At 49.9% G+C, this 58,998-nt stretch overlaps 3 protein-coding genes across 5 annotated transcripts; all 3 read left to right on the top strand.

The window, feature by feature from the left end:
* Window positions 1–12,494: 12,494 nt before the first annotated feature.
* HOXD4 (homeobox D4) lies at window positions 12,495–18,019 on the top strand. Its single transcript, XM_068544877.1, has 2 exons — window positions 12,495–14,054; window positions 14,584–18,019. The coding sequence occupies exons 1-2, from the start codon at window positions 13,634–13,636 to the stop codon at window positions 14,925–14,927; spliced, it is 765 nt and encodes a 254-aa protein (XP_068400978.1). The 5' UTR covers window positions 12,495–13,633; the 3' UTR covers window positions 14,928–18,019.
* HOXD3 (homeobox D3) lies at window positions 14,931–34,686 on the top strand. Of its 3 annotated transcripts, none has more exons than XM_068544871.1 (4): window positions 14,931–15,022; window positions 29,658–29,763; window positions 30,313–30,936; window positions 33,085–34,686. In XM_068544871.1, the coding sequence occupies exons 3-4, from the start codon at window positions 30,396–30,398 to the stop codon at window positions 33,840–33,842; spliced, it is 1,299 nt and encodes a 432-aa protein (XP_068400972.1). In that variant the 5' UTR covers window positions 14,931–15,022; window positions 29,658–29,763; window positions 30,313–30,395; the 3' UTR covers window positions 33,843–34,686. The 3 variants fall into 3 exon arrangements, with proteins under 3 accessions (XP_068400972.1, XP_068400971.1, XP_068400973.1); XM_068544870.1 differs by lacking the exon at window positions 14,931–15,022 and adding an exon at window positions 19,102–19,426; XM_068544872.1 differs by lacking the exons at window positions 14,931–15,022; window positions 29,658–29,763 and adding an exon at window positions 19,102–19,426.
* A 14,166-nt stretch (window positions 34,687–48,852) lies between these two features.
* Window positions 48,853–50,924, top strand: HOXD1 (homeobox D1). Its single transcript, XM_068543897.1, has 2 exons — window positions 48,853–49,498; window positions 49,857–50,924. Exons 1-2 carry the CDS (start codon window positions 48,853–48,855, stop codon window positions 50,189–50,191), a joined length of 981 nt encoding a protein of 326 aa, XP_068399998.1. The 3' UTR covers window positions 50,192–50,924.
* Window positions 50,925–58,998: the final 8,074 nt, after the last annotated feature.

The following is a 58,998-nucleotide window of genomic DNA, read 5'->3' as shown; positions in this document are numbered from 1 at the left end:
ATGAATATTATATAGCAACATTTCCAACTCTACTTCAAAATTACTGGACCAACATATCTATGAGTCGAAAGAAAATTATTTGCAGAAAAAAATGCTATTTTCTCCCACGGATTTTGAACGGCACTTGAGGATGCAGTTCTCAAATCCTGTTGCCTATTCTCTCGTGGACACGTTGTGAAATATTAAAACCTTTGGGACAATCTGCCGCATTGCGCATGAGGTTGACCTGCGTGCGGCGGAGTATCGTTTTTTCAAGCACCCAGAGGAAAACCCTAACATTTTAATGTTCTCCCAAATATTCCAGTGTAACCGTGTTGGCCGTAAAAGCATTTCTGAACAATAAATGACATCTTTGTAGAAAGGTATTTTTAGTAATTAACGACGGAATCATGAGAGTTTCAAAATGGAGGGCCACGATTAGTGGCCAGTTGACGTCTAGCAGAATTGTCGTGGATCACTATGATCACTAACAAATTAGAAACTCTGAGTGATTTTTAAATCTGGAACGTCTGTATTTTGTAAATATTTCTCTATTACGGTACTGCTGAGATTCTTTCATATTGGTTTAAAGCATTACCTACTGAAAAGCAGGGCCCTGGTCAGGGGCTCACAAGGCCCTCCCCTGGCAACTCCAGAGCCTAAGGAGCCCCTAGGTTGCCTGAAAGCTCGGCGGGGGTGGGGATGAGTTGTGGCCATGATGGCCAAGCCCTTGTGTTCAGAGCTTCAGTCGCCTTTCCCTGGGTTCGATGGCTGAGCGCGCCCAAGTGACTGAGAACCTGGGCGGGCTGCAGGGCCGATTACGCAGCAGAGGGTGACGTCATGGGCATGTATGGAGGACTAGGGGGCTCTTTGTAAGTCCCGTAGTAGCATTAAGAGCTTAAATGGTCAATTGCATCTAAGGGAATAAATAATCTGCAAATCACATTTGAACGCAGGCCATTTAGTCCAAGAGGAGACTAGTTAACGCTTTTGCCACTGCCAGAAATGCCCCCACTGTCCCGGTTAACCCAATTTTTAAAAAATTAAACGAAATTAAAAAAAAAACACTTGGACCCTAGGACCTCACAAGTGGGGGAGTAACTGTTAGCGTTCTTGGGCCGAACCTCTATCCCTTTGTAGATCAGGGAGCCGGTGGCACGTCCGGGCCTTAGTGTCTAAGGTCAGGCAGTGAGCTGGGCTTGCGCTCTCCGGGAGGACCAGAAAAATGCTCGTTGTTATAAATGTGGTCAAGCACCAGGGCTGAAAACCAAACGTATTTTCCTGTCAGATGCTCCTCCAAATAAATATATTTCGCCAGAATTCTGTTTTCCGAGCTCGAGAAGCAGGGGAAGGAACAAAGACAGTATTTCACTCTGGACTGGCAGGCAGCTGTTAAAGGTATTTACGGCCTTGCCGCAGTGCGGCCGCCGCGCAGGGCACGCGGGGGCACCGGAAGCTGGGGAGAAGCCACCAAGAACTCGGAATTCCGATTTAAGTCCAATTTAGGGCCACTTTTCCGGAATTGGTGTGAATAGATACCCTCTTTCCAGGAACTGGTCCCTTAGACTTAATAGTTGTGCAGACTGAGGGAGAAGTTGTGCTCGCTGAACGTAAGGTGGTTTCCCCCCACCCCGCCTTGATTAACGACTTGGGAGAAGGCGTGCACTAGATGTGAAACTGCTGATCCAAACGAAAACCTTGAGAGGGTTCACCGGCAACATGGCGATTTTGTTGGTTTGGCGCAACAGGGCTTGCAGATCAGAAAGGACGGTTGAGGTTTTTAACACAGGTTTTCCTGAAAAAGTATGCTTCCTGCCTCTCTAAGATGGGGCGTCCAAGCGCTTCTGCAGGTAGGCGCAGAAGCAGTGCGCGGTGCCTCACACCGCCCAGCACTGCGCACAGCTACCGCACAGCTCAGTGCCCCGAAGCGCCTGCCTTGCCCGCTTGCCTAGCGTCCGGCGCATGTGCAATGAAATAGCCCAGCCTGGGGATCCAACCAGCAAAGCACGGAAGGGGGGAGGGGGCGAGTGGACTCAGAGCAGGAAGATATAACCCGATCTCTCCAACTCCTCCCTCAGGATTCGCCACTCATCTTTCCTTTATTCCAGCCTTCATTCTAAATATAGTCAAACATCTTGCCCTTGACTACGTTATTTTCAATCATCTTGACTCACCACCCCACCCCAATTTAAATCTGTACTTTAGAAACAGTCTGCAAATGCGAGCTAGTGGCCAAAAGGAAACCAAATCTTCTTTCAAGGTGTTAAAATAAGCACACACACATACATTTTTTAACACCTTAAAAGAAGATATAATATATGTGTGTGTGTGTGTATATATATCTGATCCTTGGGTAAGTGTATAGATTTTCTTCAGCCTGGTGCTTCTGCTTTGGGAAAAGGCCTTTCCTCTTGGCGCCTGTTCAAACCGCCAAACTTCAGGCCAGTCCTTCAGCCGGACCATTCCCAGATCTTGTTACGCCAGCGCAGCACGTTCGAGGGCTCTGTGGGGACCACTGGCTCAGCAGAGAGCGGTCAAACAATAAATAAATAAACGGACAAACTGGAGGGCTTTTCCGCCTGGGCTCGCCTAATTAATGGAGGATGCACGCTCCTGGGCCGCGAGCTTGTTGTCAGTGCTGCGGAGGGAGGCGGCCTCAGAGCCCTCTCAACTCCTTCTGACCGCCCCACGGGACCGGAGGACCAGCTCGCAGCCTCTGGCGCGGGAAGACCTCCGCCCGCGCGAAGAAGCCCGGGCCTCGGGTTTCCGGGGCTGGCGCAGTCCCCCTGCTCTGCTGTCTGGGGCCTTGTCCAGGAGGAGGCGCTGTAGGACAAGCGTCCTGTGGGCTACGGAGGCGCGGGAGAGGTCCCGGGCGCCAGCGGGCTTGGGGAGGGGAGGACACGTGACCCCGCCCCTCCGCCCCCGCCCCCGCCTCCGCCAAGTGTTTTCCGCCTGCGAGGAGAGTTGGCTGTGCTGCGCCTACACCCAGGGGCGGCTTCCCGAGCAGAGGCAGCCCAGAGTCCCGGGAGCCAGAAGGCAGGTTCGGGGGTGGCGGGCCACCTCAGTTCCTCTGCCTTCCCGGAGGGGGCGCGATTTCGCGCGCTGGGCTCCTAAGAGCAGGAAGAGTTAGGGTCCGGTGGTGGGGCAAGCTGCGCCCAATCCCAACCAGCACCCTAATTTGGGCTGCTGTTCTTGCCACTTTCCTTTCCCGTAATTCCTGGTACCTAGAACCGGCAGCCTTGAAAAGCCGAGCGTTCAGCCCCTCCTCCCTCAAGCTGACAGGCCTCGCCCTGGCTCACCTAGAACAAGGCCTGCGTCCTGGGACTCCCTCGGGCCTCCCTCGAGGCTCTGAGATCCAGGGTGAATCCCACTGACTGTGCGGCTTGAGAACAATGCAGATGCTCTTGTCTCCCCTTTTCCACACCACCCATACACTCTTCTTTCCCTATTGCGCCCATTTCAGGCCTTTGGTGGGCTCCATGGCGTATTGCATGAGCTGTGACACCCAACTTCAACGACTGGCTAGGATCCAACCCCACTGTCCCTCGTTGCCTACTGGCAGCACAGTCTTTTGCCTCCCTCTTTTCCCTACTTTAGGGCAGTGATTCTTAATGAAGGCCTGCATTCAAACCTCTTGTTTATAATGCAGGTTCCTGTGTTTCATGCCATACTTAACTGAATCAGAATGTCCAGAACCTGCAGTTTGTAAGCACTCTCCACCATGGCAGTTAGGATGTACGCTTATGTTTGAGTACTGGTCAAGGGTCTCTCCTGCTTCTTCTATGGTTCTTTGGTCTCCAGAGGCCAAGTTCTCTCTACCATTCAGCAATAGCCATTCCCCTAGGTTTGGGGGCTCCCTCCTTAATTAGGTTTTCTAATGTCACTACCCCATAAGCTGACTAGTTGCTCCCATATAGGGAAGGAGACATTGGTCCCTTGCTAACTTGGAGATTTTTTCAAAGAGGCGAGTAGGTTCTGGGTACAGACCTGCCTTCTTTCACATACTTATCACTTAGCTGCTGTGTGACTTTAGGCAAGTAGGGCAAACTCTCTGGGCTTGTTTCCTCATTTAGAAAGTAGGGATAATAAGAGTACCTTCAAATGTTGTTATGAGGATTTTTACTTATGTATCACTACTATATGCCCAGCACTACTCTAACTACTTTACATACATTAACTCACTGATTAAGCACTTAAAACAGTTTTTTTTGGCACAAGCCAAACATTCAATACCTGTTTCGACCACATATTGAATAACAAGCATTCAATAGGAGTTCCTTATCATCAGTATCCTTTTTCTGTTCAGTAATCAGGCCTAGACTTTTAGAGCTGAAAGAGACTGGTTCACTCACCTAATCCTTGAATTGTACAGAGAAGACAGGACGAGGTTTGGTCACAGGAGAACATGGATCTGGGACTTTTCCTTTTGCTGTAGTGGGCCTCATAGGCCCCGCTCCCTTGGGTCTCAGTGTCTGGCCCCTGCCTACAGGTAGACTTCAGGGCCAAACCTAGGAGGAAAGTGCCCCTAGCTCCTCAGTGGGCAGGTGTCAGGTAGGGGAGGCTTCACACCCACACGGGCACATCTGTGACTCCTACAGAAGGCTCAGGCCTTACCACAGAGCAGGCCCTACTTTCCACCTTCTGGAGTCACCTTCTCCACCACCACCCATCAGTCGCACCCACTAGGCCAAGCATCCTCTTTTACAGCCCCAGGGCAAGTACCCTCTTTTCAGTCTCTTGAAAGCTGGGACATGGTGGGAAAGTAAAAGGCCAGTGAGCAACAGCAAAGGAGGCAAGGAGTGCCCGACTCCCCCTTAATCTGCTTGTGTTCCAAGATCTGGGCTCCAGGACCGTGGCTGAGCCACAGCTCCAAACTTGGGCCACAGTGATGTCAAGGTGTGTCTTAAAGAGGCCTATGCCCCCCAAATCTCCATCAGCCCTTCCCATTTTTTAGATTTATATCTTTTAAAAAGAATTATATGTATACTATTTCAGGCTATAACCCACACATATGCGCGCGCGCACACACACACACACACACCCCCCGCAACCAGGTTCTATGCCTTAGCTCTGGCCTCCATGACTTCTGAATATAGACTTTTCCTAAGAGGGCCTCCGCAGCCCTTGGTCAAGCTGCTTCTCTTGGCTTATACCAGGAGTCCACCTGGGTCAGATTTTCTGTCCAAACCCACCTAGTCTCTTCTGCTATCAACCATGTCGGGCAGAGTTTGGCCCATGAAACCGGGCAGTGCTGTAGCCACCCACCCACCCCCATCTCCTGTGCCATCTAACCTCTATTCTTGGTTCTCAAAGGACTTAGGTGACCCCCCAGATCCTGCTTTTCTTGGGACTGCTGGAGCCTTTTCCAACCTCTGGCCCTGCCATCAGAGAGCCTGCCCCAGAGGCTGTTCTTTTGGATGCCACATCTCAATGTTAGAGTCGTTCCCTCTGGGGTCACCTCTCCTTCCCAGAGGACACCAAGGCAGAGCTCCAATGAGCAGACTCCATTTAGGGGGGAGGGGTGGGAGTAGCAGGAGAAGTGGTCCTCTTTCAGTGATGGGATATAATGCCAGGAATATGGAATTATATTTCTCTCCTGCTTGGGACTCCCTGTTCAGCCCTTTTCTGGCTCTACCGCCAGCCTGTGTCCCTAAGTGCCAGGCCTGGCAGTCTTTCTTTATCTGCCCCCAGCCTAGGGGGTTCATCCAAAGTCCCATCCCCACCTATCCTGGTTGTGCAGACAGTTTAAGGGAAGAGTTCAGTACCACTTCTGGGCAAGAGGCCTCGTGAAAATCAAGGTCAGGATATTCTTTCCTGGGCCACATAGCAAGGGCCCTTAGGGTGGGCAGAGAGTGGACCTCAATACATTTGGAGTGCAGCTGATGCCTCTTGGGGCCCCTTCAGTCTCTCTTCCTTCCTGGGAGCAGCTCTGGCATCTGAGTTCCTTCAGGGAACCCTAGCTCATGGAAGGTGTCTGAGCAGGAATTCCCAGGACTGGCTTTTTCCAGCCCAGTGGGGAAGGACAGTGTCCAGAGTCTCAATTTACCCAGAAACCAAATTCCTTATAGGTTTTTAAGAAGGCCCCCACCCCACCTCTTCTCCCCGACCTCTTCTTCAGGACTGTTACCACCACCATTGAAAGTCCTTGGAAAAACCCCAACAAATTGGCCCAAAGTAGTCTGCTGTTCTCCCTGGTGCTTAGCCTTCTTACTAGACAGAGTTTGCTCTTCCCCATCTGCACTCTGTCATTCATCTACAGAAGCCCAGCATTGAGGGTAGGGGCCAAGGAAGATTGGAGGAAGGTAGACACTCTCTCCTTTAATCATGTCGCCTGGCTGTCCTAAGACTAGAAAGTAATTGAAGTTGTCTGCCTCAGTGTCTTCCTTTCTTTTCTCCTTTTCCCCTACGCATAGCTAGTTACTTTGATGTTATTATCTAAATGTACAGAGTAGGCTATATAATTTTATTCTTCTTACGAAAGCCATAGTGAATACTGCAGGCAAGTCCCAGTTACCATTCTTTTTCACCATTCATTCAAAAAATATCTACTGAGCCCTGAGTAGGTGTCAAACATTGTTTCAAACACCATCTCCTCAGCCTGGTCTTCTCTTTACATGGCCCCTCCCCCATAAAAAGCTCATAACAATTGCCTAGAATGTCATAGGTCCTTTGATTCATTCTCTTTTATTAACTTAAGGAAAAATAAAGAAGGCTTTTCCCAACCCCTCAAACTTTTGTTATTTTTTACAGTGGATTAACGGAGGCTTGTTTTGAAGCTGCTCACTTAGTGCTAATAGAGTCAGAAAACACTTTTTTAAAGGATTGATCTTTACTCATATTTTAAAAACAGATTCTACCAACTGTAAAAGAGAAAGGTACTCCTAAGTGGCTAATGGGGGGGGGGAGGGAAGAAATAGATGCCATACATCTAATAGCCCCCTGCCTTCTAGCCAGTGAAAGTGAAATCAAGAAATGGCTTTAGAAATGCACGGAGAATGGGTGGAAATTAGGATGCAAAGAGATTTTTGTGCAAAGGAGTCTCTTTCGTGGGCTTGATGGGTTTGCTGATGAGAACTTTTACCACTGAATTTGATTTAGAAATCATATACGTATACGTGCTCTACAAAGCTACACAGAACACCCATTCTTTTAATCGGAATAGTCAAAATCATACGTTTTCACACTGTTTGGTAGCAACTCTGGCAGGCTATGGAAGGATGTTGGGTGTCAATTCTCTTTTCACTCACTCCCCTTGGTGGGAGCTGGGGGTGTCTTCCCCACCCCCACCTACCCCAGGCATAGAGTGGCACATTCTACTCCATGGATCAGCGCTGGGCCCAAGCTCCTTCTCTTGACTTTCGCAGCAGGAGAGCCCGCTGCCTCCCCCTCTCTTAGGCTCTCCCTCTGGTGGTGGTGGAAGGGTAAGGGGGCGGGGAGAGAGGATCCCACCCAGATTTGGACCCCCAAGCCCTGTGGTTGGGACACTATGGGACTGGGGACATCTGACTTCCTGGATTTGGGTTCCTTGAGAGCCTCACGTACTTCCTCACACCCTGTCCCCTTCACACCAGGGCTGTTTTATTGTTTTATAACCTTCTTTAGAGCTTCAGTCGCCAAAGATGCCGATGGGGCTATTCTCCACTTTCTCACTTTACCAAACCCCAAGTCTTGCTGTTTTAAGCAGTTTGGTCACTTGCAAAGGCTTCCCTTCCAGATCTAAGCAAATTATAGAAACCTCTAGGCATGTGGCTACCTTCAACTTTTGCTGAGCTCATTCGCAACAATACAGAGCCAAGTGTTAACTCCAGCTACCCCCCCACCCCCAAGCCCACCCAGCGTCTCCCCAACCACCCTTTACTTATTGAAGCTAAAACAAAATCTCAAATAACTTCTGGTGTAAGCAAGTAAGAAGCGGCCTTTGGCTTTCCTCTTTATTTACCACATCCAAAGCTAAAAAAATGATTGAAATAAAGGAGTTGATGGTACTCACAGCGGATGCAGCCAAAGAATCATAAGACATGCCCATCAACCAGCCTTTTCCAAATAGCACTATCTCCCAGTCTCAATAGACATCCCTGAAAAGATGCTATTTGAAAAGCCTGGGGTATTGATATGAATATGACTCCCCCCTTGCATCCTAGATATTTGGAACTATTTAAATGTGAGGGAACAGTTGCAGTGAACCTTTATTTAGTGAATAAAAGTTTAAAGCAGAAGGTTATTTATGGTTCTGCCAGAGGTGGAACCTGAGTGGCTATTTACGAACACGTGATCCCAATAAACTTTGTTTTATGGCTTGAGAGTTGACAAGCCAAAATATAATTCCCACCATAAATTAGGTTAAGAGCATACAAGTGCAGATGCTTGGTTCCTGAAGCAGCAATAGAAAAGTGAGAGGCTCCAGCTAGCGCCGGGCTCAGGAGACAGGTCTGCTCCCAGCTCCCCTGCCCACTAGGAGAGAAAACCAGTAAGTCACATTACTTTTTCCAGGACAACTCCAGGGGTGGGGGATTTCTCTGCCCCATCTTTTCCACCTGGTGTGGGGAGAAGTCCCCTGGAAGTTAATTTTAATTTTAGCTTAAACCTAAATCAAGAAATAGAATGGGAATCCTGGTTTTCTCCTCTCCCTTCTAGACATAGAAAGTTAGGAATTGAGGGCTCCCACCTCACAAGAGGGACTTTCTGTCTCTCTCCTCCGCATAATGGGGCATCTGCTTCTGAAGTGGAATAAAACGGGTAGTCTAGGTGGACAGAGAGAAAGGATAAGGATGGAGATGGCTCTGCCTTTGTGATTTCTCAGAGAAGACTGCCATCCCAGAATAAAACTAGAGGAGACTGAAAACTTAAAGCTGGACACCAGCCCCTGTGAGGATCACTGCTTTGTAAGATTGCTTTGTGGGTCCTCCAGCAAAAATGCTGAGGAAATGATGTCATATCCATAGAGCTGGATAACAGTCTAAAGCATTGCCATTTACCTTTAAACCCATCGGTTTTCCTCTTCCTTGGTTATCATTTGGGTCCTCATTTCCCTTGGAAATTGCTCTTTGTTTTGAATTAGAGCAGAAGTAGGAAGGCAAGACCCAGCCTTGCCTGGTCCTTCTTTGGGAAGGAAAAGACAGTTTTAGGGGAGCGCTGGTTGGGGCTGGGGAATTTGAAACCAATCTGAAATTGGAAAAGGGGTCTGAATTGCTCCTAGCGCGAGACAGACGGGGAGCTGGGGCAGGGGACAGATGCAGCGGCTAACCCCCTCCCCAGTGGACCTGCGCCCACCCCGCCGATTGTGCAGAAGAAAACACACAAAGGCCCGTTTTCTCCTCGCTTCCCGTTTTCCCACCGGGGAAACCCTGTTACAAACAGCCTGAGTCGGGCCAAGCAAAAAGTAAGGTTTTGCTCAAGGGGTGCATAGAGTGAGGGAGGTGATGGGGGCCATACTCTCCTACCTCGTGGGTCTGCCCTTGAGTACTGCAGTCTCCCGCTCCGCGCGCGGAGAACTTGGCGCAGTTCCTGGGGGCGGGCACCCGAAGCAGGAGGGAGGTCTGGGTATTGGCGGGGTGTCTGGGCCTTGTCATTTTTCTGTGTATCATCTATCTTTATTACCCTGTGGAATTTAAGTGACCCCCGTTTTCATTGCAACAGGTTCGGGACCGTGAGAAACCGCCGCTGTAAGTACCTTCCCGTTTCTTCCGAATCGCGAAGGGGCGGTATTGATAACTGGGGTGGTAGGGGCGAAGGGCCGCGCCAGGGGAGCGGGCGGGTGGAAGAGCAGCCCTGCCTCCCCAGGCCTGGCTGTGAGAGGGGAGCTCGAGTTGGAGGTGGAGGATCTAAGTTGGACTCCTGGAAAGATTTTCTGGGGCCTGGTTTACAGTCACCTAAGTAAGGGAACGGGCTGCGGCCTCTTGGGCTGAGGCCCTTGTCTCCTTGGGCCTCCCTGGACCTTCCCGGCCTTCCCAGGCCTCACCAGCTCGCACAGGTGCAGCTCCGCCGCAGCGAACGCGTCTGTGAAGAGCTTGCAGCTAATTAGCAGCCCGCCCTATTAACAAGTCGCGGCGAGAATCGCTTTCTGCTCGAATCAACCTGCTGAACACCCAAGCAACGCGATCCCCCTTTGCCGCCCAGCCCAGCTCAACCCGGTCCAGCCTGGCCCAACCTTCTCTAGTTTTTTTATAAAAAGAAGAAAGAAAACAAACAAACAAACAAAAAACCGCAACCCTCTGTGGCTGCGGGTGTGTGGGGTCGGCCGGGCTCCGGGAAGGGCTGCGAATTCTGAGCTTTACGTGGAAGTCCCTCCTCCCCCCTCCCTAGGCCCCAGCCCCAGCCGCGGCGGTTTGGGCCCTGGGTTGGGGAACTCCGGCCGAGCGAGGAGGGAGGGATACGGCCCTTCTAGTTCACCTCTGCTTCTCTGTAACTGCAATTTGAGGATTTCTGCGCCAGAGCCGCTAGCGTTGCAGGCAGACGTGGCCGGGGGAGGGGTGCGGGGGGGGCAGAGATTCTTGGGGTCTTGGGCTTGGAAGTTTGGATCTTTCTGAGTTGCATATGCCGCCGAAGACAGGTACATTTCTGAGGAAGCCTGTGAAATCTCCAGGAAGGCTCTCTCATTAAGATGATGGTAGTGGGGAGAGAATCAAGGAAAGACCAGTGGCCCCTCCCTCATGCAAAACGGAGATGATTTTATTTTCATAGGAGATGGAATGTGCGAAGATGTTAGGAACCAGGGACCCTCCCTCCCTGGTGAGACATCCTCTCTCTAGGGTCCGGGAAGCTAAGGCTTGGCTCTGGGCCAGGTTTCTGCCCTCCAGGCTGGGCAGCCTAATCGACTCCCTGGGGGGCTGTGTCCACCCCCCAGGAGTGGAGATTCCGCCCAGTACATAGTTCACCTCTAGGAATCAGGCTGTCTCAAGTGAAACAGGGCTCAGGGCTCCAGGCTGGAAAATCCGGTGTCCCCAGGAACTCCTGGTCTTGCCCTCTTCCTGAGGCTGCCCTGGCTCTGGGTGCTTATCTCTGTGGATGCTCCTTGCCTGCAAACCCACGATCAGCACCCTGTAGCTGAACACAGCACAAAAAGCCGGAGACATCAAAAGCATTTGTATGGGCAGTTGAGCGGGAGGTGAATATTTAACGCTTTTGTTCATCAATAACTCATTGGCTTTGACCTGTCTGAACAAGTTGAGCAATAAGGTGAAATGCAGGTCACAGCGTCTAACAAATATGAAAATGTGTACCCTCACCCGGCTCCCCACCCGTCCCAGCAGGCTCCCCCAATTTGTCTGGATAAAGCCTAGGCCCAAGGTCCCCAGGAAGGCAGGTGTGTGGGAGCTGTTGGCATTAGAGGAAGTTGGGGGGAGCCCCCCTGGGACAAGGGAGCTGGGTGTGGGGCAGCCTCAGAGCTCTTGTTAGAATTGGCACCCAGGATATCCCTACAAAATAGCCAAAGCACTGGAACCAGAGGATGGCGGTGGGGGAGTGTGCGGGGAGCGTGCACAGTGCAGAGTAGGAGAAGCCAGCCAACTTTGCCAGGCAGAGGGGGGCTCCACCGCACCAGGCCCAGGTTGAGGCTTGAAAATAATTTTTGAATCATGAGGATAAAATCAAAACAATCAAAAAAAAATTTAAACACCTCTAGCCTACAGTCAGGGATCCAAAAGCCCCACCCGAGCCCGGGCATCCCTCTGCCCCTGAAATCCATCCGGGCCCTGAGTGCTCTTGGTGCCCTGAACCGAGGGGTGAGCCCTGGACTGCGCTGGGGCGGGCACTACTCGTGAACTTTTGTACTCTTGTGTGCTGCTGTCGGCAAAGCAAAAATAATGAAACTTTGTGATATGTTTGTAAATGATTTCGAATGACCCCTTGCCCTGCCCTTCACCATTAGTGCGCTGGCCCCAGCCCAGGGCAGCTCGGTGCCTGCAAGCAGCGCCTGCCTCGGGGTCTGCAGCAGCAGCCGGACGGAGAGGCCAGCCGGGCTCAGGGCCCTGGAAGGTAAATGCGCGACTTCTTGGAGAGCTAGCTTTGTCAGCCAACCTGGCTTGCCCTGACAGTGGGCAGAAGAATGAGCAGAGGATATTCCCTCTTGCCTCTTTTTCTTCTGCCATTGAGGGCATTTGCTCCTTTCTGGAAAATACCACTTGCTAAGGGAGTGGGGGTTATGTGGATCCAGAGAGGGGGTAATAAAGCCGCCATTTCTGGGATGGATTATTTTTCTTCTTTTCTTTCTTTCTCAAGAAGACTGTCCTGACTCCTTGGCTGCTTGGTAACCCCGGCCCTGGTACAAGGATGGGGAACTCGTTGCTGCAAATTGCCACCAAGCGCTTCAGGCTACCTGAACCACCTCTGAAAGGCAGGGTGGCTGCGCTGGGCTGGTGGCGGCTCCGAGGAAGAGGCGGGGGCTGGCAACGGTCTGGGTACTCGCTCTGGGTGGAACCTGGAGGTAGTAACGTTGTCTATATATACCCTGTAGAACCGAATTTGTGTGGTATCCACATAGTCACAGATTCGATTCTAGGGGAATATATGGTCGATGCAAAAACTTCACATTTCTCCGCAATAGTCAGAATTAGAAGTGGAGGCCAGAGGCAGCCGGCGGGTCAGTCGCCTCTTTCTGTTTTACTACCTTGGACTCCAGGAAGATCGTCTGAGCCTGGTGACATAGAGCAGCCTTTTCCTGGAGAAGCTCCTCACCTTTAAACAGGGCCCCCTGTGTAAACCCCTAATTGGTTGCATGAATGCAGGGCCAAAGGGTTAGGTTTGGGAGCACTGGGGAGCAAGGTGGAAGTCCAGGTCGCCCCAGCCCCAGGCCTGCCCTCCAGGGGCATAAAGTTGGAGGGTGCCCAGCGAAGGGGCTCATTGGCCGTTACTGCCATGTGAGAAGAAGGTGAGCTGGGAAGGAGGAGTTTAGGGTCCTTTGGGGTGCATTTGGGTGAGCTGGGGGTGCCCTCACCACCTTCCTTGGCTACCCTTCAGCTGCCCTGGCTAGAGCATCACGGGGGCTTCTTGCCATACCAGCAAGGCCAAGATTTGGCTGGAAACACCCCGGCCTCGAAGAAAGCTTGGCAGTTACTCATTGCCTAATTTGATTCAGGCCAGCCAGATTGTAGTAACTTTTGGGTGACCCTGATGAAGACAAAGCCGGGATTCGGCCTTTGTATGGCAGAGTCCCCGCTCCCGCAGGCTGGGCGGGCGGGAGTCCTGCCTGCCTGGGGTTCTCTGCCCAACTCAGAAGCCACCTCTTCCACCCACTTATTGATGCCATGCACCCTGACAGATATGAGGATTCATTCCCCCTTGAACCGTGCCCATTTTGGGGGGCTGATTTCAGGCGGGGTGAGTGGCGAGGGCACTGGAGGTTAGCAAAGTCAGTGGCAGACAAAAGCTGGGGTTACCTGTGGGGAATGAGGGTGCTGGGATTAGAACTACTTTAACATCTGGCGGGGGCCCTCAAATGTGCCACGGCAAGTCACTTGATTACACGTATGTTATTTAGTTAAATTTGTGAAAATTATGAGATGCTCACCAACCCGGTGATAAACTCACTCCCTCGCTATTGGCTGGCCTGGTCACATGGCCGCCAACTTTATTCAGTTGACAGCAAGTAGGAGGGCCCTATGGAAGGAGAAAAAAAGACAACACGAGAAAAATTAGTATTTTCTACCTTCTGAAATTAATGGCCATGAGTTCGTATATGGTGAACTCCAAGTATGTGGACCCCAAGTTTCCTCCGTGCGAGGAATATTTGCAGGGTGGCTACCTAGGCGAGCAGGGCGCAGACTACTACGGCGGCGGCGCGCAGGGGGCCGACTTCCAGCCCCCGGGGCTCTACCCACGGCCCGACTTCGGTGAGCAGACCTTTGGAGGCGGCGGCCCCGGGCCCGGCTCGGCACTGCCCACGCGGGGTCACGGGCAAGAACCCGGCGGCCCCAGCGGCCACTACGGTGCCCCGGGAGAGCCGTGCCCCGCGCCCCCGCCCCTGCCCGGCGCCCGGGCCTGCAGCCAGCCGGGCGGCCCCAAGCAGCCGCCCCCTGGGACGGCCCTCAAGCAGCCGGCCGTGGTCTACCCGTGGATGAAGAAGGTGCACGTGAATTCCGGTAAGGCACGGACGGGCCCAGGACCTCTCAGTCTCCACCCTAGCCCGGCGGCCTGGGCCCCGTGAGGGGGTGCGAGTGGGTGGGGGCGTGTGTGGCTTCAATGGGCGCCGCAATTACTCTCTCCATAAATTTTTATAGCCGAGGGAGCAGGCCGGGACCATGTGGCTGGCTGCTTGGCTCTGGGCGCAAAAGGGGGTGGAGATGGGGGTGGGGTGGGGGAGGACTCCATTTTCAGAGCGGAGGGAACGCGGTGGAAGAGGGGATTTCCAAAATGCCTGGGAATTCTGGAGCTGGCGGTGGGCTGGGGAGATGGGGGCACGTTTGGGGATCCCCCCGAGAGCCCGGGAGAGCAAGTGGGTTCGAGGACGTGGGTGGGAGTGAGCGTGTGTGCCTGGGAGGGCGGGCGGCAGGGAGTGGGCCAGGAGCGCGCGGGGAGGGCCCGGGCCGCGGGGCGCGCCAGGAAGTGAGCGGCAGTGGCCTAACCCGAGGCCGGGCGCTGACCTGACTGTGCGGTCTGTTTGTCTCGCAGTGAACCCCAACTACACCGGCGGGGAGCCCAAGAGGTCCCGGACGGCCTACACCCGGCAGCAAGTCCTAGAACTGGAAAAGGAATTTCATTTTAACAGGTATCTGACGCGGCGCCGTCGGATTGAAATCGCTCACACCCTGTGTCTTTCCGAGCGCCAGATCAAGATCTGGTTCCAGAACCGGAGGATGAAGTGGAAAAAAGATCACAAGCTGCCCAACACGAAAGGCAGGTCCTCGTCGTCGTCGTCTTCATCCTCCTCCTCCTCTTGCTCCTCCTCAGCTGCCCCTGGCCAGCATTTGCAGCCGCTGGCCAAGGACCACCACACGGACCTGACGACCTTATAGAAGTGGGGACCCTGGGCCCATCCCTCCCTGAGCTCCCCGCTGAGCCGAAGCTGCGGGGGCAGGCCGGGCCTGCTGTCACCTCCCTGGGCTCTAAGGTACTGTAGGGTGGACCTGGGACAGGCAGGCCGCCCTCGGACTAGGTTAGCACCCTGCCCGAGGGTAGCCCCCTCCCTGGAGCGGGGATGGGGGTCGGGGGGGCGGGATTCTCTCTCTAAGTATATTATCAAATGGCAGGAGCTACTGAGAACATAAAACCTTGGCGAGTCATTAAACTCCTGAAAATCTCCGCTGTTGGAGTTTGAATTTGCAAATGAAGGTTGGATGCTTTATCCCAGTGTGAATTTGGACATCCTCCCCGCCACTCCGCCCCTCCAGGGATCTTTGTGGTTTCATAATGTGGGCGTGTTGAGGCAGAAGGTTGGCCACCCTTGCGCTAGGTGCTTTCAGTGGAAGCAGGAGGGTTGGGCCAGGATTTCTGAACTTTCTGGGTTGTCTGTATAATTTCCAGTGTGAAAAAAATTTTTTTTTGCTCCCAGTGGCCCAATACCCAAAGAAATGAGTCTAAGAAGGAAGTGCAAATGGGTTGTTTTATGTTTAGATTATATTTGCTTAAATATTTATTTGTTGGGGAATTAGGCTGCAGAAATAACTGACATTTTATTGCCAAATAACTTACCACGGTGAAAGGGGCTGGGTTTCAGGGAGCAGAATCAAGAGATGCGTGGACTGACTTCTGGCTGTAACCGGCATTTTGAACTCCACCCCCTCCTCACTCCCCGGAAATGTGTGTAGGGGGCCCTTAACCCTTCTAGAGGGAAGCAAAGGATCCACTCAAAGTTGAGTTCCTGAAAATATATTTCCACATGTGCTTTTTTCAGCACTGTGCTTACAACCAGTTCTGGGTGATTAAAGGAAAGGGAAAAAAGAAAGAAACAAATGGTCCAACATTTTCCTTCTGGGGAAAGAAAACAAAACCTCCGTGTTCTGGGTCATTAGATAATGACTGAATTTTCTGTTCCAACTGGATTCCAAATGTCCCCAAATAGCCCATATAGCAGTATTTTATAGGCATTGGTGTATGGCCTATATGGGAGAGGGAATGTGCATTGGAGAGAAAGTGGGAAGGTGAAGAAGTCTTGCTGTAAAAAAATGAAAGAAAAATGAATTGAATCTAGAAGTCCACAAAAGTTGGTCTTAGGGTTTTTTCCCTAAGTTTTAATTTTTTTAAAAAACAAATCTATGGAAGTTTTCCTCAACCCATTAATTACGAGCAGAATTTGTGAAAGTATGAAAGTTTTCAGGCCCTCTTCTCTCCCTTGCCTTGAGAATAGTGGTTTAAAAACAATCACTCTCAAACAACAGGAGAGATGATGCTCTTTAGTCATTTTTCTTATGCCTTGCCTGGGAAGGGTTCAAAGCTCACTTTTCTAAAATGTTGACCCTTAAGGATAAGGGAAAGAGTCAAAGGTAATGGCCAGAGTTCATAGACTCAAATGAAACAAGGCTTCAGAAATTTAAACCGCAAAGCCTCGGGCTCCAAAAAGAAACCCCTGGTCGTAGCTACCGAAAAGTCACAAAAGTGAGGAGGGAGAGGGGGTGAGCTTGAAAGGGAGATTCAGAATTGGGGCTATTTTTTCAGTGCTTGAGAACACTTTAGAAGCTTTCAGAGGTACTTTAAAAAATATATTTAAGTGTAGGGGGGGAAAAAAGACTTCCTCTACAGGCATGTTCTTTGGTTCTGTGTCTCCTGAGAGCTGAGGGCAGGTATTCACTGGAGTCCCTAGGCTGAAATTCCACTTCTCTAAAGTGTCTTCCAAGCCTTGCTCTTTTGTATTAGACCCCAGGGACAGCTCTTTGTTCCTCCTTGGGGTGAGCCTGGCTCTCAGACTTGCACATGGCAATACTTGAATATCGCCACGTCGGGATATTAAAGATGGATATTCCTGCATTATTCGCATCATTGTTTCTATGACAAAAAGCACAGAGTTCATACATAGTCAAGACGTCTTTTTTCTGATGCCCTCACGTTGAGAAGCTGAAAAGGTATTTTACTGAAGTTCGGCTAAATTACAGAATCAGGTTCATCCAGAGGACAAATTTTCTATTCGATTAGCTGTATTTCAGCCAGGAGGACTGACCTCTAAACCCTTAACCTTTTGGACTCTAACTACCCTTCTCTTCTTTTTTTCCCCCTCGAACATGGAGAGCAGTCTTTGGATGTAGGATTTGAAAAGGGCCGCTATCCTTAGGCAAGTTGGAAAGTTGCTCAGATTCTTTCCTAAAACCCGAATCTGTGAATACATTGAACCTTCTCCTTGGGAGGGGGTAATATATATTTTCACAACATCCAACTACATATGTATTGCAGAGATTATTATATAGATTTCCCCCTTCCCAGAAGTTCAGGTTACTCACCCCAGCTTCAGACCAAATGCCAAACTACTTAACTGCCTTCACCCCTGCCCCAGAGGAAAGCCAAGAGGCATGTTTTGATGAAGAAAACCCAAGGTCCTTCTTAAAAATAGCCCCACTACTTTGGAAAGTAACTTAATCAGAGAAACAACTTGTTTGTTTATAAGTCTCACTTCTCTTTCTCCTCTTCTAGGGATTGTCTTTTGAAATGTTAATGGAGCCTGGATGGCCCAGAGGGCGGCCCTCAACCCTGAGGTCCCAGTCGGACCACAGCGTCCATTTGGGCCCACAGGAGTGGGGCAGGGAAGAAGCAGGGCCCCCCAGTCACCTAGGGCAGGGAAGGAAATGAGTTTCCATCTGGGAACGTACCCTGGAGAAACCTAGATGTAGAAAGCCTCAGTGCCCATTTGCTTGTATTTGTTTCCAGTTTGTTCCCCCAAATATGAGCCAGAAGTGTTTGTTTTGAGTTTTTTCAGTGGTATGTTGGGGGTTGTGACTGGGAGGGAGTGAAGTGTTTGGTGAGGACATTGCTCCTCAGACTCCCATTTCACTTTGTCCATTGCAGCCTTTTGTTGGGAGGTGACATTGTCAGCCCCATGGTGTCTGTTCACACAAGATGCTTTTTTAATAGAATTGACCAATGTTCTGCTGCCACTGATTAAAGTATTATTTATACTGATTGTCGCCTGTAGTTTTGATGTAATTCATTGATCTATATTTGAAATAATAAAAGGTGTAGCGAAATCTCCCTCCTGTTTGGTGCCTCCACAGAAGCATTCTTCATTAGGTCTTCTAAAAGCTAACATCCAATATAAACAATTTATTATTTTCTGTAGTGTGCCTGATGTGTGAAGGTTAAACTGTGTAAGGCTTAGCAGTTCTACCATTTCCCCCCTCCCCCATACCTACACACTCCCAATTTGGCCATCATATTTTGTGAGAATTGGGAAGCCTAAGGCTGGATTCAGGCTGCAGGGGGGTGGACATTATTTTTTAAAAGGAAAATAAGTAACTTCCCGGGCTAAAAGGAGGCTCCAGTTTGGCTCTCTGCATGGCCGGGATCAGCCCCAGGCCCTCTCGGTCTCTCTTTGTGACATGGTGGGTGAGAGAGATCTCCTGGACCCCCAATTCTGAGGGCGTGTCTGGTGCTGGGTTCTGGGCCAACCTGGGGCTGGCGGGTGGCTGCTCGGATCTCACCCCTCTGGCCTCCAATCTTGGGCTCCTTCTACTTCTCCTGTGCTGTTCAGCCCCACTGGGGCCTCCAGCACCTGCCCCTCCTCCCCCGAGCGCCCCCTCCGCCCTCCAGACCACAATAAACACTCCCCACTATAAAAAGCGGCGTGTGCTGTTTTTTTCACGAGGGCTTTTCACGTCTTGGCCTCGCCTTGAAGAGGGGGCCAAGACAGGAGTCCCAAAATAGATGGGAGGGGGCCTTACTCGCGACAGGAAATGAGCAGAATGCATAAAATCAGACATGTGTCCTTAATATATGGAAGGGCTCGCCTCAGACGCGTGGACATGTGTATTTATAAGTGCGCAGACAGAAGTTTAAATATTCAGACACATTTTATGATTGTCCTCTGCCCGTCTTCTGGTTAATGGCTCCTCCTGTGCCCACCAATACATCAGGACGGTTGTGTGTATTGAATCGCGGGCAGGGATGAGGAGGAAGCGAGTGCACAGCCGAGCCCGCCGGAGTACAGTACAGTAAATCGGGACCCTTGGCAGACTGCGCTTCCCGCGCGCCCGCCATGTTGGGGAGCCCTCCCTGCCCCCCGCGCCGGGCTGGGCGGCCGGGGCTCGCCGCCAGCCGGGGGAGGGCCTTTCATAACCCGGAGAATTTTCAAAGTGCGAGGAAGATGATAAGAATAGATTTCTACAAGTCCCGACCACGTGATTGGTGAAATAATTAATTCAGCACGTCCCTTAAGAAACACGGAGTCGTCATTAATCTGCCACGCAAAGGGCTCTCTCCGACTTGGAAAGTGCAGGGATCCCAAGAATATCACCCGCCGAGGGGGGCCGTGTGGCGCCCCCAGCCCTCCACCCTCGGCCCCAGGCGGCGGGCGCGGGAGCGCGGCCGGCAGGTAAATATTTTCGCGACTTTTATTTATTCTGATTTAAATCCTTAATGAACTTAGCTGTCAGGCCACTGACAAATAGTTCCCTTTGCTTCCTGATTTGGAACCGTGCGCCGGCGAGAAGTTGTTAGTGGCTTGGATGGTGACCTTTGGTTCAGCAAAGCTTTGCACTTATGAAAAATTACTGAGAGCCGCCGAGTGTGTGTGTGTGTGTGTGTGAGAGAGAGAGAGAGGGTGTGTGAGGGTGTGCGGGGGGCGAGGGGCGAGGGTGCGCGCGGGCTGCTCAGAGGCGACAGGAGTAGTAAAAACCTGCCGGGCTGGGGGACGCGCCTGGCGCACGCGGGCCGAGGTTGCCCGGTCGCCTGTGTCTACCGGGAACAATGGTCGCTGTCACGGCATCTGCTGCCTATTCTTAAACCGGTGAGAAAAGGCCTCGGCCCTCTTTTCAAGCGAGGGTCGTAAATTTTTCTTTGCGTCATAATGGAAGGCTATAAAATCGAGTTGAAATTTTACCCCAGGCAGGTTTCAACCAACAGATAATGATTTCCGAGTTGCTTCTCCCACTACCCACCCACGCACCCACGCTCTGCTGCTTCTTTCACCCCAGCAAGGAGTTTGCCTCTCTTCCCCTCGATTTTTGTATCTTTAATTTGGGGAGATCTAAAATAAAGGCAGGGAGAAGTCCCCGCCGCCCGAGGAATGGGAGACCCTGGGGTGAGGGGAAGAAGCCTCGGGGGAAGGGAAACGGGGTTGGGGGGGAAGAGGCCAGGGTGAGAGGCAGGAGCTGTCTCTCCCGCTGGCTCCAGTTTCAGCCTTTTTTCTCCTGCACTCCAAGGAGCTGCGAGGTCCCACGGACCACTCCGCTCCCACCCCACCTTACCCCACCCCCAGCTTGCCAGAGATCTGTGCTGGGGGCAGCAGCGGGCATTCTCCTCCAGCTCGCAACTCCGGCCCTGATCCCGGGGAGGAGGGCCTCCTTTTTTTGCCTCCTTCCCTCTAGTTGGCTTTGAGGATGACATCGGCGAGCTGGGGGCTGTCTGCGTGTGGTGGTTGTTTTGGGATTGTGTGTTTTGATTTCTTTTTTGGTGTGTGTATATTTCCCCGTCAGGACAGAGACAAAGTTTCCTCCGTTGTGAATTATACATTCAAACAATAACACATTAATTCAATTATTCAAAGATGACAAATGTTTATGTGCTTTGCAAGTGACTCTGGCGCAGATTCTGGGCACTTTCTCTGAGCTGCTTGCGTTTTTTTCTCAATGAGAATTGGCTGCCCTCCCACCCCCGAACCCCACCCACCCAACCAACCCACCCACCCACCCCAACATCCCTTGGTAGGCCCAGAGAGGAACCCACAAAAAACCTCCTCAGCCCCGCCGCCAGCCCGGCAGCCAACAGCCTCCCAAGGCCCGGGCTTGGCGGGCACCGGCCTGGGCTATTTTATCAGTGTGACAATTGCCCGGGTTGGTGTGATAAATCATCGTAAGTAATTCCTGAAAGGGTGCGAGGCTGTTGGGGGCCGGGCGAGGACTGTAAATCTTTCCGGTTTATTGCTCTATGAACATATGCTCCGATTGAAGAAGGCTCAGATCCTTTCCTGGAGACAAATTCCCGCAAAGCGGCCCCCCTCTTTGGCTGGAGATTAACACTTACTGCGGGCCGGCTGCTCGGCCCCTGGCGGGAGGCTAGGGGGCGGGGTCCGCCGGGTGAGGGTGGACTGGGGGCACCCACGGTCCGACTCCAAGAGGCGCCCCGAGTGGGCCTCCAGCCAGGCCCGGCCGGGTGAACAAAGGAGGGGCTCGCTGACAGGTCTGGGGGCTCGAGCCTGTGACCAGTTCTCCGGGAGTTTCCCGTGCTTCTGGAGTGGGAATGCGGAGGATCTTACCCCCTTCTCCCTGGCTCTTCCGCGGCTGCCGGGCACATTCGCCTTCGCCTGTCCGAGACCTTGCAAGTGGCGACAGGGCATCTGCTCCGTGCCTGATGCCGCTAAGAAGCAGAGCTGGCTATGAAAGCGAGACTTCGGGGATGGAATGGACACCCCCAGATGGTGCGGGATTCCGGGGTGCGGGCTGAGCTGGGGTAGTGCCGTGGGGCTCACCGCAAGCCGGGAGCTGGAGGCTGGCTGCTCGCCCTGGTTGGGAGCTTTTAACTCTTCTTCCCGCATGCAGAATTGTTACCGTAAATTCCACCCGACCACTCGGAGAGTGCTGGAAACCTATCCTGATTTAATATTTCTAAAATAGAAGCTCCCTCTTCTCCCAGATAAGCCCAGCCAGGACTGATTCGCAGCCCCCCTCGCGTTCTTGGAGGCGCCGCAGGAAGCGGGAAGCCGCGGCCTGGCGGTCGCTGGGCCTGCAGGATCCGTGGGCCCTGCCTGGATCTGGAGGCGCACAGGTCGCGGCAAACAGCGACTCCGCGCCTCGGCGGCTCCAGGCCGCGCAGAACCTGGGTGGAGTTCGCCAGACGCAGAGAGGGGAGAACGCTCCGGGTCTCGGCCCGTGCTTCTGCGCCTTTTCTGGCTCTGGAAGTGTAGGCTCATCGGCCGCGTCCGCGGAATGAGCCAAGGCCCCAGACTGTGGTGGTGGTGAAGAGGGGTGTTCCTCGGGGTGACCAGCCTGGTCTGTGAGCTGGAGCCTCTCACCTTAGGGCCGGAGCCTGCGCTGTGCCACAACGTAATTGCCTCCCCGGGGAGGGGAAGAGCGGCGCTTCCGACTAGGCTGCGCCTTGCCCGGGTGCTTGAGGATGCGGAGTACCGGGCGCGGCCGGGGAGCTAGGCGAGCCCTGGGCCTCTGATACTCCACAGCTGCCTCCGGAGACGCCCGTAAGAGAGGCAGCCTCTAAAATTTCCAATCCCCGGACCAGCCTGATGGAAGGCTGGGCCAGGGTCAGAGGTCGTGGGGGAATAGACTCTCAGCGCTCGCATCCCACTGCCGGCGGCCAGGCTGGAGCTAGGTCACTCCCGAGCCGCGGGATGGGGGCTTTCCTTCCGCCCCATACCCACCCTTGTCTGCCCAAGGGAAGGGACCGAGAGATCCCACGTCTCCTGCCCCTCCTCCCAGCCCCCAGGCCTGGCTGCGCTCCGGGGCTGGATGGCGTGAAAGTTTCAGCCTCAATCAGTACAAGCTTCCCTCGGGGTCACGTGAACAAATATGCTCGCATTTGAAGGCAGCGTCTGTATTTGCCGACTATGAGGGGGTTTCCGGGGCTCTCTTCAAATCCAGAAAGGGCCACATTCCGAAAGGAAAACAAACCCCGAGCTCTGGGGGGCCTGGGAGGACTGGGCAGGAACCCAGGAGTGGGTGGGGGCGCGGGTGGCAGCCGCTCTGGGCCTGGGAGCGGGCAGGCGGGCGGGTGGACCGACGGTCGTGCAGCGCAGGCAAAGCCGGCGCGGGGACTACGAACTCGTTCTTCCTGCGTTTATTGGTGGCTGAACCTCAGCCTGGTTCCGTTCTACCGGGAATTCCGTGTGCTCGGGTATATGGCCGCGTCTTCGAGCGCGCAAGACCAGGGTTGGGACAGTGTTGTCTGCAGACAAAGGGGGAAGGCTAGCTCTGCCCCCCACTGGCGCCCACTCTGAGGCCGAGGACACCAGGTTTATGATAAATTGGGATCCAGGTAAGCAATTGCATGACAAAATGAAATCTTTGGGCACGGGGCTGCTTGCTGCCCTGAGTGGGATGCTAAATACGATTTATTTTGTGTAATCTGTGATTTTCATGATTGCCAATTGGTGAGGCAGCACTCGTAGACCTAAATACACTTCTACATATACATCCAGGATGGTGATTAATCGTAAGGAGGTGCGCTTTGTGGGGATGCTCCCCACCTACCCAAAGGTTAGAAGGACACACTACCTTGCCAGGCTGGGAGGGTGGCCGGTGGCATTGTGGGGGGAGGTGGCAGTTTGAGGAGAGGGTCGGTGAGGAGGCTGGGGGCTGGATGAGGTATTTTGGGGGTAAATATACAGTTATGAGAACGGGTTGAAAATGAAATGAATAAAAAGAAACTTTTTTTTACACTGTCACTGCCAAAGTAAGATGGAGTATCATATTAATTCCGTGTCTTGAGCCGCCTGGCTGGGTGCAGGCAGGTTGATTTATACGTATTTAAAATAAACTCTGTGGCCAGCCAGCTCCCTGCATTGTTCTGGGAGCTAGCTCCACATACGTATGCCTTTATCTCTTGCTGTTGGCTTAATATTTTTTTCTTGCGAGGTTAAAGTGCTATTCGAGCTTCTCCCCCAAATTCAGTAGAACCCCCCAAACTACCCAAAAGAGTTTGGGAGGCTCCTCCCCCTCACTAATCTGGTTTTTGACTGAGATAGTGGCAGAGAAAAGGTTTAGGGCTTCTGGGTCCTTCGCCTCAAAGAACCCAAAATGAAAACTAAATCATATTTTGGTTCCTGCATCCCATCCTTTTGTTTATTGTGTCCTGTGGCTCCTGGATGTGGGAGGACAGGACAGTTCATCCTGGGTCTTTCCCCGGGGCCAAAGCCTGAGAAAGCCGCTCCATGAGTTGGAGTGAGTGGCCCCATGCTCCTGGGAACGCCGCAGGGCAAGGCCAGACTGGGCCTCTGTGGGGAAGGGGCCCAGAAAGCAAGGCGCACTCCCTTAGCCTAGGTTGGGACGGGCCCCAGCCGGAGAGGGACCGACTTCCAGGGGTGTTGCCATCAAAGGAGAGCAGTAAAGTTGTTTTGTCAGTCGCCAGCTCTTGGCTCCATCAGAACTTAAAGTCGCTGGACATTTTTCTTCTCTCGCTGCCTTGGAGCTGCGTGCCTGCCAACTTAGTCAGCTGAATCCAATTACTGCAAGCAGCATTTCATTTGGCCCCATGGAGCACTCACTTATAACTTCCCCGAAAATTTCAATAATCCGCACCAAGGCTCCCTATTCAAAAGACTTTTCCCGGTGGGGGATGGGGTCTAGGGCCAGGTCTGCTGGGGACCAGCTCTTCCTTGACAGCTCTCAGACAAGGCTCCCTCCCGCTCGCTCGCCCAGTTCCTGGCTGTGGAAAGGGTACTTGAGGCTGGTGGCCCAGAGCCAGACGGATAAAGCCTGCGATTCTGGGCAAGCAGAAGGCTGAAGTTGGTTGGGACCCTGCTGGGTGCTGGGTGCTGAGTGCTGGGTGGGCTGGGGAAAGAGCACGGGAGAAAATGGTGGGCCTCTGGGTAGCCCAACTTTGGCCACCTTGGGGTCCTCTTTACTTTCCCCTTCCCAAGCCTCCTGCGTCCAGAGCGCACCGAGCACCCCAGAACCCCCGGGGGGCAAACTTACCCTGTTCCTCCGCGGCTGGGAAAAAAAAATCTAGCTACAGCCACGGGGGATTCACGGCACCGGGTGGCCTCCCAATTTAGCCCTTCTTCTGAAGGGAAGCTCCTAATTTTAAAGAACTCTTTTTTTCCAAATAAATAAATAAATAAATAACCAAGCAGCGAAAGTTGACGTCCGCTCACGTGAATGTATCATATAAAGTGGCTTCGGGACCCGCTGATCCGGTCCGAGGGCCTGGGTGCATCGTGCTTCCACCGAGCAGCCCTCCGGGCAGGCTCAGTGGAGTGGGGCCCCTGGGTCTGGGGCTGGCTGGGGAGCTGAAGCCCGGGCGCGATGTTAGGAGCCCTACCGGTACGGGATCTCTCCGAGGCGCTTCCGTTGGGTGTTCATTAAGGGGTGAGTTATTGCCGCCTGAGCCAAAGGTCACTTCAAAGGCTTATGGCTGCGCACTCTGGTCTTTAGAAGGGCCCTGAACGCTTTGTGTGGGGCTTTCCCGGGCGCAGTTTGGTGTTTGCAAACTACTGAGTCGACTAATTGGCACAGGGCAGATGTAAGAGGAGGGATTGCGTCTCTCCTTTCACCTGACCGGGGCGGGCACCTGCTGAGCACAGGCAGTGGTGGGCAGCTTGGTCTGTTTTGGGGTGAGGTGGAAGGGATGTTTGCTTCTTAGGCGGTTTGCAGCCCAAACTCGACTGGGCTGGGTTGTGGGCAGCCCAGGGCAGGAATGTGGTGGGTACCTACTGGAATAAAATAAACTGAGGGAAATCATCGGAGATATAATGTACAAACCAAGAAATAACACCCAGCTCCCTCTTCACTGTGGCTGCCTGCGGGAGCCTTGACTAGGACCCACCCAGGCCCATCTACATATCCACCCTCCTTTTCTGGTGCCCTGTGCTGTAGCCTCCCTCCCATCCCAATCCTGCACAGTCCCTCCCTTTTGCTCCTAAGAGGGGTGGGCTTGGCCTGGGGGATTGGGGAACCTGGGGCATTTAGGACTTGTTTGGAGTAGGAGGAGAGGAAATGGCTTCCCTGTGCCTCTGACCCACTTGGCTCACCCCCTGCGGAGGCTCTGGCCCTTCCCTACTGTCCTGCCTCCCCCTTCTCCCACCCAGTCAAGGATTTTGGTGTTAAAAGCCACCTGCTCCCTCCCCAGGAGCCAACTGAGTCTCCTTTTCTGCCAGTAAGAAGGTGCCTGGAGTGGCTGCGGACACCATGTAAAATAGTGACATTTATTATGACACCCTTAAAGGGAGTAACGCGTCTCTGCATGTGCTTGTAAGAAAGAACTGGCTGCCACTGAGAGTTTTCCATTTTGTTCCAGATCACCTCAACAGAATAGACTATCAAAAGGAACCCGAAGAGCCTTCAAAGAGTTAGAAACAAAATTCAAAAAACCTCTCTCTCTCTCTCTCTCTCACACACACACACACACACACATTGTGGTGAGTGGTGTGATTTTTAAAAATAATTTCCACTACATTTCTATTTGTCCTGCAACTCAAGGTAGCCATCTCAGGATTCATACATCAAGACATAAAACAAAGGGCGGCTTTTAAGTGGATCACCTCAGTGTGAACTGCCGCCGGTTACATGATAACCGATCATCGGCCTTCAAATTTATGGCGCTTTAATGGGGTGAGCCCAGTGCCTTAAATGCAGGGCGTATTACGTATTAAGTTATCTGGGCTAAATAAGAGTGATTTAGAAGGCGCGTCCAGGGCTTCCCATAGGGCAGAAGAGCTCTGGCTGAGAGATCGGGAGAACGTGGGCAGAAAGCTGCCCCAGCTCTGCGGTAAATACATCCCATTCTGAGCAAACCCGAAAAGTAGTAGTTTCGAAATGAAATCCCGAGGTAGTAAAGCCCACAGGGAGGGAAGAATCGTTGCTAGGTTCCAGTGAATTAATCTGGATGCCCAGCAATATTGGTGTCCGCCAGAAAGAGATCTGCGGGTTTCCAAGGCCCTGATTTAGGCGAAACAGAGAGAGGAACCGAGGCCAGCTCGAACCTTAGAAAAAATTGAGAGGAACAGAAGCAACCGGCACTCCAACGCCTCCCCCTTCTCTTTCAAGTCGTACGGACTAACTCTACCAGTCCGGGATTTACGACGATCGCGGCGCTAGTCACAGCCCAACGACTGCAGCCGTCTCTCTCCCCAGTCCCCTCGGCCTTTCCGCCGCCACTGCGGGCGGCGGGCGAACAGCGCGGGGCCGGCTTCCGCGCGTCCAGCGAGCCTCCCGGCCTCTCGAGGCCGCGGAGGGCGGCAGGTCTTCGGCCCCCGGCCAGGCTACGCGCGTCCCGTCCCGCGTCCGGCCGCCGAGCAGAGCTGCTCCGAGAGGCCGGTACCGGCCACTTTATATAATCCCCCGGCTCGCCGGGCGCGGGACCGGGAAAAGTGCGGAGCAGGGAATTCTTTTGCTGCGCTTCCTCCTACGCGGAGCCTGTTTTCCACTTCTGAAAAGTGCCGGGCCTTGGGAAGTGTTTTTCTTTTCATTCTTTACTGAAGCGTTTACTGCAGCCGTGCTCGTAGTCATAAATTTTGCTACAAACCACAATGACAGGTGCATTGATATGCACCGTGAGAGCTCCAGCTGCTTAATAACTCCGTCCCCCGGCCGCTCTGAGCGCCTTTTATTTATTCGGTATCATATTTAGGTATTGATCCCGGGCAGAATTAAGTGCAGTGAGCAAGCATCAGGGTTCGGCTGATTCGGAGGCGCGGCGGGCGCGGCGGGCCACCACGGCCCGGGGAACGGGCGGTGGTCGCTCCGAGGCCGCCTTCCTTCCGGCTGGGGACCGTTTGGCCTTGCATTCCCGGCCTGCGGTTGGGCCTCGGAGCTGAGCTGGGCAACTTCCCGGGACCACGAGAAAGAACCAGCCAAACCCCGTTTGGTGCCCCTTCCCCAGGAGGAGCCGGGGGTGGCGCTGGCGGGGTTCTGGGGAGGCTGCCTCGGCCGGTGTTCCGGGCCGGGGGGTTGGGGGGCTGGGGAGCCGGGGGCCGGGGGTGGGGCTGGTTGTAGGGTGGGAGCAGGATTGGGACGTAGAGGGGAGGAGGAGAGGAAAGGGCAGCTGAAGACTTCGAAAACCGCCCCTCCCCCTACGCGAGTCAGTCTTCACCCCAAGGCATTTGGGTCCGGGGGCCCAAATGAGCAGAGGTACCAAAGGGCGAGAAAAGAAAGCCTTAAAAGGTGGGGGGGGGGATCGAAAAGATGAGCCACTGAACAGTTGACCATTGTCCAAGTGATTTATGACCCGTTCCTGCTTCTTAGGTTCAAGCAGAGTTCACAAGGAGTAGCGATTTCTGGAAAGAAATAAGCTTTTTTTAAAAAAAACCAGTTTTGTAACAATATCCTCAGGTTCTGTTTTAGGAAAGGTGACTTCTTTGGGGCTCTACATTTTGGGGTGTGGGAGAGGCTGCAAAGCCCTTTTCAGTGAGGAGAGCGCTACTGCCCTTGCCTCTGGGAAGATGGACATTTGGGTGGTGGATCATCACTGAGTGACCCTTGAAATGCCTTAAGACAATGAAAACAGAAGTGGGAGAACAGACTCTGTGCTTATTCATGGAGCTGCCCAGTATTTGCACCTTTGAGGTACATGCACAGAGCTTTGTCTAGGAATATGCCATAGGAACAAATATATATGTAAAGCTATCTGTTTCAAAGACTTGGTCAGTTCCTAAAGAAGCTATTTTAATGTGACTGGTCTACCTATCAAGATAAACTTGGTCATCCTGGGAGGCAAGAGGGGTGATGTTTTGCTTGCACTGCTGTAAATGGAGTGACAGAAGCAGCAGCGAGTTCTGGTGGTCTGAGTGTCAAATGTGACCATTTTGACATCCAGAGGGCCCAAGGTTTAAGACTGGAAGCAGGATCCCAGAAAAGTCCAGAGATTTAACCAAACTCGGAGTACATGTAGTCCTTTGGCCTGTGGGCAAATACATACAAATATGAGTCACAGGATGAGGATGTAGCTGTCCATTTAATATTCAGTAACTTTAATAGTCAGAGAATGATACAGAAGATGAATGAAAGAAAGATTAAGACCAGCTTTGTTTGGTAGATATCCTAATTACATAAGTTTAAGAACAACAATAGAAACTATTCCTAAAACATTACATCCTAGTATTCTGTTATTCCATTGAGAAGGGTCTTTCTCTTATCAAGATTAATGGCATATTCACTTTTATTTGAAAACAAAATGGGCAACTATACTACCAAATAAAAGCTAATATGAAGAATTTTAAAAATTGAGTTAGGCTGTTTGGTGAAAGTGTAGGGGAAATGAGTAAATGGAGGAGTGGTTTTAGTACTAGTGGTCAAATCCATTAGGCTACATAAGTTGTCTAGATAATGTGGTCCATCATGATGTCCCTGATGGAAACCAGGGAGTTTGGGGGAAGGAAAGCTGCCTGAAAGATGAGATCAAGAATTCAGACCTGGGAGCTGACCTGTGAGTTTTCTTTATCAAGCAGATGAAAGTGGTTGAATGGTATTAGTTATATTTTAACTCAGTAGGGGCTTTCAAGAGAAGAGGGGGGTGGGTGAGAAGGTAAGCCCCCCGTCAAGAGTCAGAGGACACAAAAGCGGTAGAATTTTTCTTAGTTTTTTTTTTCTTCTTCTAATTCTGGGTCCATTCATCATGCCACGAGAGGTTCTCTCATTGGTTGTAGATTGGGTGGGAGGTGGGGTGGAATGGATGATCCGGAGCAGAGGTCAATAGTAGTATCTATACAATGGATGCAGGATTAAAATGATAGAGTTATAACATAAAGCATTTTTCATTCGCCCATGCTCCATGCATTTCAAATTCTAAATCTCTTCACTCATTTCCAGTGGTATCCATTTAAAAGTAGTGGAGGACAAAGTTAAGCATCTAGAAAAATGTAGACCAAAGAGAAGAAACTTTTCTAGCCTCAAAATAAGTCTGGGAGTCTTTAAGTCCTCTTCTTGGCTTTTATCTCCTAGTTGATTTCACAGTGCTGACCCATGAGCTAACCGGCCAATTCTCACCCAGCCACCGGAGAGTGGACTATCTGCGTCTCCGTGAAAGATGCTGTGATTTTGAAACCAGGTGGGGGAGATACTTTTTTTGAGAGCTCTGGCTTTTCTGAGTGTTATAGGACTTTCTTTTGCCCATTAAAACCCTGGGATGACCTAATGATTGACTGATCCATTCATTCATTCACTCATTCAGCAAGCATTTACTGCACTTACTACATGTGGTGCGCTGGGCTGGATGTTAGGAATACACAGGTGAATAAGACACAGTCCCTTCCTGCAAAAAGCTCAAAGTCTAGTGGGAGAATCAGTCATTAAAATGCATCAGGCCATAAATGCTCTTCTATGTAGTTTCAAAGGCTAAATTGACAATCTTGGAGAAAGAAAATTGTATCTGGAAAAAAAATAAGCCCCTTCCCTTGGATAAAGGAAACTCTTTTTTTGTGTTTATGAGAAATTCCTTCTGACTTTTCCAAGGGTTCAAATAAGTTGAACTTTATAAAATCTCAGGTCCTCCTACTATTAAGTTGGTGGGAAGCAGAGAGCCTGGGCTAGTCCTTCTATACTGACTGGTCTTGCCAATGACAGTCCCTCTGGGGCCTCTCATTTTTCTTCTTTGCAGGTTGTCTGGAGCCTGGAGCTGCCCCAGCTCTCTCAGGATTTGGCAGACATTGGAGGTGGTGGTGAAGGAGACAGTGGTGGTCAATGTTATTTGAGCAGGGTCAGCAGGCCCCGGAGCTTCCTGAGTACACGATGCAGAAGGCTGCTTACTATGAAAGCCCAGGACTCTTCGGAGGCTATGGCTACAGCAAAGCTGCTGACACTTATGGCTATAGTGCCCCCCATCAGCCTTATCCACCCCCTGCTGCTGCCAACTCCCTGGACACTGATTACCCGGGCTCTGCCTGCTCCATCCAGAGCTCTGCACCTCTGCGAGCCCCAGCCCACAAGGGGGCTGAACTCAATGGAAGCTGCATGAGACCTGGCACTGGGAACAGTCAGGGAGGGGGGGGCGGCAGCCAGCCTCCTGGTCTGAACTCAGAGCAGCAGCCACCACCACCCCCTCCTCCACCACCAGCCCTGCCCCCATCCTCGCCCACCAACCCTGGAGGTGGAGTACCTGCCAAGAAGGCCAAGGGCGGGCCCACTGCTTCTGGCTCCTCAGCCACCATCAGCAAGCAGATCTTTCCCTGGATGAAAGAGTCCCGACAGAACTCCAAGCAGAAGAACAGCTGTGCCACTGCAGGTAGCTCTCTGAGGGGGCTCATGCCTAGGCTAAGTCCCCCAGACTGACCCCAAGAAACTAGCTCACCTAGGAATTAAGAGGCTCAGGGCTGGAAGTGCAACTTTGGAGGCCATATGTGTAAACTCCTCATGCAGAAAAAAAGTTTTTTTTTGGCTGCGCAGTTTGAGGGATCTCAGTTTCCTGACCAGGGATTGCAGGGATTGAACCCAGGCCACGGCAGTGAAAGTGCTGAATCCTAACCACTAGACCACCAGGGAACTCCCTGTTCTTTCTTTTTAGTGTCTCTGATTGTGGTCATATCCTTACAGTGACAGGGTGCTCACGTCCATTGCAGTCTGCTGGCATCACTGCTGGACGTGTCTCATAGTTACTCATAGACAGCTCTTCCTTATACTGCCCTAATATCTGCTCTCCTGGGCTGCTGGTCATAACTCAACTCCTTCTTCCAGCCAACAGCTCTTCAAAACTTGAAGACAGATACTATGATCCCCAAATCCAGGTGGTTATGTAGCCCATATCACATGATTCCCACTCGCTTAAATTAATAAGAACTAAAGTCTATGGAATGCTATGTTAAGAACCATGTTAAGTGCTTTACAAACATTGTCTAATTTAATTTTCCAAAGAACCCTTTGAGGTAGGTAGATGATAAAACACCCATCAGGAAACTGTTAGAGATGATAAGTCACTTGCCCAAGATAACAAAACTACAAAATGGCACACCTGGGGAATTCTCTGGCAGTTCAGTGGTTAGGACTCCTCACTTTCACTGCCGAGGGCACAGGTTCAATCCCTGGTTGGGGAACTAAGATCCCGCAAGCTGTGAGGCCTGGCCAACACCCCCCCCCCGCCCAAACAAAAAAAAAACAAAAACAACAAAAAACAAACAAAAAAACCCCAAATGACACACCGGAATCTAACCAGGGTCTGCAAAGAATAACCATGGGACTCTACTTAGCCCACCCCAGCTCAGTTCTCCCCATCCCATTAAATCTCTAATGTGGAGGAACATATCCTAAGGGAAGAGGATGTACTCTGAAACAGGAGCAGCCTTGGGTTTTTCTCCCTGGAAAAGGAGACCCTGGAGTTGAGAATATTTCCCGTAGGTCCATTTAGGGGGTGTGGAAGAAGACAGGTAGGGCCAGGAGCTCTGAGGCCTTCTGCCTCTCTGTGCTCAGCCTGTTTGGTTCCTGAACTTTTCTGGCCTTGTGTTCTCTGATGTACTTTATCTTCAGGTAGATGAACTTGCTCCCAGATCCAGGGCTAGCTTGAGGCCTGGGATGTAGTTAGCTTGTTATCAGCTCTCTGGTTTGCCTGCTGCTCTCTGGGGCTGCTGCTCCTAGGGGGAAAGTGTCTTCAAGTCTTTAAGCTCCTTCTCCTTCTGCCCCTCCTTCTCAGCTGCACACCCAGGCCCTCCCTCCCAGGAGAAATCCATTTGTCTTCCCAGGGAGGGAGTGGACAAGCTGCTGAGAGGTGGCAGGGGTGGTGGAAACCAGTGCTGAGGCTGCTGCTCCTAGCATTGCAATACTCAAAATATGCCCAGCCTGGTCTTGGATCCTCTAAAACTCTGGGGCTGTATTTTTATGGTTTGCCACCTCCCTGCATTTGGGTACTGAGCTCATGGGTGCAGCTGAGCTGGAGTGAGGTGCCAGGATCTCCACCCTCATTCGGTGCTTGGGGTGCTTTGCCCAGGAGCCAGACTCTGAGCAAGGCAGTTTGGGGCTGCCTCCAACCGCACCCCCCAACCCCCTTCCCAGCTGCAGAGGCTGGAAGGACTGTTCAAAGAAGTCTGGCCCTTCTTTGACAGGGGGGAAGGCCTTACCAGCTGCTACTAGTCTCTCATTAAACTCTTCAGCCTTTGGGACGAGATGATGGGCTAGGCTGAAGGGGAGGGGGTGGGCAGAATGAATTGGACTTCAGAAGGCAGATGGGAGTTTCAGGTGCCACTGATAGGTAGGCCTGGGGCCTTTGAGTTCTTGGAATCTCTTGGAATCTCACCTCTCAAACGCCCCTCCCTCGCTCCAGCCGTGATTAAGGTGGGGGGAGGGGGGGAGGAAAAGGAAGGAGCCTGGGAAGCGCCTCTCTCCGCGGCCCAGGGTGTCCCCACCTCTCCCGCTCAGCGTCCCCTCTCTCTCCCTCCTTGCCCAGGAGAGAGCTGCGAGGACAAGAGCCCACCGGGCCCAGCGTCCAAGCGGGTGCGCACGGCGTACACAAGTGCACAGCTGGTGGAGCTGGAGAAGGAATTCCACTTCAACCGCTACTTGTGCCGGCCACGCCGCGTGGAGATGGCCAACCTGCTGAACCTCACCGAGCGGCAGATCAAGATCTGGTTCCAGAACCGGCGCATGAAGTACAAGAAGGACCAGAAGGCCAAGGGTATCCTGCACTCGCCGGCCGGTCAGTCCCCGGAGCGCAGCCCGCCGCTCGGCGGCGCCGCGGGCCACGTGGCCTACTCGGGCCAGCTGCCACCAGTGCCCGGCTTGGCCTACGACGCGCCTTCGCCGCCCGCCTTCGCCAAATCTCAGCCCAACATGTACGGCCTGGCTGCCTACACGGCGCCGCTCAGCAGCTGCCTGCCTCAGCAGAAGCGCTACGCGGCGCCCGAATTCGAGCCCCACTCCATGGCGAGCAACGGCGGCGGCTTCGCCAGCGCCAACCTGCAGGGCAGCCCGGTGTACGTGGGCGGCAACTTCGTCGACTCCATGGCGCCCGCATCCGGGCCCGTCTTCAACCTGGGCCACCTCTCGCACCCATCTTCAGCCAGCGTGGACTACAGTTGCGCCGCGCAGATTCCCGGCAATCACCACCACGGACCGTGTGACCCTCATCCCACCTACACAGATCTCTCGGCCCACCACTCGTCTCAGGGACGCCTGCCCGAGGCCCCCAAACTGACGCATCTGTAGCGGCGGCCACCGGCCCGAACTCGCGGCGCGATTACCTCTTTTGCTTGGGTGGCGGGGGTGGCGGGGGTGGCGGGCGGGGCCCGCGGGGCAGCTCGGTGGCCCCCTCCCTCGCTCTGGCCCGGTCGCTGCCTTCCGGTCTCGGGCCAACAGCGGCCGAGGCGCAGGCGTCTGGGCCTCCTCTCCAGGCTCGCCCTGCTTTGGGTGACTCGCCACACATCAGCCGCAAGGATTCTCCTCTGTAAGCCTGACGGTGCCACATAACTGCGGACCGAGGGACTCTAATCTGGTAATGGTGTCCTAAGGTAAGTCTGAGATCCATCGGCGGCGCGCCCTGCGGAGGGTCCAGAACCCAGAGAGTCCGGGCATGGCCCGCGTCTAGTTTAGTTGCGGAGACCTTAATTTATATGCTTCTTCCCGTCCCGTAAGGATTGCATCGGACTCAACGATCTGTATTTATTATTTGAAGCGAGTCATATCGTTTTCCTGATTATTTATCCTCGTCTTAATGTATTTATGTGTATATCTGTAGAATTCTCCAGCCGAGCTTAGGAACGCGCTCCCAGGCCGCGGGGGCCACGTTTCACCTCTTTAGTCCCCTTGGTCTGAACTAGTTGAGAGAGTAGTTTTGAACAGTTGTAACCGTGGCTGGTGTGTGTAGTTGATGTAAAGGATTAAGACCGCAAATTGTCCTTCACGGGTAGAGTCAGGCGGCCCCATGGCGTAGCACGACACCCGTTATTCTTTTCCCAATAGCCACAGCCCTCGCCACTCGACACAGTTTATTGATTTCAAATTGTCTGGTACTATTTGAACAAATATTTAGAATAAAAAAAATTTCTCAGTCTGAAGTGTATCTGTGTTAATCACGCACACTTGCAAGTAGATCACTCTACCTTTATCTTGGGCACAATCCCGGTGGAAGGCCCCCGAATAGGCTGACCCTTTGAAATATTTTTTCCACTTATTTGGAATCCAGTACACAAATTGGTTCTGGGGATACTTGATTACCTTCCAGTTATTGACTTTAGGTTGTGTTGTGGGGGGGAGAATATTTGAGGATGCAAACCTAGAAATGTTCTGTGTGGGATGATCTGGGTAGGGTGTTTCACTGCTGCCTGTTTTGCTGTTTCTATCGCCCTCTTTCTAGACACAAATCCACTTTAGATTGCACTTACATTGGGGAGGCCAGAGCTCACTTTTCTGCGCTAAGTAGTAAAAAAATAAACTTTGAAAGAAAACTGACAATCAAAGAAAAGACACAGGAGAAGTCAGAAGAAGAACTGAGCTATGAAAAAGCCAAGATGCAGAAAAAGAAATAATCATTTGAAGCCATGCACCTAAGCTTTTTCTCTAGGAAGTTCTGTCACGATTTTTTCCTTATAGAAGTCAGTGGTTCATTTCTCAAGAAGACAAACGTTCCCTGTGATGTAAAGTAATAAAAGTTTTATTAATGGAACATAACAAGTATAAACACTTTGTTTACTCCTGCTTCTTTGTACAAAATGGGCAAAATGTCTTCGAGGATTTATAACCATTTTGTAAATATTAGTGTGGCTTTAGCTGGGGCGCACTACTTACACCCGCTTCTCTAGAAGGAGGCACTCGGAGAGCGCCTTCAGATAAGGTTCAATTCTTTTGTATTTCAGCGAAGTGGGCCCACGCATCCTCTATTTGGTTTGACAAATAATGCAACTCCTACTACATCCCCGGTGACACGAGGTGAAATTCCTATTGTGTGGAAATAATTTAACTTCTAATCTTCTGGTGGAACAACAATCGTTTCTATTTGGATGTTTGTGTTTCGCTAAATAGTGATGGCTGAAAATAATATTTAGTTTCCTTGTTCCTCTGTGCTGTTTTTAAAATGGCATGTTAGATTGGAGGTGGGAGGGGATTACCTTTATGCTAAATTTCACTTCATCCGAGCAGGTTTAAAGTATACATGTTGTAGAAGTGTATCAACAGAATAAATGACTTCAACCGAAGGGATATTTTACCCAGTTTCAAGGCTTAAAATTGTTTTTCTGTGAAATTTGCATCCATAGGCAGAATTTCTAATTGTCTTGTAAGAAATTATTTTTCAAAGCTATTAGGGAAATCAAAGAAGAGCTTGCTGCCTTGCAGGGATTACAACAACCCTTCTTAACTGGCTAAATATTAAACAGATGAATTGTCAGGCTGTTTAGATTCAGCCCGGTTTTCCCTCATCTCCTCTTCCCACCATAAATAATAATACATAATGCATCATGGCTCCAGGCGTTTTCCAGCGCGGTGTGTTACCGCAGGAGTATGTGCTGAGTCTGCGGGTGTCTGCTAGGCCCCAAGTGTCATCTGCGGCTTAGCGTTTCATGGATTAGATTTTAAACGGTGTCTAGCCCGGCTGACATCAGCCTCCTCTCACACTCGGGCTCAAAGCGCGGGGCTGGGGGCTCCCTCTCCAGGCAGCCGCAGCCGCCCCGAAGCACCCCTCGCTAGAGGGGTGGGAGTTCTCTTGGGACAAACCTGCGGTCCTCTCTCACCTCTGGAGAAAGGTTCCCGAGGCTTCTGAGGGCGGCTCGGATGGATCCGTTCCTGCCACTGGCGTGAGCGTCATGGGATGGCCACACTCGGTGGCTCCCGGCGCGAGTGCGGGCGGCGGCGAGTCTGGGGAGGACGCTTCCGGCGCGGCCGCCGGCCAGGGCGAGAGCGGGGGCCCGCGCACGGCCATTTAAAACTTAATAAATTATAAACAAGCCGCCTTGGCCTTCGCCATAAATTCTGCTGCTTTTGAGCCTGCAATTAGTGTTAGGAAGCACCGGAGTCTAAACACAACCAAACGCCCTCTGAAGGGCTCCAATGCCCGAGGTTGCAAACCTTTATTTCCCAGTGCCACCCCCTCCGCACCCCGAGGTTTGCACACAGTCGCCTCCTCCCCCGCCACCGCCGGCGGTACACACCCGGCTGGCTTACCGCTCTGCGAGGGAAGGTCACAATAGCTGCTCTATCGGCGAAGGCGCCCGCCTCCTCCCTCCCGGGTCCCGGAAAAGCAGAGAAAGAAGAGTGGGGGAGGGGAGCTCTGGGCCCGGCCTGGCGCTCCGGGTCCAGGCCTCTCCTTCTCCCGGAGCGGACTGCAGCGGGAATGGGCAAGTTTGCAGCGGAAGGAAACCGCCATCCCAGACCGAGGCTTTTTCCCGGGAGCGGCGCGCGGGGGGCCGTGGGGAGCTCACCACGGCCTCGAGACTGCTGGCCCCTCGCTACCGGGCGCTGGGTCCAGGGCGCCCGGAGCAGCGGGTCTTCCGGGAGCGGCGGCGCCATTGTGCGCGCGGCTTCCCACGGGCCCCGCGGCGGGGAGGCCGCACAAAGGCGGCGCGGGGGCCGACACCGGCAGGTGGTGAGGGGCCGGCCTCTCTCCGGGCTTTGGGCTCGAGGAGGCTTTACCTCGTCTGCGCAAGGGGAGGAAATGGCTCTCTGGCTGTGGCCGTGGCCAGCTCTGCCTTTTTCCTACAGAGACCCCTTTGAGGGAGGTGGGATCAGGGAGTTTGGGGGGGAGTCTCCTGGGACCTGAAGAAAGGGCTCGGGGCCTCAAGCCCAGGCCCACGGATGGGGGGTGGCGGTCATTCGGGAGCCCCTGGTTGTTCCGTCGAGACAGTCAAACGTGAATTAAAGCAGCGCTGAGGTGAGGTAGCTGGAATGGCCAGCTGCAAAATGGGAGGTGGGGTGGGAAAAGATTTCGGCCGAGGGAGAGCCTGCCCTGGCTACGAGGAGAAACTCAGGACCCAGCATGGAGTGGAGTCAGAAGACCCAACTGCGCTAGCCAGGGGGGTGGGGAAGTGGCCGAGGAAAGGCCTGAAGAGTAGTCCTGGCCCCTGGAAAGGTGGCAAGAAAGGGCGACTACACATTCTACCTCCTGGCTTTCAGACCTCAGCCTTATCCAGCGACCTGACAGAGAAGAATCCGCCTCTGATGGAATCATTAAGTTAACCATCCATTTGTACCATTTCTTTGTATAGGCGTTCAGATGAGAGGGGGAGAGAATATACAGCAAGTGCTTTCCCCTTGGAGCAACCCAAGCCTAGTCCCTATCAGAGACACATCAGCCAAATTAGTTTCCCAGGCCCCGGAGGCTGCTAACCTTGCTGAAAAGGATTTTTTGAATTTGTATCTGTAAGGAGTATTTAAAAATAGTGATTAAAAAAAAATAGTGATTAACTATACTAGCTACTCGTCCCTTCCCCTCCCCCCATTCTGTACCGGCCAACTGACCCCTGAGTGACGTGATCTTCTCAGCCAGCAGGCTTGGGAGCCTAGGCTCCCCATCTGTTGAGGTTTTTCATTAGGGAGGGTGAAGAGGATGTGTGTGGGTGTATGTTTGAATAACAAAGAAGAAACCCAACATTCTAATAAAAAGTGTTTCTCTGCTTGACCTGGGGGAGCCAGAAGCTTGTTTACACCATGAATATTCAAGGGACAGTCACAGGCCTGTTTTGACTTTATCCTGAGAATTAGTTGAAACTTCCTCCTGAAGTCAAGAATGGGTTAATCCCAGTTAGATCCAGGAAGGTCCTCTTCATCTGGCAACTCTTGGCCTTACTCTGCTCCTTCTTTCAGAAACTGTAAGAAAAGAATACGATGATCAGAAGTTTATATTAAATAAAAAGAGAGACAGAAGTCTCCAGTCCCCACAGGCCTATAGCCAGATTACTTCAGGGCACTGCAACTTCCCAGAGAGGGGCTTAGCTATGGCCTGGGTGAGCGGACCTATCCCTAGACACTTTGGGCACAGGGAGCTGAGACTGAGTTGCCAGCCACACCCTCATCACCTCTGACGACTGGCTCACTTAGACCTCTCTTGCAGAAGGCCTGGATGGAGAGAAAAAAGATAGGGTAGATGAATTCTCTGCACTTACTGCACTGGTGATACTGGTGGTGGAGAGGATCATCACAGAGGAGGAAATCTTAGTTATCATTGCTCCCTTGTATTGTACTCCAGCTACAAATGCCCTTATTTTCGGGGCCCAAACTTGGTGCCCAATGGATTTTTATACCTGGCCCAAAGCCCATGCCTAAACACTTCGCTCAGGTCTCATACCTTGGCAAGTTAGGAAAGTACAAAGACAATTCAAAGACCCACTTTCAGGCCTGGTCCAGCCTGAAGCACAGTGAACAAAAGGTTTCCACACATGCAGGAAGAACCAAGGTAAATAAATGCATGTCCAGTCATTTGCAGTAGCAGAAACAGGTGAAGGGTCCCCAGGAGATCAGCATGGTGGGAGATATGATGGAAGTCTTCTTGTCCCAGGTCTTGTGGCAAAATATCTTGACTGGTTCCTATATCTAGTCTGGGTCATTTTCATGGAAGAAGAATAACTGGAAAACCATTAGAATAGGATTTTAACATTAGTAAGAGCCCAAGGAGGAGATCTTAATTTAAATGAGGATGCATGGAGAACCCCGATACAAATGCAGTGTTTTTGCTGGGGAAGTGGGGCTAAAACCGGGCCAGGAGGACCTGTTGGACCAGGGCCTTTTTGAAGGAGGGGAGAAGAGTGTCCCTGACTTATGAGGAGACAGGGAGAAGGTCTTTTGATGGCTCTATTGTTCAGAGCGCTGCCTTACAAATACCACATCCCTCCCAACCTCCACAAGGGTCCAAGGGCCGAGGGAGCGGGAAACTGGGTCGGTTGGGCTGAGCTCCAGGCAGTGGCAGAGCCAGGACTGACCTCCCTCACCCGCGTCTCCTAACCTCTTGGGGCAGCAGCGATGCCATCTCCGCTGCCGGCAGAAAACACACAAAGGAGGCCCCCACCCATCCTCGAACCTGGGGACACACTGGGTAGGGGGCTGGCGTGGACCCCGAGTCCGAGCACCTCCCACCCCCGCGGGAAACAATAGCCGCCGCCTCGCCGGGGCGGCGGGGCGGCCGCGCTGCACAAAGGCCGGCTCGGCCCGCGCCATGTGACGCTCGATCCGGTCTCCCGGAGGCGGCGCGGCGCGGAGCGGCGGGCGGGTGGGTGTTCCTGATCCACCCGGAACACTTTCCGAGAGACAAACGGTGAGTTAATCACCCAACCGGCTGGCGACCGCGTCCCCCTGGCCCGCGGGGAGGCCGGGGGAGGGGCGGGGGTGAAGGCCTGCTCTGCGTGTGTGTCTAGGGTGGGGGCGGGAGAGGTTAGTCCTATTAAGAGTTCATCAATCACTGGTGTGCACTTTTCGCTCGACAGCGGTCCCTCCTACTTCGGAGCAAGTCCGGGCCAGCTGGGATCCGACCAGAAACCGCAAGCGGAGGAGACGAAGGCTGAGCGCTAACGGAGGGCGCGACCCGCCGCCTCGCGCTCTGCCGCGCGAGGCCCGAGGGCAGCGCCGGCCGGTCCCCTCCTCGCACCGCGGCCGCGCGGCCGCCCGCCAGCCCAGCCCGCGGAGCACGCAGGGCCCCCAGGCCCCCCACCTGCCCGGCCCCAACGCCGCCCCGCCCCGCCCCGCCCCCCACGCACCTCCCGCCCACCCCACTGACCTCCTTCAACGCTGCTGTCCTCCCAGAAAGGGACAAATCCATCTCTGAGGGCAGGACAAGAAAAATCTCAATGGGTCGGAAGGTTCTTGCATACACTTTTATTTAAGAGTTTTACACAAGATGTCCCGAGGGATCAGAATTCAGGGGAGACGCTGAACTAGTTTCGTTCTCTCATTCACCTGCAGGACTATTTGTGTGGGAGGATGCAGGATGAGACCCCTATTGAACTTGGAACTAAACTTGAATGCCATTTAAAATAACCATAAAAATACACTTAGAACACTAACCACATGATATGCCTCTTCTCTCTTTTATGGTGTGAGGGAAGGATTGGAGTATTTCTACTTTGACTCTTTTGGGTTGATTTTCGAAACACTGTAAAGGAGGAGACTACAAGCGGTGGGGGCGGGGGCGGGGGCAGGCTTCAAGTCTTACAGCTGTTCACAGCAGGAAGGCCTGGATGAGCGGGTAGCCCGGGCCTTGTACCCCCTCTTGAGCGGTACCTGTTGTCCTCTCTGTAATAAATTCTAAGAGAGTTCTGGGCTACCCTCGTTTTAACCTTTGTTCTAAGTGACAACAGATGAGAAGTTTCTCAAGTTAATGTGTTGCCTCAGCCCATAGGAAAGAGCCCCTGAAGGACAGAAAGTCCCAGATTTCTCCCCCTCCCCTCAGCCCTCTTCTCTCTCACCATCCTCTTGGGTGGAAAAAACTTGCTCTGGAGAAATGGTCTACTGCCATTTTCCTCAGAAAGATATAAACTGAAGCATTAAGCCTTGCACAGGGTCCTGAACTTCTCAAGCAATTAAAATACTGGACCTCTTGTCCTTGGTTCAGAGTCCTCTCTCCCTTCACCAATAGCTACTGAACAGCTCCTACGTGCACTGTGCTGGGCTCTAGGATACAAAATTGATGTGTATACCCTTCGATCTACTGGGGGGAGAAAAAGAATTAATCCTAAGACAGTGTGACAGATGCTATAACATAGGTGTGGCCAAAATGTTCCTGGAATAAAGGAGCCACTAACAGTATCGTAGTGTCAAAAAAGGCTTCTCAGAAGAGGTGAATTTGGGTCCCTGAAGTACAGGAATTTTTTTAGGCCCAGGAAGGAGGGACATACCAGGTGGAGAGAGCAGCACATACAAAAGCAGGGAGGGAAGAAGAGCAAGGTGTGGACCTGGAACAAGGAGAGGAGCCGGAGTGGGGCATCTGGCTGGACAGAGAGGTTGTGTAAGGGCCATGTAAAGGCGTCTGGACTTAATGTGTAGGCAAGGGAGAGCCACTGAAGGTTTTAAGCTGGGACACGTGGTTACCTATTATCTATATTTGGAAAGCTGACTCTTGGGGGTACTGTGTCTGAGGGGACAAAGGAGAGATAGCAAGCAAGAAGAACAAAGGAGGAGGCTGCTGCCATCATCAAGCCTAGAGAGGAAGAAACTTAATACAGATGAAGAGGAGAGCATTTAGGAGGAAGAATTCACAGGACTTGGTGATCAATCGGATCAGTGAAAGAGGAGTTATGGATATTAATTCCTAGGTTTCGATTTTGACGGCCTGAGGGAGTAGTCAGGTCATCCACCAAAATGAACAGTGGAGGGGGAAGAGAAGACTCCGTAGGGGAAATGAATGAGTTCAGGTTTAGGTCTCTGTACATTTGTTTCTGCTTTGCTACCTGATACACTGTGTGTCCCTAAGAAATTCACTGAATCTTTCTGGCCTTCAGTTTCATCGTCAATGAAACAGTCAATAAAGATATCTACCTCGTAAGTTTACCATTAGAGCAGTGTGCGTGTGTGCATGTGTGTGTGCACTCCCACACTTAGGTATTATCTTTACCAGGTCCAAGTGAGTGTCCTATATAATGCTAAAACCTAGGGAAAACGTCCTCTTACCCACACCATGATGATCAATACTTAGATCCTGGGTGGCCAGTGAGAAATCTAAGTCTCAGGGAAATTAAAAACAACACCCTACTGCTTCCCAGATATTGAATCCAAACTAATGCTTAGGGCTAGGTCAGATCAGATTGCTAATCAGAGTCCTTCAGCTTTCAGAAGGTACTCTCCAGGGGAACATGCAGAAATGCGGTCTTGGTATCAGACCACTAAAGGAGAGGCCTCTTAGCAGATGTCTGAAAGCTTCTGTGCTTTTTTTATACCATGTGTCTTTCAGGGAATGCTTGAAGCCACCCATTCTCTTTGAACCTCCTTAGGCTTCCTTGTGGCACAGTGTAGTATAGGAAAGAGTGCTGAACATCTGACCTTGGCCATTTACATTGGATGTGACTACAGTAAATTGTTTATCTTTTTTCTGTGTCAGTATTAGCATTTGTAAAATAAAATTATAATAGGATCAAATACGATAAGGAAGAATGACATTTTTGGAGACACTATAAGGGTAAGTAAAAGGTATTATTTTTCACTGATCAGATTGGCAAAAATAAAAAAAAAACTTTAAAATCCCACTGACTTGTCAAAGGTGTGAGGAAACATGAATTCTCATATGTTGCTGGTAGAAGTATAGATTGATTCACTTCTAAAGAGATCAATTTAGCAATATATATCAAAATTGCCAGTGCACATACATTAGACTAAGTAATTTCATGTCTAGGAATTTTTCTAATAGGCAAAAATTTGAACATGTGTTTCTAACACCAAAATGAAAATAAATGCCCATTAATAAGGGACTGGCTAAATAAATTGTGGTAGATGCATACAGTAGAACAGCATAAAATTGTAAAAATAAAGTAGAAAGTTCTGTATGAAATGATCTTCAATATATACTGGGGGAAAAGCATGGTGCAGAAGAGTCTTGTAATATGTTATCATTTATGGAAAAATGTGGGAAGATGTATCTATAACCAAGTATATCTATAATTGTAAAGGTATAAAGTATTTCTGGAAAGATATACTCATAAAAGTGGTGAAGAAACTCTTAGAATTGTTGTCCATGTGAAGGGGAACTAGGTGGCTGGGGACAGGGGTGGGAGAAAGGCTTTCACTGCACATACCCTTTTGTACCCTTTGAATCTTGAACCATGTAAATTTAAACTTAATACCCATTATAAAGATAAAGGAGCAAAAAAAAAAAAAAGATCAGCATAATTGAGCTGGGTGTACCTATGTGTGTTCACACATGTCCTTATTTGTACTTGCCTATCCAGCTACATTAATCTAGGGACACCTCTTGTTTTGTCTCCAGGGCCCTGATGCTGATCAAGCTGAACAGGAAATGAGGGGATCCTTTACCTTTGCTTGGTGGAGGGTGTGAGGACCCCGGCTCAATTCTGCCCTTTCTCGCAGGAGCAGCTCAGGGTGGGGCCTCAGAAGTCTGGGGCACAGGTTTAGCAAACAAATGGCAAAGGGAGGGCTGCAGGCCTCCCAGTCAGCCCCACTGGCTGTGTGGTGTCCTTGAACACTGCTCTGTTGTTCAGCATGGAGGCCACCACTGTGCACAGGACAGGCTGCCTGACTCCGCCCTCTTTGCACACTGTGGGGATTCAGGAGACCCAAGTTCGTTCCCTCATCTTTTGCAGGATGGCTTTGCCTTTTAAGTCTGAGTAAATAAAGTAACTTCCCCACTAAAATGAGGGGTTTGATGGCGCTTACCTCTAAGGGGTCTTCTAGCATTGACATCTTATGCTGTTAAAGGTCAATCTCTAGCCAGAGTAAGAGTTACATCTCAGGCCAAGGGACGGTTGGCCCCCTCTGGATCCTGAGGGCTCAAATGCTCATTCCAGGCAATCTGGGAGACATGGAAGGAAATGAGAGTTGGCTCCTCTCTCTTGAGACTCCCATTCCTACTCCTTCCTTCTTCCCATTGCCTCAGAACCACTCAGCTTTCTCTGAAGGGATTGGGAGAGACAAATCCCTTTCTTTCACTTCCTACCCCACTGGCATTCTCAAAGCCAAGTTAGGGAAGTGGCAAGAAGTAAGCTGGGTCTCTTCAAAGCACTATTTTGTCAGCAAAACTTGAGACATTCCTACTGACTACCTTTTAAGGATATTTTCTGGAACTTCAGTCCAGCTAGACTGAAGTTTGACCTTGACATTGACCTCTCTGCCCCTACTACCCAACAGACTTCTGGACACTTTTCAGGTATAATCCTGCTCCATTTAGCCATGAACTCTCACCTTGCTGGTCAAGAATCACCCCTCTCTAAAAAAAAAAAAAAAAAAAAAAAGAATCACCCCTCTCTCCCCACACCGCCCCCCACCCCTGCTCCTAAAGCAGAAATTTTCAAAGTGTGGTTCCGAAGAACACTGCTTTAGAATCACCCAACAGGCTTATTAAAAAGAAAAACTCCTGAGTCAGACCTATTAGATTAGAAGCTCAGTGGGGATGCAGGGGAGGCTGAGGAACCTGCACATTTAAACAAGCTTCTCTGGTGATTCCTACCCACCTGGAGTGGTGCCGGGAGCCAATAATCTAAGGATATCCTTTAGCCAATATTGGTCATGGTGAAGACACACCATTCTGTCCATTTTTATTTCTGCCTAACAAACGTTTCTTTTTTTTTTCCCTTTGATTTGAAATTTATTTATTTATTTTATACAGCACGTTCTTATTAGTTATCTATTTTATACATATTAGTGTATACATGTCAATCCCAGTCTCCCAATTCATCCCCCTCTGCCACTCCCCCACCCCCGCCCCCCCCCCCCCCCGGCTTTCCCCTCTTGGTGTCCATACGCCAACAAATGTTTCTTGAATGCCTCCTGTGTGCCAGGCACGGGCTTGACCCACAAGTCTTTCACAAAACTCTAGGGAAAGGCACAGCAGACTAAACTGTTTTCTTCAGGGAGGGTCATGTTATCAGACTTCGGACAGGTTTTGAATTCCTGTCTTTAGGATCCCGTTCATCCCTACCTCTACCTTAGGATAGAAGGATGCTGCAGAGAGCTGCAAATCTTGCTTAAGAGAAAAGAACCCTCCTTTTTATCCCAACAAGCAAGAGCCTTTCTGTCCTTTGGGGCTGTGGAGCCAAGAGTTTGCATGTGCTCAAGCATCTCCAAGGGATAACACAGTGGGGCTTGTGGAGAGGGATTGTAAGAGGCTTCTTAGGAACAACTGTAAACACACAGAAGACCAGACTGCCACCCTCCATCACTTCTGTCTACAGAAAAGAAGACTGTTGTTTGAGTGGGAGAGAAAGGTAGTCCTGGGGGGTGGTTAGGGGGTGACTGCTGTGGTGAGTACGATGGGACAGATTTCAAAGCATTCCTACATCAAACACAACCTGGCAATCAGGCCCCTAGGCTGTCACCTCCTGCTGAGAACTCACAGCACCAAGACGCAGCAGGGTAAGTGACCCTCAAGAATCCATGACTTGAACAAGCAATAAAATCAGTAAGACATTTCTTCCATACTCTGAACTTCTAGGAGACAAACTTTAAAGTTACCAAAAATATCCTATATTTGTATCTTTATACACACAATTGCCCCAATAATATCTTCCAACATCTCCTTAGAAAATTATAGATTCAGATTTTCCTAGAGTAGATTTATAGTATAGCTAACATGTGCCAGAAATGAATCCCTTGTTCCTTTGGTTTGAGAATATCTTTTTTCTCAGCCTAAACTTCCCCTAACAAAAAAGTTCTTACACAGTAGGTCCTTGGCAAATGTTTATTGAATCTGAGTCTGAGATGATCAGAGTCTTGACTTTCATCCTGAGCAAGTCAAGAACCAGCCCAGGAGTGGAGATGGCCACTCTGAGCCCCAAGGTGTAGCATATGCCAAAGGCTGGGAGATGAAAGGGAGTAGAGAGAAGGAGGAACAGAATGTAGCTCTCTGCCTGCAGTTATCAGGGAACTGTTACTGGGTCTGAACACATACTGAACACCCCACCCACCCTCCCTCACCCACAGTTGTTAAAATAGCACAATTTTAATAATCTAATTTTTAGATTATTAATTTTAGATGTCCCTTTCAGGACATTGTCTTCTCTCAGCAAAAGCTCAATCTCCAAAATTTCTCTTTGGGGAAATAGTGTGTACAGCTCACGGGTGCACCAAAGTCAATGCTCAACTGTGACATGAAGGACCCAACCTTTGTTCCAAATGCTTAGCATTAAAAACCTGGTCTTTGTTGCAATGAAGGTTGCCAAGGCACCTAGCTGCCTGTTTTTCCTGAAACCTTAGAGAAAAGGCCCTTAATTTGCTACGTTTTGGTCAGATTTGCCAAACAATCAGGCTGGGTTTCCTGTCCTACATCTGGGTTGCAGCCAGCTGGTGTCTTTCTCCGGAGACGTTTACAAGGCCACCCTTCCTTCTTGACCCCTTGGGGCCTCTGGACCTAGGAGCTGTGATCAGATGAGTACCATTTGAGAGCGGGTCTTATAGTTTTGAGACAAGAGTGTGAGAGCTGAGATATTATGCTGGTAAAAACTGGTAAAAATTAAAGTCTAGCCAGTCGGGGGATGAGGGGGCATTGTGAACTCAGCAGCATCTGACCTGCTGATACTTTTGCATTAAGGGCACAGAAGGAGGACAGTGAAGAAATGCATCTATATCTGACGCCTGAGCTAGCTCTGAAGAGCTATATCATTTCCCAACCAAGGTGCTAGAGAAGAGCCTTTTTCTCTTTTTAAAAACTATTAAAAATAAAAACTATTTAGGACCTTTGTTGTGTGACTGGCTACAGGAGATAACTGAAGTAGCAATATCAAGTTTGAAGGGCTATTTTCCAGCCCAGGATTTTATTTCCCAATTAAATCCAAGAACTTCAGCAGTGCAGGAATCCTAGACCTCTTTAGCTTTGTGCTCATTCCTAGGTGTCTACCCTCTACCTACCCCCTCTCCTCCAGGCTCAACCCTCCCCCATCCTGGCTCAACTTCAGCCTCAACACTGGTAACACTTTTGGTGTGGCTCTGTTTATTCACAAGTTCACATCCCTGTAAGGAACTGGCTCCCTGGACTGTAAAAGCTCCTATTTTCCAGACTTCCACAGAGTGGAATTTTAGGCAAGGGCTCAATCGCTCTTTCATGACAAGTGGATCAGTAAAACAATAATAAAACCTCGGTCACCATAACTCAGAGGCTGTAATAGATCAAGTCTTCAAGGGCACTCAAATAAGCCAAAAGTAGACTCTTTATTCACACAGAGTTTTAGGAAACCACCCTCTTTCATTACCGCTGTGTGTAAATAACATTTATTTATTTAATTTGTTATTTGTCCTAGAGCCCAAAAGCGGGAAACATTTAAAAAAATGTTCAAGGAAGTTGGAAGGTTTATCAATGTAAAGCTTGTCTTTGTAACCCTTCTACTTTTCATTTCCCGTGCCAATTGCACTTTTATTTCCCGTCTCTCTACACTCAGTAAACAAAACCATATTATCAAGGGAAAGACGTGAGCCCATTAACATTGTGAGACCTCAGATTTCACTCGCAAGAGACGACGCAGCACTTATCTGATGGAACAGAAGCTTTAATTGCTTCGCGGTACAACGCTCTCCAAACCTCTGAGATCTGACCGGTCCCTGGGAAGCCTTTGCGCCCTGGAGCCAAAGCGCCTCAGAGAAACCGTACGCAGCAACGGTGCGTGTGCCAACCTCCCAGAGAGCAGCACAACGAGCGTTTCACTCCAAGGGCAGATTCTTTATTTTACAACCTAGTCAGAGGGGGGGAATCTGCTAAACGTCCCACAAGGCAGAAACTTTCTTCTGTCCAAATCAAACCCCTGGACTCCAATACTCGCCCTTATCATGCCGCCACAAATGGAAGCAATCGAAGAAGCTGCGAAGTAACGTGAAAAATCTAGCTTAAAAGTGCAGAGTTTGTGCCGCCCCAGCTACACAGCACCTACAGCATAAAATTTAGTCCCCAGAGTCGGGGGGAGAGGGAAAAGAGGGAAAATTAAACGTCTACTCCAGGTTTAGGAGAGAGATTAGGAGGAGTGCCGAGAACACTGAAAGCGCTTAAGGGCTCAGAGAAAAAGGGAAGAGGAATAATTTTACCTTCCCTGGAGGAGGCTAGGAGCGGTCCCCGAGGGCCTTTTAACACCTTCCACACCGCGGCGCCCACCCTTCACACCCGAGAGACTAGCCACCCACGATGCAGAAGAACGAGCTCTCACCCTCTCCATCCTCTCGTCCTTACCCGAGCGGCTAGTCCTGCCTTTCTGCCCCCACCTGGTCCAATACCTGTCCGGGAAGCAGGCGTCCCGCGCTCTCGCCCCGCCCTTCCCCAGGCAGCCCCAGGACAGGGCGCCTCTCCGCCGGGCCGGGGTAGGGCGCTGGGCGGAGGCCACCTGCCAGCTGGCAAAGTTGGCGGCGGGGCAGGCGCGTGGAGCGGAGCGCCAGTCGGGACCCAGGCCGTGCTGGGACGGCGCCCATTGGCCGGCCGGCGCCACGTGGCCACCCCGCCCCTATATTAGGCCTCTATTTACCCCCGCCTGGCTTGCCATGGCTCGGCGAGGGCAGCTCGGCTAGAGAGGGAAGGCGAAGCGGCGCCGACCGCGGCGGTCCTGCGGGCCCCGCACCTGGGCGCGGCCGGCGCGCTCAGGTGGGGTGGACCGGAACCATGAGTTCCTACCTGGACTACGTGTCGTGCGGCAGCGGCAGGGGCGGCGGCGACGTGCTGAGCTTCGCGCCCAAGTTCTGCCGCGCCGACGCTCGGCCAGTGGTCCTGCAGCCCGCCTTCCCCATAGGCAGAGGCGACGGCGCCTTCGTGAGCTGCCTGCCCCTGGCCGCGGCCCGAGCGGCGCCCTCGCCCCCGGCCGCTCCGGAGCAGCCTCCCGCGCCGCCCCCGGCCGCGCCCGCGTACGCGCCGTGCCCCCTGGAGGGGACCTACGAGCCGGGCACGGCACCTGCCGCGGCTGGGGGCGCGGACTACGGTCTCCCGGGGCCCGGGCCCCCGTACGACTTCCCGTGCGCGCTCGGGCGGCCGGCCGACGACGGTGGGGCGCACGTCCACTACGCCACCTCGGCCGTCTTCTCGGGCGGCGGCTCCTACCTCCTCAGCAGCCAGGTGGACTACGCGGCCTTCGGCGAGCCCGCCCCCTTCCCGGCGTGTCTCAAAGAGCCGGCCGACGGCCACTCCGGGGCCTTCCAGACCGCGTCCCCCTCCCCCGGCCTCTACCCCAAGTCTGCGTCCCCTTCGTCCGGCCTCCCCGCCGCCTTCAGCACGTTCGAGTGGATGAAAGTGAAGAGGAACGCCCCGAAGAAAAGTAAGTGCTTGGGCCTTGGACGGACGGACGCCACTGGGGTTGGGGACGGAGCCTGCCTCGCGGAATTGCGCCGGGGGCGTGCTGTAGCTGTCGCTCTGGACGGCGGTTTGGGTTTTATGGGGGAAACGCGGTCCGAGGCATCATTAAAGCAGGCGAATTCCATTGAGCGTGCCCCGAGTGCCAGGCGTTGAGAAAATTGCGGGAAGGAGCACTCGGTGAAGCTTTTCTCCTGGCACAACTGTGTTCGGAGACCCAAGAGGGCCGCTCAGTGACTTTGATTCTAATGTGGACCCAAAGCTCTCCCGAGCCTCGTCTCCGCGTCCTCTCGCCCCGCTGATTCCCTGTCTTTACGTTGCAGGCAAATTCGCCAAGTATGGAGCCGCCAACTCGTCCAGCGCGATCCGCACGAATTTCAGCACTAAGCAACTAACAGAACTAGAGAAGGAGTTTCATTTCAATAAGTACTTAACTCGGGCCCGACGAATCGAGATAGCCAACTCACTGCAGCTGAATGACACCCAAGTCAAAATCTGGTTCCAGAACCGCAGGATGAAACAGAAGAAAAGGGAACGAGAAGGGCTTCTGCCCTTGGCCACCACCCTGACTTCCCTCCAACTTCCCCTCTCAGGAACGAGCCCCACCAACTCTGGCAAGAACCTGGGGAGCCCTTCTCAGGCCCAAGAACCTTCATGAGGTTTAGTCACGAGGCTGAGGAACCGTGGCCTGTAGAACTTATAGGCCACCCCACCCTTATCTGGACTTACTAGCTCAGTTTGGGATGGAGGTGGGCAGGGCAGAAGTAATAGAGGTTTCACTTGGGAGAGGAGGTATCTTGGTGGCTTCTGAGTTCGGAGCGGTGGGTGTACAGATGTTAATTTGAAGTCTCTAAAGCCACTGATCTGTGTATTAATTGTGTCTTATCAGGGAAAAGGAGCCCAGCTGCCCGCCCAGCCCTGCTGCTATGTCGCCTAACTTAGTCATGTGCAATTCTCGGTGCAGAGTGGCAGAGTATTCCTTGCTGAGCTCTACCAACACCTTGATGTGCTCAGAAGAGCATCTACCCAAAGTTTTATCTGGTTTTAATTTAAAAGACAAGACTACATGTATTCAGCTTCTAGAGATGACCAAAGCTAGTTATAGTTAGGGCCTCCTTGATGTATAAGCTGCTTCAGCAATGATCTTCACGTTTGCACTACAGGTTTTGTTTGTTTTCTTTAAAAAGCAGTTTCTACCTCTCCATGTGCCTGAGTGAAGATACAGTCGCTGATTAGTTTGTAGCTGAACAAATCCACAGGGTGGGCAAAGATCCTGAACTATACCTTGACACCAGTTACTCAAACTTGAATGTAAATATATACAGTATGTATATTTTTAAAGAGGTTTGCTTGCAGTGAACTCATATATGACATTTAATGTCATAGCATGTAAAGGGTTTGAACTTTTTTTTTGTAATAAAAATAACAGAATGTGCTACCTTCTGCTTTTCCTTACACTCTTATGTTTTGATTATCTTTCCTTAAAGCTGATTCAGTTTCTTCTGTTTGGAATTTCTTGATTCAGCTATGGGAATTTGTTAGGCTGATAACTTTAAAAAACAACACTTCTTAAAGGCTGTGTATGTGAACTAGTTAGGGACGATTATCTGAGCCGTTTAAGGGAGAAAAAAACCTACTCTGCCCAATATCCAAGTAATTATGGAAGTATTTCCTTAAGTGCCCTAGTTTTATGGTGAATATGTAGACTGCACCTTAAGTTTAGATGTCCACTGTGGGAATGTTGTATAGCCAAGGAGACACTGCAGAGAGATCTCCTTGTCCTTTTCTCTCTTGCTCTCACAAAAGGAAGAGGAAAGACAACTTGAAGACTTCGTTAGTTGGTTAGTGTTCTGAGAAAGGCAGCTGCACATCAAAAAATCTCAATGTCTGAATTCCCATTTCCAAAGTCAAGAATTACAAAGGAGGATGGGAGAGGCCAGTAGTCGCAGCTTTCCACTTCCTGTAACCCGGACTGAGTGTCTAGCCTTGTAAGAGCACAGGGGTGCCTTTCTGTTTTTAAAAAAATGATATATTTTCAAATGAATTCTTTGGAAGAAGTACAGGCAGAAAATTTGAAAGTTGGCAAGAAGGTATGTGATAAAACACTTCTTATTTCCATCCAGCCCCCCAGTTCCCATCCCTGAAGGCACCTGTGGTTGAGCAGGCTTTTATGTAACCTTACACAAATATGATTTGAGAAACTGTGGTGTTAATACACAAAATCATGTGGATACTTGGGACAATTGTTGGGGGAGAGGGCAGGTCATTTCCCTCACTTTATAGATAACTATAGCTCTATCTTTAAATTCTCTGTATAGTTCAACTGAAAGGCTTAAAGGCCCAAAATAATCCAGCTAAGAGCTTCAGCTCTCCTGTTAGCAGAATTTCTAGATTGTAGTGTAGTACTTCAACCCAATAATTCAGAAGTTTAATAATTGTGGAGGAATACTTTACCTATAAAACAGTCGTGATTTTCTTAGAAGAATGAAATTACACTTAAACTCCTGTCCATTGCACCCACAGTTGAATGGGTTTGAGGAAATAAAATTATCAGCTCTAACAAACTCAGCTGATTAGGGGGGAAAGATACCATTTAAAAAGCAGGTCTGTCAATATTATTCTTATGTTTCACCATCTGCCCTTCACTAACTTGATGCTAATCGGATCTTGTTTGAGACAACAGCTCCCCCTCTGAGCTCTGTAGCCATTTGAAAGGACTTGTTAAAGAGTTGTGATCTGCTTGCTCACAGCTATCTCTGGGCTTACCCTGCAGTGGTCTTTGACAAGACAATGTTTCCTTTTTGATAAGCATTCAAAAGTACACCTAAACAAAAAAATACCAACACGCTTGGTCATTTCCTTAATCTACCACCCTTTTCTCTGAGAAAATAAAGCTTTTCCTTTTGAAGCTACTACTAGCACTTAGCCCTGATGGATGTCTTCCCCCTGATGAAGGTGGCTATTTTGTCATATGTATAATGCTGTTCTATGAATCAGACCAATATTAGCTACTTTTTGACCAACCCCAGGGATCTTTAAAAGCTTTCTTAATGCAGATCGCTCTACAGCTATATTCAGTATTAGGGAGAGTCCTGGCTGGAGATTGGGACGAACTAGGTGACCTCTGGAGGTCCCTTCCAGCAATGAAAATGTTACAGAAACAACTCAATGACTTCTGCCAATTTTATTTTAGGCCTATCATTGGAAGAAAGAGTTCAGTTCTGAGAAAGCAAATGCAGCCCCTAGGATTACAGTGATACTGTATTTATACAGGTAAAGTGGATTTTTGACATTATTAAATACATCTCATCATTGGAGATAACCTGGCCCATGTGGATGTTTGTAGAACATTCCCCTTCCCATTATTCAGAGCCTTGTGTTATTTTGAGTCAGATCTTCGATGAAGTATGATGGTTACTACACAAATTGTGAAATTGCTAAAACAATCCATCCCATTTCTATTTTACAAGATTTCGAACTAAATATGCTAATTTACCCTCTAGCAACTCTCTACAAGAATGAATACACAGTGGACAGCTCTATCTGTTATATAATTAACTATTCAATGTTCCTTTGTCTTCACAGAATGACCATGTGTCTATTTTTCTGGATTCAGGATAGCTGGGAGTGAGGAAGAAGAAATAAAGCATTTAATAACATAAAAAATTTTCATTCCTGTTCCTGACTACTGGCAAACAAAGGACTTGCTGATGTAAAAACCAAAAGCAATGTCACCTAGATCCTCAAAAGATTAATTGTATGTGATTTATTCTGCCTCAATCTTATATAATGTGAGGCCCAAGACCGGAAGAGGTTATGTCTGATTATCATGTCATCAGCAAAGAGGAGCAGGCTCCGGAGAGTGGCATTAACTCCGAAGTTCTTAATTATTTCTTACGGCCAAACAAATGCTCTGTATTTGCTGAATATTGAATTTGAAAACATCAGGACCTAATCAGGTTCTAAGAGATGTTTAGTTTGACCACAGACCTCTCAACGAGAAAAATACCTATTGTTAAAACTTTATTGTGGTTTTAAAGTGAAACCATACTGGACATATCTCACAAATAATGATAAATCTCCATCTAAATAGAAATCAAGGTTTTCATGGCTTTGAATTCTATAGCATATTTCCGGGGCAGGAACATGCAACAAATATACAAAATAGTTCTATTTAACATCTCACTTGTAACTGCTTCTGAAGTGATACTTGTTATGCAGAGATATAATTTCAATAGAAACTGTTTAACTAATTCAAGCCAAATGGAAAGAAATGCTAAATATTGGTATGAAAGTAAGGTCTATTATTTAGATTGTAAAGTTTTAAACACTATGTCTTCTATTTCTAATAGTCTTATTGGTATATTTAATAACTATAAAGAACAGCCAAAGAGTGGTCATTTGGACTGGTAATAGCTAATAAGGCAGGTCACTGACATCTTTGAGGCATTTCTAGAGGGCTCTAGACTATTTAGCAGATCCCATTCTTAGGGGTTTTGTGCAGCCTAAACTACAATTTGAGGGAAACTCTTTAAGAAAAAAAAAACAAACCTGAAAATCATAAATACAAAATTGCTAGGGCACCTCCCTAGACCTGGTAGGGCCCAAGTTAGTGAAGTTTAAGTTTCTCTTGGTTCATCTCTGTCCCTTCCTGAAATGGTTGCTCTATTCCCACTACCCAGCCATTACCTGTAAGATGATATCAATAATTGCTTTTCTCCGACATCTTGGAGCCAGAATTACTGTTTGCTCCTCTTCAAGTGTATCTAATAGTAGGTAATGTGAACAATGGCGGACTGGGGCTCTGTTCTGCTCTCTGAGCATCTCAACCCCACTCTGTTCTTCTGGACTGCCGGCTGGATGAATTACTTCACTGCCTTGGAGTGGGAGCTCTGTCTCATCCTGGAGGTCCTTTTCTGGTGTGTTTCCTTCTCAATGATACAAAGAGAAGAGAATTGTAGAGCTAAAGATGACACTGCTGCACTGCTGACTTCTAAGCATTTCCTGGAAGGGTGGCATCACTGAGGCTGAGGAAAAGGGCTGGGAAAATAAGAACACTGTTCTTAAGGGAGGGGACCTGGATTTTAGCAGTAGTTGTATTTTCAGATTAAATGGGAAAATAACTTCCCTGGTCTCGGTTTCTCCTATAAAACGAAGGGGGTTGGTCTGGATGATCATTACATTTCCTTATCATCTTAGTATCCTTCCATAATCCTTTACTCTGCTGGTTATTACTGAAAAGTTTATTTAACTATAATGTAGCTCTGTAAGATTAGCATCAACAAGAGGCGCTTATTGAAGTAATATCTGAGTCTTTGATAAGTTAACCTATGGAGCTTTAGAATGTGTGTGTGGTATGTGTGAACTGGGTAATGTTTCTCATGGGTCTTGATGCACAAAAAAGTTAACAATGAACAATGGTGATAGCCCCCTCCCCTGAAGTTACCACTTTGCTCTGAACAGATGAATTAGGGTCTACTAAGAAACTTCAAATGGGTGTCAGCGCTTTACATTCAGATTCTCAATCTCCTTGTTCTTAAGTCCATATTTCAAGCTTTCAGAATAAAGAAGTAATTTTGAATTTGTCTTCTTTGAAGATATGTGAGACTCCAAAGTAAATGCTTTGTTCTGTTGAAGACAAGAGATATGTATAACCAACTCACTCCTGCTTTCCATTAGTCACCAAGTTCTGCCTATTTTTCCTTCATGGGCTCCATCATCCTTCATTCATCTGTGCGATGGATGCCTTCCTTGTCTCCTTGCCTTCAGTCTCCTTGGCCAATCCATTTTAAAGCCACTTCTTCACCATGTTGTTCCACTGTTTTTTTTTTTTTTTTTTTAAGGAGAACATCCTTTGGGCTAAGGTTAAGTAATTATTTCCCTTTTTTTTTTAAATTTATAAACTTATTTATTTATTTTTGGCTGTGTTGTGTCTTCGTTTCTGTGCGAGGGCTTTCTCTAGTTGCGGCGAGCGGGGGCCACTCTTCATCGCAGTGTGCGGGCCTCTCACTGTCGCGGCCTCTCTTGTTGCAGAGCACAGGCTCCAGACGCGCAGGCTCAGTAGTTGTGGCTCATGGGCCCAGTCGCTCCGCGGCATGTGGGATCTTCCCAGACCAGGGCTCGAACCCGTGTCCCCTGCGTTAGCAGGCAGATTCTCAACCACTGCGCCACCAGGGAAGCCCTCCACTGTTGTTTTTTAAAAATATTTATTTATTTATTTAGGGTGCACTGGGTCTCAGTTGCGGCATGCGGACTCTTAGTTGTGGCATGCGTGCGGGATCTACTTCCCTGACCAGGGGTCGAACTCGGGCCCCCTGCATTGGAAGCATGGAGTCTTACCCACTGGACCATCCTGTTGTTCCACTTTTAAATTCTTGGTAGCTCCTGGTTGGTTGTCAGTGGGAGAAACTCAAATGTCTTTAGCCTGAGACTCAAGTCCCCCAACATCTGTATCCATCCATGTTAATCTCATACCATTGCCTGACATAAAAACTTAACCCCAGGTAGTGTGATCTGTTCATTCTTTCCCCAAGGCAATTTATGCTTTTCTGCCTCTGAACCACTTCTCATGATATTCCTCTCTTGTAATTTTCTCCCACCTTCTCTTTGCCTATCCTACGTCATCCTTTACGGCGCAGCTCAAATCCTATCACCTCTGTAAAATCTTTTTGCATCATCCAAGTTTAAAGTGCGCTCCTCTGAGCTTCTGTAGCATTTATTGTTTGTATTACTTGTTCAGCACTTACAATCTCCTGCCATTTTATGAGACCTCTCTCTCGTTCACTTTCTCTTTCCTTCTCCCTCTTCCTCCCTGCCACTGTCTCCCTCTTCCCCCTCCCTCATTAGTTCTCTCTCTATACTATTTGCTGAAAGTTGAATGCAGTTTTAGTAGATGAAGTGTACAGTGCTACTTGTTAAGTGCCTCTTCTACCAGGTGAAGAACACTATAACCGCTTATTTGCTAAGTACTCTTTATATTTTATTATTTACTGTAGAAGACAAGCTATTCTTGACCACAGGATAAAATACCAATAGCAGACTAGCAGGTGAAGGAGGGAGAACTATAGACTTCTTTCATTGTGCCTCGAGACACATTCTTTTGATTGAATACATTGTAAACTAACAAAGAGTGTGAATGTTGTCTAAAACGATCCCTTTTATCCTTTCAGACTATAATTTATAATGCACTTTGGTTGTTGTTTGAGGCTTTCTAATATATTGCGTTAATTACTTGCTACAGTCACTTGGGGACCTTGTGGGAACAGAACCTTTAGAGGAGGATTGTTGAAACCAAACAAGGTCTAGTGTGGAGTTTATTAAGAAAGGTCTGGAAACAATTAAATGTAGTGGTTACAAGAGTGGAGGCAGATAGGCTTGGGAGCAAATGATGGCTGAGATGACTCAGTAACGCTTAGTTTCTACATTCCTCCCTTAAGAATGGCAATAATAACGGGACTTCCCTGGCAGTCCAGTGGTTAAAACTCCAGGCTTCCACTGTAGGGGGCACGTGTTCGATCCCTGGTGGGGGAACTAAGATCGCGAATGCCACGAAGCGCGGCCTAAAAAAGCCCCAAAGTAACCATAAAAATAAAATAAGAATAAATAAAATAAAAAGCTTCTGCACAGTAAAAGGAAAAATGAACAAAATGAAAAAGAAAAAAAAAAAGAATGGGAATGATAACGTCCTTACTTCATTGACTTTTGGTGATGAACAGGGATAATACATGCAGACTGCTTAGCACAATGTCTGATGCTTAATAAACAATCACTAATTACTAATACAGAATGGATTATGAGAGTTGTAATAGGCAGCCAGAACGAAAAGATGCAGGCTAAGGGAGAGAAATAATTTAGATATACAACAAATATTTATTGAGCTCCTGGGTGCCAGGCACAGAATATTAACAACCAGAATTGAAGAGATATTGAGAAGAAAACAAGAATTGCAGAGAATCAGTTTGGAGAGAATAAGTAAAGTCCTAGGGTTATTGATAAAATTAGCAAAATTTGGTGGTACATGATAACAGACTAAGGTAAAGTGGCAGTTAATGGATACCTGATGAGAGCAATGACTGAGTACTCTCTGAATTAAGTAAGAGCCCAGGACCTTAGAAGAAGCCTGGGGGAAATAAAAAACAATAGGGGCATTAGACCATTAAACACTGCTTTCAATTTACTGGATCATTCCAGGCGACACAGAAAACTTAAATCCATCACACTTCTGCTCAATTTTTCTCTATCCAAAGGACATGTGAATTGACATGCATGGTATTTTAAGGGTCAGGTGTCATAAATTAGAACCAAGTGCTGATTTACATGACTTTCCTACATTGGGACACCTCCCTGTGTTGAATGGACCATCCTTAAAAATAGACACTCTGGTTGCTGTGTTCTGTTGACTTCAAAGTTAAAATAGGATCAACCACGTTTTTCACTTTGTTGCTGCAGAAAGAAGAAATTCCTCTCTTTACCTACTCTGCCAGTGGGGAATTGTGAATGTCTCAACTGTGCATAAACCTATAACTATTTCCATTGTGGGTTTAAGAAAGCCTGCTCTTAACCTAAAACAACAACAACAAAACAAAACAAAACAACTTGCTGCGAAAAGGACACTTTGCGGTCTTATATAAAGTCCTATATAAATAGAAAGTATTTTATTTTTCCTAAATGCCTAGGACCTAATTGTCAAAATAGTGTTAGTATTCAGTTGCTTGTATGAGTTATTACTCTACCATATATAAATGTTTATATCTTCTCTTCCATTTGAAACCTGAGCTACATTTCAAATTCATGAATTGTGTTGGCTTCACTATAGGGGGCAAGATAAGAAATTATCAGCTTATGAAAGAATTGTAGAAAAGATAGATTCAATGTAAATAAATAAAATGAACTCCAAAGGACAAATTAAACTATAATATTTCTCATTCAGATGAAGATAGCATACTATTTGTCCCTAAAATCTTCAATTGACTTTAAAAGCAATTTACACTTTCTTCAGTTAACCTGACAAAAAGCCCAATTTATTCTTCTGTTTTGACTGCAAATAAAATCCCACATGCAACCAGAATAATCTATTTTTCTAGCAGCATATGGTTCCTTTGCAAACTTCAAAAGCAGCTGTGTTTGTACCGCTGAAGATGCTTTGGAATTTGTCACATGTTTACGCTATCCAAGAACTAAGTCCACTGTTATCGAAGGTTTGTGATTTTTGCCTTGCCCCTCGATTTTGAAAATGTATATATTTTATAAGAAAATGTTACAGGTTTCTTAACTCATCCCATATAAACACAGGCTATTGTAAGTTACATATTTTATTATACCAATGAACTGAATAATCTTCATTCTGAATGATCAAAGATAATAAATGTATTGTTTTATACCTGTCCCTAACTCAGTGTGCATCACAAGGACAAAGGCAAGCTAGTCCCGGGTTATTCGTAAGTAACAGTTTCATATTTTCCAATT

The sequence above is a fragment of the Eschrichtius robustus genome, chromosome 5, assembly GCF_028021215.1.
Source record: "Eschrichtius robustus isolate mEscRob2 chromosome 5, mEscRob2.pri, whole genome shotgun sequence".
In the NCBI taxonomy this organism is placed as follows: Eukaryota; Metazoa; Chordata; class Mammalia; order Artiodactyla; family Eschrichtiidae; genus Eschrichtius; species Eschrichtius robustus.
This window is presented reverse-complemented; position numbering and strand designations above follow the sequence as displayed.

Coding starts and splice junctions, on each gene's coding strand:
- HOXD4 (XM_068544877.1), top strand. CDS start 13,634: ATGGCCATGAGTTCGTATATGGTGAACTCCAAGTATGTGGACCCCAAG. Junction 14,055..14,583: donor GAAGGTGCACGTGAATTCCG/GTAAGGCACGGA, acceptor TTTGTCTCGCAG/TGAACCCCAACTACACCGGC.
- HOXD1 (XM_068543897.1), top strand. CDS start 48,853: ATGAGTTCCTACCTGGACTACGTGTCGTGCGGCAGCGGCAGGGGCGGC. Junction 49,499..49,856: donor GAGGAACGCCCCGAAGAAAA/GTAAGTGCTTGG, acceptor TTTACGTTGCAG/GCAAATTCGCCAAGTATGGA.
- HOXD3 (XM_068544871.1), top strand. CDS start 30,396: ATGTTATTTGAGCAGGGTCAGCAGGCCCCGGAGCTTCCTGAGTACACG. Junction 30,937..33,084: donor GAACAGCTGTGCCACTGCAG/GTAGCTCTCTGA, acceptor CTCCTTGCCCAG/GAGAGAGCTGCGAGGACAAG.